Here is a 69,705-nt window from a genome sequence, read left to right as displayed (position 1 = left end):
TAAAGGGTCCCCGTGCAGCAGCCCACCGGCCCAGCCCACCGGCAATGCAGCTGTGGGGCCCGAGGCCCTGCTCCCAGGAGCCTCCCTGCCCAGAAAGACCCCTGAATCTAGGGTCAGTGGGCCTAGTCCTGCCTCCCGGAAGGCACCTCGTCTCCTGAGCCCGTGCTACCAGGCGAGGACTGGGTGTGCTGTACTCGTATCCCATGAGGGGGCCTGGGGGCATGACCCCACTTTACAGACAGAAAAGAGACACTTTAGAGGAGCAGTACCCTGCCCAGGCTTCCGGACCGGGGTTCCCGCCCCAGGTCTGTGCTCTGGGGACAGCACCCATTTCCTGTCGGCTCCAAAGACAGGGAACCATCTTTGCAGAAAGACTCCCCTCGTGACTGTCCATCCATCTTCTCCACACGCGTGTCCCCTGGGGACACCGGCAGTTGTGCTGGCCTCTGGGTGCTCACAGCGTGCCTGGTGCTTTACCTGGAACCAGGATTTGACCTCATGCTGTGCCTGCAGCCCCCGCACTAGCCCCGCGGTGCGCCAGGCTCTCTGGCCAGCGTCTTCCCCCCGTGTTTGTGCTGGCGCAGAGGAGCCACTGGGGACTTGAAACGTGGCTGGAAGAGCCGAGGACCTAGGTCTTTACTGTTACGCAATGTTAACTCTGGTAAATGTAAACAGCTCCCAGGGCGCCTGGGTGGCTCAGTCTGTTAAGCGTCCGACTTCGGCTCAGGTCATGATCTTGCAGTCTGAGTTCGAGCCCCCTGTTGGGCTCTGCGCCGACAGCTCAGAGCCTGGAGCCCGCTTCGGATTCTGTGTCTCCCTCTCTCTCTGCCCCTCCCCTGCTTGCACTCTGTCTCTGCCTCTCTCTCAAAAATAAATAAACATTGGGGCGCCTGGGTGGCTCAGCCAGTTGAGCGTCCGACTTTGGCTCAAGTCATGATCTCATGCCTCGTGAGTTCGAGCCCCACGTCGGGCTCTGTGCTGACAGCTTGGAGCCCGGAGCCTGCTTCGGATTCTGTGTCTCCCTCTCTCTCTGCCCCTCCTCTGTCTCATGCTGTGTCTCTCTCTGTCTCAAAAATAAACAAAAACATTAAAAAAAAAATTAAAAAAAATTTTTTCTTAAACGTAAACAGCTCCCTATGACCTTCCGCTGATGGGGCCTGATCCCAGGGTGGCCACGTTGTACGCCAGGCGGTAGCTGGACCTAGAAGGCGCTGCGTGGGTTATCTAGTTGCCCTCTGCCACTCGAGGGCCCTGGAGGGCTTTCTCTCTCAGGGTCCCAGACGGACCAGATGACCGCGGCTGCGGACCCACAGCCCCTCCGCCCCTCCCCCGCCCCCCTCCCAATCGGAGCACAGACCTTTCCAGGCGCCGGCCTCCTCCACGCACCCCTGGGTGGTGGTGTCCACCACGCAGGTGGATGACTGAGAGGAATCATCCTCCTTCTTGATGGAGCGGCTGCTGCAGGCACTGCCTCTTTCTGGCATCGACCTCATGTCTGCAGAGAGAAGAGGTGTCTCAGCGGGTGCTCACGGCTCACCCCCAGGCAGAGACGTGGGCCAGCTCTACCTCCAATCCCAGGACAGTCCTCAGATGTGGCCAGCCGTGCCCGTCCCAGCCCACCTGCCCTACCCCGGGCAAGGGGAGGCCGGGTCCTCGTTCATATCCCGGCGACGTGGCTGCCGCGAAGGGAGCTGGTTATAGATGTGCAGCAGCCAACTCGGTCGCCAACAGGCGGACGGCGGCCACAAGGAGGCTTCTGGGGGCACAGGGTGGGGCACGGGGTGGCAGAGGCTGGGACTGGGATCTCAACCCATCCTTCCACCTGTCTGGCCAGTGTTCAGACCCGCTGTGGCCGGGCCTTCCGACATTGTAAGAGACACAGGAAATCCACATGTTAACGTGAAAGTTCAAAATTTTAAACGCTGAAGCCTAATTTTAAAAATTTAAAGATGCTTTACAGAACAACATCACTTGAGCACAACAAAAACATCTGTGACCAGACAGATGCAGCCCAGCACGGTATCACGCGCTTTTGACCCATCCCAAGGAACAAAGGACCCTCAAGGTCAACTGCAAAAGAAGAAAATAAAATCAGCCAACGGAGGGCCACGTCCTGGAGCGTTCAAGGTCACCAGAAGCCAGGCCGGGAGCGTCTGGAGCTTGGGAAGAGTGGCTGCACACGCTCGGTAAGAGCAAGGACAGACCCCGTGTGGCCGCCTGCAAGGCCGTCCCAGCGCCGCACACGATCACAGGCGCCGTCACGGCCCTGCTGGGCTCTCCCACCTCCTGGGAGGGTGGCCAGGGGGTGGGGGGGGTGCTCGTACCCACAGTGAGCTTCGTGTCCTGCGCCGGCGATCTCTGTGGGACGTGCGGCGGCTCAATGGGGAAGAGGCTGCCGTTGTGGGGCGAGTGTTCGTCTGAGCTGCTGGGGGTGTTGGGGCCCTCCCCGGGGGGCGACGGGAACAGCAGCAGCTTCTGCCCCTTCAGGTTGAGCCGGGCCGGGCTGATGAGGGGCCTGCGGTGGCGCAGAGAGCCAGAGCTGGAGGCCACGGAGCCGGCCACAGAGGGCGCCGGGGAAGGGAGTGGGGACGAGGCACAGCATCCCGACAGGAGAGAGAAGTAATCTGGAGGGCAGGAGGAAGGCAGAAACGACGGCTTACGGTAGGAATGAAAACAAGGTTGAATGTTTGCTACGGGCACCTTTATCCCTGATACGGCTGCGTGGTTCCCGGTGCTTTTCCTCTGTTAACCGGAGAGGAAAGATGAGGCTGTACCAAAACTTGGGGACAGAGGGAAGCCTGCCAGGAGCTGAGGGAAGGGAGAGGATCTCAGACCCTTAGCCGCGTCCCCCTGCCCCCTGAGGGCACTGACTTAATTACGGTCAGCTAACTCAGCTAATCCCGAGTGTGGTCTCCATCAGTCATCACTGATAAGGGTGACAGCATTATAGCTAATCCTAGAAACCACCACGCCCGTTTCACAGAAGAGGAAACTAGAGGAAACTGAGGCACAGGGCTGTTGGTCACTTGCCCAGGGCTGCAGAGCTGGGAGGCACAGGACTGAGACTCGAACACAGAACCCCGTGGGACCCCAAAGCTCATGTTTAACCAGGCTGCTGTCCCATCCCACAGGATGCTCTGGGGACCCTGGCCCACACTTCCCTGTCCTCCTTACCTGGAACAGGAACCTCTCCAGATCGAGACACCTGAGACGGTGGGCGGCTCCCACTGAACAGATACCCTGAGTCTGGAGAGGAAACAGAAGGGGGACAGGTCAGGCCCATGGTAATGACAGCCACCCACCCTCTCCATTCTCCAGCCCCCGTTCTGCTGACATCCAGCCTTTGTCACTGAGGCCGAACTTCCTCGAAAACACAAGCTCTCAACGGACTCCCTGAACTACTGTTAGAGATCCGCTTGGCCTGCTCTCGTTTCAGGGATAAAGAAACCGACACCCACCCTCTCCCCCCGTAGCCTGCTCTTTCTGGGGTCTTGCCCCTCCACTACCCTGTGCCTGCCGGCCTGCACTGCCCCTCAGGGAACACTGAACACGCTGCTCTTCCTCAGTCATGTGCACCCCAAGGGCAGAGACTACGCCCCACGTACCCCGCGTTCCCCCAGCGCTTAGCCGAGAGCCGAGTGTGGAAAGATCCAGCGACCACCGTGTGCCATCACGAGCGACTGCTGTTCCACCACCCTTGGGGCTCTGAGGGTCCCTTGGTCACAGCACGCTGCCTGCCCCTTCCCCCCGCCCCTTCCCCCATAAGGCCCAGGGACACAGATTCAGGCCAACCCATGTGTCTGGCTAAGGGTGGTCACGTGGCCCAAGCACAGAGTCCTTTCCAGGACTGGTTGTATGGATGCTAGGAGAGCAGTCTCTTTGCTGGGTGTGAGCTGTAGGGACGCAGGGATGAGCCTGCATCAGGGAGGTGCAGGGGCGAGTAGGGCGAGAGAGAGAGACACAGGAAAGCAGAACCTGGCCCAGTGCCTGAGCCCCAGACCACCAGTGCCTCCTGGTTACCTGAGCCAAGGAGCTGCAGAAATCTTCGTTAACGCCCCCCGGCAGTGGAGACCCTGGGGTCCCTCCGACCACTGAACGTTCCGAGACCAGCCTGTGTCCACAGAATTGCCCTGCTGCCCCTGGGGCGGGGCTGCTCCCGAGTCCCCTTGCCTCACACCTCACAGGGCAACAGGGAGACCGTGGGTCCTCCACGGTGGGTGGGATGCCACCCACCCCTCCCAAGGGGTCTGAAATGGAAGCTCCTCAGCTCTGCTGCCCTGGTGGGTGAGCACAGAGGTCCTCCCAGGAGTGTCGGGCCCAGGGCAGGGCTGCTCCTGACGCCCCAGGCATCTCCCCTCTCCACATTCTACTCAAGAGCCACCGGGGACAGAGAAGGACGCCTCTGCTCAGGGGAAACGAGGAAAGCCATCCTACTATCAACTCGGGGTACAAGCAAAATGGCCTTTGGCCACCTTGGAGGAGCTAAGCCTCTGGTCGTTGCTGTTACGGGTGTTCTCATCCCATACTAACGCCAGCAGCCGTGTCTGCTGAGGCTTTGTTCTAGAAGCTTCCCTGATATGCCTACCTCAGCCCGGAGGCACGGCCGTCCATATTAGACCCTCCCAGGGTCACGGGCTGGGGGCCTGCTTGGCTGCTCCCGGCTGTTGGCTCCTGGCACTTGGCTGCCACATCAGGTGCTCACAACCACCCCGTGACATGTGTATTATCACCAAGCCTGGCTTACAGCTGGGCAAGTCTGAGCCCCCTCATTTTGCCCCCGTCAGACTGGCAGCTGCTAGGCTTTTCTCCAGAGGGAGGGGCGGTGGGGATGCGCCTCAGTTTCTCAACCCTGCGTCTGCTCTACAGGGAACAGGAGGAGCAGGAAGGTGCCTCTCGGAGGTCCGGTCCCTGCCTTGCACCCTGTGGACATTAACTGGTCTTTTTTTTTTTTTTAAAGTAGGCTCCACATTCAGCGTGCGGCTTGAACTCACGACACGGAGATCAAGAGTTGCATGCTCTACTGACTGAGCCAGCCAGGTGCCCCAGTTATTTCATTTTTTTTTTAAATGTTTATTTATTTTTGAGACAGAGAAAGACAGAGCGTGAATGGGGGAGGGTCACAGAGAGAAAGAGACACAGAATCCGAAGCAGGCTCCAGGCTCCGAGACGTCAGCACAGAGCCCAATGCGGGGCTCGAACTCAAGAACCGTGAGATCATGAGCTGGGCCAAAGTTGGATGCTCAACCAACTGAGCCACCCAGGCGCCCCTCCTTTTTTAAAGAGCAAAAACCAAGGGGTGCCTGGGTGGCTCAGTCGGTTAAGCGTCTGACTCTTGATTTCAGCTCAAGTCATGATCTCGAGGTTCATGAGTTCGAGCCCTGTGTCAGGATCTCTGTGCTGACAGTGTGGAGCCTGCTTGGAATCTCCCTCTCCCTCTCTCTCAGCCTCTCCCCTGCTCACGCTAGCTCTCAAAATAAGTAAATATTAAAAAAAAATTCTTTACATAAAGAGCAAAACGAGACTGCTGTCCTCTGCAGTTGGCACCTCTCTCCCCAAGAGGGCCCTCAGAGGGCTCTGGCAGGATCTGAACCCAGCTAGTCCCACAGAGTCCTGGGAGCTTGGGCCCCTGTCCCCACCTTGGGCCCCTTTAGCCCCATCCCCACCTGAAGGCCTGATGGAGAGTTCTAGAGAACACTCCGGGGGAAGGGCTCAGCTGCTGGGCCTCCCGGGTTCCCACACCCAGGGAGTTTCACGGTCGCCCCCACACCCCTAGATGCCGTTCACAAAGAGCCCACAGAGGTCCCACCAGCTCCAGGGCCACAGGCAGGGGGGTCAGGAACTCTGCTGGATGACCATTCCCAGAGGAGGAGTCAGCTCGTGTCTGGTTACACAGAACTATCTGGAGTCCAGGCATCTGGACTCAGGGCAATCCCACCTTGGATCCTACCCACCATCTGAGCCGTTCCTCCTGCGGTACGACCCACCCCCATCCGGGAGGCCGCTGACCTGCACGTGACAGGGCCAGGAACCTGAGCTCAGGCACAAAGCTCAGCTCCAAGCTGCAGGGGGACCCTGGGCAAGTCACGGGGGTAAGAAACGGGAGCTCAGAGGGGCACCTGACTGGAGCTGGAGCCCCCAACCTGGCCGAGCTGCCAAGGGGCTCAAAGGAGACCCTGGCCGCAGGTCACCGAGCCCGTTCTTTTGTTTTTTGTTTTTCAATGTTTACTTTTGAGAGAGAGAGACAGAGTGCGAGTGGGGATGAGGCAGAGAGACAGGGAGACACAGAATCCGAAGCGGGCTCCGGGCTCCGAGCTGTGAGCACAGAGCACGACACGGGGCTGGAACCCACGAACCGTGGGAGATCACGACCTGAGCGGAAGTCGGACGCTCAACTGACTGAGCCACCCAGGCGCCCCTACCAACCCTGCTCTAACCCAGATGCCGCCCATATTCTTGGAGGCTGGGATACTTCCTCACGGCGGCTTCCCACCCCCAAAGCTGCTACCCCGGGAGCCAGGCATCAGGACCCACCCGGAGGAAGAGGCAAGCCCGGTCTGGCCAAGTGGCTTCCCAAAGAGCTGAGGGCGACGAGGAAAGAAAAACTGGATTTGATTTGCAACGGACTTCCCAGGAAGATTCCACCAGAGAAGGTGAAGGAGACAGAGGGTCTTGAGGCAAGGACCAGGTGGGTCTCAGCCACACCAGAGCCCACGTGCAGCCAGCGCTCGATAAATGCGGCGGACCCGAGCCACCCCCGGCCCTCTGGGTCACACCAAAAGGCTAGGGGCAAATCTTCCAGCCCCCAGGGTCTCAGAACAACGGCAGCAACAATAACAGCGGGAATGGTGGGAAGAGACAGCCCCCAACGTGTGTGTGGACGTCGACCGGGTGCCCGCTGCCCTTCCAGGAACCTTACACGCGTCACCTCACTTGCCCCAGACACCCCCGGGGCAGGTTCTACTCTACCACTGCCCTCGTTTTCTTTGAGGGCAACTGAGGCTCACGGCGGTGAAGACCCTTCACCGGAGGCAGCCGCTGAGCGGGATGCAGTGGGGTTTGACCCCAGCTCTGCCCGTCTCTACAGCAGGAGCTCTAACCACCTCCCGCCCCCAGCCCACCCCGTGCCCGGTGGGCGCCCCCGTGTCCCCCGCCTGCCCACGCTGGAGCGCCTCTTACCTGCCCGAGTCAGGGAGGGTATGGTCCCCAGCGAGAGGGCCCGGCTGAGGCGGCCCGGCAGCGAGGAGGGCGAGGCCCGTCGAGGCGAGCGGAACAGCTGCTGGCTGGCGAGCGGCAGGAAGCCGGGCGGCGTGGGGATGAACAGAGACGGCGGAGGGCCGGTGGCGCTCGGGCAGGGCACGGCCAGGCCGGGGCTCGTGGGGAAAAGGCCGGCCGAGTCTCTCGGGAAACACCTGCGGGAGCCCGTCGGGCGCGGGAGAGAAGAGGAGGGTCAGCCCCGGGAGGCCCTGGAGGCGGCCTCCACACAGGTCCCGTCCCCTCTCCCCTGGTGCCAGGCGGGGCCGGAGTCGGGGTCCCAGGGAGGCGTGCGTTAGTTGAAGCGGAGGAGCGGCTCGACCACAGTCACGCCATTAGGAGCGGGTGGCTGGGAGGTGCCAGCGTGACCCACCCCTCCCGGCATGCCCCCTCGGGTCCCACTCAGCCTCACAGCAAACTAGCTCCACTACGAGTCTCGGGATTAAAGTGACACTGTCGCCCTTGCCAACCTCATGCCGACCCTTCGCCTTGAAGCAAGAACGCCCGACCCCCGCGCCAGGCGCTCAGTAAAAGGCCAAACCTCGGGCTCCCCCTCGCCGCTCTGTGCTCCGTGCCCAGAGCCTGCTGACAGGACGGCTGAGCTCAAGGCGCCCCCTGCTCCCTGGGGCCGGCCTCTGGGAACCCCACTGCTGCTCTCTGGTCTGGGACGCTCCTCTAAAGCCCCTTGCGGAGCGGAGGGGGTGGGGGCGGCCAGGCTGGGGACTCCCCGGGGAAGAGCTCTTGCGGGACGCAAGCCTAACTCCAGCTTAGAGAAGACCCGTCAACGATCGCAAGGCTGCCCAAAAGACGGAAGGTGACAGTGTCTCTTTAACTCGAGAATGGGACAGATCACACGATGGGACCCGGTGGCCCCAAAAGCCAGAATGTCAACCATGCTTCTGATTAAGGCAACCGATTATGGGGGGGGGGGGGGGCGGGACGGAGGCAGTTAATACATTAGTCCGCCGTCTGGACGGAGCTGGGGGAGGTCCAGCCTTACCTCAGTGCCAAGGGACAATTGGGGCCATGGACAATGTGCCGATGGAGGGGCAGGCTGGCTCAGGCCCTGCAGCAGAGCCGGGGGCCTAAGGGACCCGCCCTGTGCCCATCACGACCACACTCTCAGGGCGCTGTTAGCCACACTCCACTCCACTGACTCGCTCGCTACTTCTCACCCCCATCCCCTTAAACACCCCTTACTACGAGGCAAGTGTGGGGTCTGCTGCTGCCCTCCTAGAGAATCATGGGACCTTTTCATGCCTTCCGGGAGCACCAGGAGACCACCTGGATGTCAGAACCAAGGGCAGGGCCCTGCATTTGGGGGACATGGGGAAACCGAGGCAGGAACTCATCAAGCCAATCACCAGAAGGGTCTGGACAACCCCAGGCTGGACGTGCCCGCACTCCACGTGCTAACTTTGTCCTGCCCAAGCTTGTCTGACACCTCCCTCCCCACCCCCACAACAGCTGGGATAGAGTCCGCCTTTTAACAGAGAACAGGATTTTGTGTCGTCATTTGCAGAGCAGTGACACCGTATGGCAGAATGGCGCCACCACCTCGGGGATTAGCTGGGGGCGGAAGGGACACTGAACTCACTGAAGATGCCCTGGGACCGTTGGCCAACTTGCTCTGATCACGTGTGAAGCCGTCCCCTGCCGGGGCCTGCACCTCCCAGAGGATGCAACGGGGGCAGGGCTCGCCAGAGCCCGTCGGGCAGGCGGTAGGACCCTGTGCTGGGCTTCCCGCACCCGCCCCCACCGCCCACCCCCGGGAACCAGCGAGTGAGGGGAGAGGCTCCGAGGTGGGCTGTGGGGTCCAGAAGTGGTCAGCTGTGCCCGGGAGAGGCTTCCAGCGTCTTTCCGGCTCTTCCCTGCTTTTCCCAGATCCTGCTCACACCTGGGGCCGCCACCCCAGTGCTTAAAGCTCAGTCTCTCATCCATCTGGCACAGGTGCTGTTCCCAATCTCTGATCCCACTAAGAATGTTGGCACCGAGCAGGAGACAGTTCTTTGGTCTGACCCCTCTTGCCGTGACACGCAGTGACCTCAGTCAACCAGCAGATCCTCATTAAGTGCCAAGCGAGCTCCCATCGTGGCTCTGTGGCGGACGGTCCCTGGGAACCTCCCGTAAAAGAGCCCAATCTCTGCCAGGCTTCGGAGAGCTCACAAGTATCGAAGCTTCCTCTGGCAAGGCCCCCTCCTCCCTCCCCCACCCCGACCACCCTGCACCCACGCACCCCGTCTCAGAGAGGCACTCAGCCCTGAGTCCGAATCTACGTCCACTGGGATAGACGGGTTCCGGGACAGGCCAGGAGGTTGTACCGTGTCCCATCTGACACTGAGGGGGCTGTCTGGTCTTTTTCGACCCAATCCCAGTCCGAGACGGGAGCAGAAGGAGAGAGAGAACTACATTTTACGTAGCAGTTTATTGAGACGGAGGAAAAGACGACCCAGCAGGGCACGTGAGGGCGGCCAGGCCCGGAGCCGCCCGATGCCCACGGCGCCAGCACCCAAATCTGACCCCCCGTGGGCATGCCTGTACCCCCGAGTCCCCTGCCCCCGGCACAGAAACCTCTGAAGGAACGTGAAAGAAAAAACAAAAAAGACATGGTACCTGACGGCCGCCGGTGAAAGCAGAGTCCCGGAGGCATTTATTGAAAATACAGCATGAAAAACAAGACATCTACGGCCAGGAGTTACGGTTACAGCAAGCGTCACCGGCCAATCGTCCACGGTTCTACTACACGACCAGAGGGCAAGACACTGCGCAACAGTCACGGACAGAAGACACACGGGCTCCTCCCGGGCAGGTGCGTCGAGGCGGTGGCTCAGCCCGTGGCGGGGACCCCGGACGCCGAGGGAGAGGACAGCCGGGGGGGGCCTCCCTCGCGTCTTGGAGACGGTCACCCCGACCCCAGGCGGTCTGACAGTCGTCCCCAGTGGAGGGGACAGAGGTCCTCGGTAGGGGCAACACACTTCCAGTTAATAAGCCATGATCCCAGTGATGCCTGCACTTCCTCAGCTGTTGCCAGTAACATCAGAAGGTGCTGGGAACATGCTCCAGGTCATGAACTTTAAAGGACAGACACGTAATTTTAAAAAGTCACACAAAACTCTAAAAAGCGCAGGAAGCCTCCCTCCTACGAGGCTCGGCTCACGAGGGCGTCTTTCCGTCCCCGGAGAGGGCAGGAGAGACATCTGCTCGGCAGGGGCTCCTGGCCAGCACGAGAGCCGGTTATGGTTATTATAAATAATTTAACTTAAATACACACATACACACAGATGTCCTGCTTCTACTCAACGCCAAGAAAAGCAGTAATTAGCATCACGCCATCAGTTTCCTTGAGAACAGGGGATCCACACAAGAGGGTGGCTCTGCCGTCAGACCAGCAGTTCTCCGCCCGGTACCTGCCGCCTCCTCTCCCCCCTCAGGCAGGCTGACTGGGGGAGAAGGGACAGGCGGACGGGCAGTCCCCCCCACCGCCCCGGCCCAGCAGGGTCTGCCAGTCACCTAGCGCCTCGCCCTCTACAGAGAACAAGCAGAGCCCAGCCAGGCAGGGCCCTGACTGAGGCCACGCGGCTAAGGGGGCCGCTCCAGACCCATCCGGATGCCAGGCTGGGCGTGAGTGGTGTGGGCTGGCTTCTTAGGGCCCCAGGAACACGAGGACCATGACGGTGGGGCTCAGGCCCCATGAGGGGCCCGTCGGGCTGTTAGTTGGTGGCCCCTTGCCGAGTGTGACCCTCACACGCACGGAGTCTGCCTCTGTCCTCCCCAGGCTCTGATGTGCTGTAAAGGGGAGAGCACGGGGTCACTCCTGGAGGGAGACTTATACTCAGAGTGACGAGTGGCAGGGCACCCCGGCTCTGGAAGGATCTGGGGCCCAATGTGGGGTCAGCAGAGGGCAGAATGCCTGGATGGAGACAGCCTTGGGCCGCCTGCTGCCAGGGCGGGTGGGGGGCGGGGGCACTCAGAGACAGTGCCCCGGGCTAAGTGCTTCCTCGCACGTACCCACATCAAGGTCAGCATTCAAAGACCCTGGAGAGAGGCCCACCTTGCATTTCACAGATGGTAACCGGAGACTGGGAAGAGCAGGGGCCCGGCCGGGACCACACAGCTACTGAGTAGCAGCCCTGTTCCCCTGGAGCGGTGACTCTGGGTCAGCACTGTCCCTACCCTCCCGCCTGACCCACAGAAAGGAAAGTGCTTCACAGGGAAGCACAAGGCAGGAGGCCCGGCACCCTCCACGAGGGGCTCCAGGGGTCAGGAGGGTGGTGACAGGCCAGAGAGGGACAAGGTGACAAATGACCTGCTGCCATGTGTGTCGCTCTTGGGCCCTTGCCCTGTGCTGCCCATAGGGAGCGAGAACTTTCCCCAGGCATCCCGTGGGGGCGAGCGGAGGAGACGGGACATACCAGGCGTGGGGTGGGGGAGCAGGCCGAGGGCACTCGGGTCTCCACCGCCAGCCAGCGAGGGCAGCCTTGGCTCAGGAGGCCTCACCCCAGCCCCTGCAGTCCTGCCTTTTCAGGGGAGAGCCAGGCACGTCTCGGAAGAGGGAGCAGCGCATGCGTGCCCTGGTTCCGTCTGGCCCCCAGCAGTGCCCAAATCACAGACGAGTAAGACTGCTCAGAACTCCAGCTGGGCGAACCCCCCCACGGCCTGGCTGCTAAGACGCTTGCTGACCACAGGGCCAGTGGGCCTCTCTACGGCCCACTGCGAGGAGAGCCTCGCCCCACACACCCGTGGCCAGTCTGGACCCAAGAACTGTGTTCTCTGTTCCCAGGGCAGGAGGCTGAGGGACAATGGGTCTCAGGAAGGTCTTGGAGGAGAAACTGAGCTATGAATCCTGGGGGGGCAGCGGTGGCGAGCCCTGTGTCCTCTTGGGTCCCCGGCTCCGTGAGGGCTGGCTGGACAGTGGGCAGGACCGAAAGGACAGACCGGGGAAGTGACGTGGAGACAGGGTGGGGGGCTCTGCTCTGGCCCCTGCTCAACAGCACCCGCCCACGCCCAGCAGCCCGAGTAGTCAGGCCACACGGCAAGGGCCCAGCCCGCAGCCACTGTCACCAGCCCCTGAGATGCGGCAAAGTGAGAGGAGCAGCAGGCAGCAGGGACCTGACCCCCACCGCCCGCTCAGGACCGGGGCGTGGCCTCTTTGCACTGCCAGCCAAGGCCCCCGGTCAGAGGCAGGTCGCGTGGGCCACCCGCGTCCCAGTTTGGGGGCAGCGATGGGCTCTTTGGCCAGAGAGGTGCGGCAGTGGTGGGTGGCTCTAGGGCACTTGGGGAGTGGGCGGGGAGGGTGGCTTGCTGGTGCTGGAAAGCACGGGGGGGCTCTAGGCTGGGCGGGGGCAAGAGTGAGGCAGGTGACAAAGACGCAAGTCACAGGGGCCCTGCTCTGGGCCCGTCCGTCCGTCTGTCCTCCCCCCCGCAGTCACTGCTGCTTCTCTGACCTTCGGGGCCGGAACCTCCGCGTGCCTGTCGCCTTCCTTGTGGCCACGGCTGCCGTGAAGCCCACCAGGCAGCACAGGGACGTGGTGCTGAACTTGAGCGTCTCCAGCCAGCCGGGCGAGGCGGCCTGTAGGTACTGCTCCGCCAGGTGCAGCCCCAGCAGCAGGGCCCACAGGCAGGTGGAGAAGGCGTCGATCCTGCGGAGCCTGCGGGGCAGAGTGGGGGCGGCGGTGAGGGCCCCCAGCAGCAGGACAAGAACCCCCCTCCCTCCTGTGTCCACTCCCCCCCCAACCCGGCTCGGAGGACAGAGTCCAGGGCCAAGAGGAGAGCGGGGAGCCTCGGACTCCCACTTCAACACCTCCACGCTGCACGGCTGAGCAGCTCAGTTCCTCCCAGTCTATACAACCGAACCTCCCTCAGAACCACTGAGCCGACACGGATGCCGCTCATTACAGGGTCTGCAACCGCACAGGGGGCACAAGGGCCCCACCGGACCCCCGACGACCGCAGAGGCAGGTGACTGTCATCACCCGAGGGGGACGAAAGCACGCCACGAGGCCCAAGCGCACAGCGGTGAGGGGCGGGCTGGCTCTGGGTGCCACCACTCCCTCTCAGGCAGGCCACCTGCCTTCCTCTCGCCCCTCAGACTCCCAGCTGCCGGGGAAGAGAGACCGTGTCTGGCTCCAGCCACACCGCGGAGCCTAGCGCGTGGCCGTGTGCCCAGCAGAGCCTCTCGGCTTCAACCCGAGCGCGTGTCCTCCCACCGAGTCCCGGCCCTGCGCGGCCCCACACGCACCTGATGCGGCCGGCCAGCAGCATGGCCAGCAGGCAGGTGAGCAGGCCCAGGGCCACGACGCCCATCTGGTGGCTCTGCCCGAAGGCCCAGGCCTCCCGCAGCTTCTCTGCCGCGTGCTCGGGCAGCAGACCCAGCAGCTGCTGCCAGCCGTCGACCCCGGGGGCAGTGCCGTTGTCAGGTGTGGCCGAGCCGTTGCCACCAGGCGGCAGGGCCGGGGGCAGGGTGGCCTCTGGGGCGAAGGGGTTGCTGGTGCCACAGAACGCGATGGTCAGCAGGAAGGTGCAGGCCAGGAAGGCGAGGGCGCGGAGCGCAATGACCTGGACCGGGGCCTTCGCCGCGGAGGAGAAGCTCTGAGGGAGAAAGACCGGTCGGAGGGGTGGCCAGAGCCGCCGACAGCCATTCCCGGTGCCCACTCTGCACGAGGGCCTGGCCAGCGCCCCCGAGCGCCCGCCGAAGAGTCCGCCTGGTTCCTGACGGTCAGAGGCGGCGTCTTCCTCACGCCTTAAACCCTTACGTAATCCCAGCTTGGTCTCTAGGTTTCCTGCTGGGTTTCACTCATCTGCCTCCTTTCTTGGCCTTCACCCGCTGGGGAAGTCACCCCGGCCGGCAGGGGACTGCTCTACCACGCTCTTCAGAGAAACCCTTTTGGTGGTAGGGTGATCGGGTTTCTTTCAAATAAGTTTTTTAATCATTTCATCAGGTTCTCATCAGAAATTCCCATTGTGATTTTGAGTGGAATTGCAATAAACAGAGAAGAGAACTCCGGCCAAACTGAAGTTAAAAAAACCCAGTCAAAAAGACACAAAAAACGAGTTGTTTGGTCTAGGAACACAGCGGTGAGGGGGGAAGCTGAAGGTCAGCGTCCTGCTGTGCAAAACCGGCCGTGCGGGCCGGTGGTGTGGCCTCGCGGTCAGGGGCCTGGCGCTCAGACTGGAAACCACATGCCAGCTGGACACAGAGCACATCTGGGCAGGAACGTCTCTGGCAGGGGATGGTTTTTACTTCTAAATCCACTTGCTACTACCTCAGGCTTTTTGAAATTTTTTTAACGTTTTATTTTTGAGAGACAGAGCACGAGTGGGGGAGGGGCAGAGAGCGAGGGAGACACAGAATGTGCAGCCTACTACCTCAGGTTTTTCAAACCAGAACGTTCCATTAACCAAGTATAGTGATAATTTAAAAAGTTTTTGGCCAGGTAGTCTTGGGTTCAAATCTTGGCGTCCAGCCCTCTGCAAGTTCTGGAACTCCGAGTCTGGCTTCCACAGCTGTAAATGGGAGTCACAGGGCCCCGGGGGGTATCCACCACGAAGGGTGCTGGGGGGAGCGCGTGCCTGTGTCGGGGAAGTGCCCGGGTCCGGTAGGACCCTCACAACCCCTGGCTCAAGCGCCCAAATACACATGTATTGGGGCATCTGGGTGGCCCAGTTGGTTAAGCTTCTAACTTTGGCTCAGTCATGATCTCGTGTCTGTGGGTTCGAGCCCCGCCTCGGGCCCTGTGCTGACAGCTCGGAGCCTGGAGCCTGATTCGGATTCTGTGTCTCCCTCTCTCTCTGCCCCTCCCCAACTCATGCTCTGTCTCTCTCTCAAAAATAAATAAACATTAAAAAATTTGAAAAAACATGTGCGTATTACAACACTGACCCACTCTTCTTGGGATACCTGCTCAGGCCAGTGGCACGAAGGGGCCTGTGAACAGCTGGGAGAGGGGTCCCGGGGGGAAGGCTACTGCCTCCAGGAGAAGGGTCTCGGCTCTGAAGAGCTGCCTACAGTCTCGGGGGGCTCGGCCCCCCAGCAGGGGTTTCCTGCACAAAACCAAGGGCCGTGACTCCCCAAACGCCCCGCGGGGTGCCTTGTTCCAACCTGCGTGTGGGTCTGGTCGGCTTCCCGGCGCTTGAACTGGTGGCTGAGCAGCAGGGCACGCAGCTGGCGGTTCTGGTGCTTGATGTAGTACTCGACGGCCGCCTGGCAGGGCCGGCACAGCTTGTACATCTGCTCCAGGTGGTGCCGATACACCTCGATCTCCTCGTCATACCTGCCCTGCGGGGGGGACGACAGAGGCTCAGGGTCCTGGGGGGGGGGGGGGGGCCACGGGGGCCGCTCGTGTCGAGCAGGTCAGATCTGGGTTCACTTACGAGGGCGGTGACCACGACTAAGTCGTGCCCACTCGCAACCTGCTTCCTCCGTGCCCAACAGGACCGGTGGCCTCCTACTGCCTGTGGCGATGTTGGCCACGGGGGGCGAGGCCTGGCGCAGAAGCCGACACACAGCGGGGGCCCAGAGGTGACAGGAGCCACTCTAGCCGAGTCCTGTTGCCGCACAGGATGCACCCGGAGGCCAGGAGCTCGGGATGCGGTCCCTGCTTCAGGTTCCGCTCCTGGGTCCCAAGAGCTCCAGCAGGGCAGGTGAGCCAAGGGAGAACCCAGCTCTGGGTGGACGCTACTTAGATGGAGGCAGAGGCCAAGGGTCCAGAAAACACTAGGGAACCAAGGGCTTCAGTGGGAGCCGAAGGGTTCTTTGGGCTCCAGGAATATTTCAGAAGATTCGAGTCCCACACCCCCTTCTCCCAGAGAGGCAGCAACACACCTCTCCTTCCCTGTTGCCAGGGGAGCCGAACATTTCAGTCTGCAGTGGCCAGGAGAGTTATCAGTCTGATCTCTGGCTGGGACTGCATGTGCCACAAAAGCTTCTCTGCTTGCCAAACTGCACACGCCTTCCCTTCTTTATGCAGGTTCCCGGTCTCCCCCTGCCTCCTCCCCTCCCGGCGGGATCATGGGAAAGCCACAGTCTCTGGGCCTCAGCCGGGCTCTTCTCCCGCGGTCAGGGAACCCCTGGCCGGGCGAGGCCTGGCGGGGGCCGAACTCCTAACACCAGGCTGCTCACCTATCTTCCTCTCCCCGGAACTGCAGGGCAAACTGCCTGCCCGGCCAGTGGACAAGACGGACTCAGGGACGCGGACAGGACTGGTCCAAGAGGGCCCGCGTGGGGCGCCCAAGGACCCGACCTCCCCCTGCCCCGGGACACGCCCCTCTGGCAGGCACTGGGGTTTCTACGACAACGTCCCGGGCTTGGAGCCCCGGGGCAGCAGCAACCGCGAGACGGAGGGAGGGCGAGAAGTGTGTTCCAACGGGGACGGGGACGGAAGAAATAACACACCCGGAACGTGGGGCCGGCGCGGGAGGGGGAGGGGGCCGGGGCCCCGCCTCGTGCCCACCTCACCTCGTCACGCGGCGCGAAGGCGGCCAGCTGCTTGATCTTGGTGGTCTGGTGGTGGCTGCACCTGCGGCACAGCAGCACCTGGCTGCTCACCCACTGCTGCGGCTGCGCGGGGGGGCGGGGCCCCGGCACGCTGCTCACCACGTGGTTCAGGTGCTCCAGGTACTGGGCGGGGATCGGCTTGTTGTAGTCGCCGTTCTGGGGGTGGGAGGGGACGGAGTCAGCAGCGGGGAGAGAGACTCGGGAGAGCCGCCACGGATGCCCCGTCCGGCAACACCCCGGGGGGGAGTGGCGGCGGATCCCAAACACCCCCTTTCTTTACAAGCAGCGGCGGAAGACTTTCTTTTAAAGCAGCTTCGCGGGGAGCCCGACAGGCAAGACGCCGCGAGTGCGGCCTGCCGCCTCCCTCGGAATCCTGCCGTGGGCCGGCCGCCTGTGTTTGTGTTTTCAGGTCTGCACCACCTGGCAGAGCAGGGCCGCTGCAAGGACAGCCCGCAAAACCGAAAACACGATCTGGCCTCTGCAGAAAGCCTGCCGACCCCTGGTGTAAGGCAAAGCGGTGGATGGGCCTCAGAGCCGGAAACATCTCGGTCTGAACCCTGATCCGCTGCTTTTCGGGGCAGGGACACTGGACAAGCTGCCTGGGCCCCCGGCCCCGCCGGCCCCACCCGGCCGTACCTCCTGGAAGCCGTTGTACTGCTCGCAGTGCGGACAGTCCCAGCAGTTGCGGTTCCCGTACGGCACCACCGTGTCCTGGTTGCAGAACCAGCAGTTGACGATGGTGTGCGTCGGCTTCATCCTGTGGACGAGGACACGGTGAGGTCAGCCGGGAGGGCGCCGCCACCCGTGCTATGGGGACCAGAGAAAGCATGGGAAGTAGGACGGGGGACCCGGAGCTGAAGACGCCGCAGCCGCGAGAAGTGACAAGGCGAGGGGCCGGGCTGCAGGTTGAGTGCTGGCCAGAAGGACCTGCAGGGAGGCCGAGGCGGGGACAGCGTCTCCTCAGGCCTCCAGGCGAAGCCTGGCCTCCTCCCTCCCAGCGCCGGGGGACAGCTGAAGACGCACCAGATACCGTGGCACCAGCCCCTGGTATCCTGGGGCTCAGGCATGGGGGCAACGCGGACCAGAACCTGCCAGGCCACAGGGCCCAGAGTGACCAGGCTCGAGGACCGCCCTCCCAAGGCCCGCAGACCTCCTGAGCCTGTCCCTGGGCTGTGCAAACAGTGCTCCTCAGGGAGTTTGCAGACGGCAGGAGCCTCCTGTGCTCCAAAGATGAAAAAAAAACCCCAAGAGGGTAAGGTCAAGGAGGCTGAGGGGCGGGGACTAGGGACAGCTGCTCAGACTGGAGCCAACCCTCTCTGCTGGAGGGATAGGGCAGGCAATCCACAGTGGCCCTCGTTGGCCACACATGTGGTGACAGGTGGGGGCTGTAGGATAATCCCGGCCCAGACACTGGGGGATCTGTGCTCTGGGCCCCTCCACCCACCTCACTGGCTGCAGGGTGGAGTGAGGGGGAGGGAGGAGGGGGAGTACAGCAACTGCCCAACAAACGCCTCCAGTCCCAGGGATCTAGAAACAATGCAGGCAATGGGTGGCAATTGCTTGAGCCCTGGGGTCCCGGCCTCATGGCTCCTAATCCCCCTTGTCGTCCCCCAGAGGCCACCTCCAGATCTGGGGCGCTGCCTGGGCCCCCAACGTACTGGGCAGCCGCACCACACGTGTTGCATGACCCCAGGAGTCCTGGCTCTGCCAGCCTCTAGATGTGAGCCCCAGGAGGCTCCTCCTCTCCCAGCCTGGCCTGCCCCTGCAAAACGCGAGCGGTCACAGAACCTGTGCGTCCATGTGTTACAACCATCCACTGACACGAGACACGTAAAGGTGCTGTGCGACGCAAAGGGTCACTCTGTCACCCTCCTGTCCCCGGCTTGTCAGGGCCTCAAAGGAAGCTCCTGACACCGCAGCTGCCTCCTGGCCGTGCCCCTCCATCATCCCCCACTGAGCACGGGCAGGTTATGAGGGTTGTCCGGGCCTCAGTCTTAACCACCTGCCAACCGGGCACAAGAGCGTGTCAAGGATGGGAAGTAATGCCAGTCTAAATGCCCAGTAAGTGGTAGTTATGGTGAGAAGGGGAGGGGGGAGAGGAGGATATGCATCCAGGCGCCGCAAGGAGGAGCCCCAGGGTCCACAGAGGGCACCCTGGATCACCCCCAGCAACCACAGCGGCACACTCCCTGCCCCTGCTCAGGCCAAAGCCCTCATGAGGGACTAGGGACCGCCGCGTCTCGTCAACAGCAAGAGGCCAGAGCAAAGCCTGGCCACGGCAGCAGTGGGCAGTGTGGCACTGTGGTCACGGTTTTGTGGTGTGGCCTTCTGCGGAAACGCATCTGCCTCCCGGGACCTCCACTTCTTTATCTGGCCAATGGAGACAATGATAAGCCTTGCCCCGAAGGGAGGCTGCTGAGAGGGTAAACCAGGGAATTTAGGAAAGTGCTGAGCCCGGCAGGTGCTTGGCACAAGGCAAGCTGACGGCGTCCCTGGGCTCCACGCTAAGAGCACTGGAAGGCGGCGCCAGGCAAGGTGAGAGGCGGGGACACCCGCTCTGCCTGGATGCTGGCACTTTGGCTTTCTCTTTGTGATCTGCACCTGCTTTACAGGCTTCTTTGTCAGAGCGCGGCGGGGAGGCGGGGGGCACGTCCCAGTGAGTGACGATGCAGGGTGAGAAACCTCTCACCTGACCCCCGGCTCCCTCCATTCTCACCACGGGCCTCCTCGACATCCCTCCACAACACACTCAGCCTCTGGAGAGAAGCCAAGCAGAGGAGCTGGAGGTCTGAGAATAAAGAGAGAGCTGGGCAGGAGATAAAGACGCAGGGCCCAGGAACCCATGCGGGCCGTCAGGGCCTGTGGCTCTGGGCCCAGGGAGCCCCCGGAGCCCCTCCTGCCCCAGGAAGCCATCCTTTCCACTCTGAACCTCCAGCCCTGTTGCTCAGGAAACGAGCCTGGCCCGGAAGCGGGTGGCAGGAAGGGGAGGCAGGGGATTAGCTCTGGTCCCGGGGGCCAGTGGCTCTAGCTTGTCACTCTCAGCCCGTGGTAATCCCTGCCCAGGGTGGCGACGAGGGTGGGGAAGTGGGGGGGGGGGGGGGTCCACGGGCCACCGAGTCCTCCGCCACAGTTCCTGCGCAGCCAGCCCTGAAAGGGTCCGGGGCCTGGAGCGGCGGACGGGCCGGCGAGCGCTCGGACGCCGGGCCCGAGTCGGCTCCCCCACCAGCGACGCCTCTCCTCGGGCTCCGCGCGTGAGACACGACCTGGGCTGCGCCCACCTCCACCTCTACCTGTACCAGGCCTGACACGGGAGGGTGGGGTCTGTTCTGAGCCAGCTTAGCGCTGGTCCTGCTCTTGCTCAGGAGGTCCCCCCAGGTCCCTTCATAACCTCTCCAAAGCGCTTCTCCCCCAGCCACCAACCCCCAGTCCAGGGAGGTTCTCGGACGCACCACTCCGAGCCGGGGAGGAGTTCTGAGGTAACAAGACGGCACATCCCTGTGACACAGGCAAGACTGAGACGGTCCCCGGCCAGGCGGCCTTGGGGGGAAGGTTGGGCCCCGGCAGGTGGGCGGCCAGGAGGATCTGGAAGGGTTCACCCAGCTTCTGCCGCCCGCGTGCTGAGCTCCCCGGCTCTGCTGGAGCCAGAGGAGACCCGAAGCGGCCAGGAGCAGGGTGGGCCCCTTGGGAGGGGAAAGGGGCAGCTACGTGCTGGGGACCCACCCCTCCGCAGGTCCCAAACACACCCCACCCCGACCACGGTATTGCCCCATCAGCCCCGACGCGCATTTGGTTAAAACAAAAGCCCGTGCCCGGGCATCCTGCCATCTCCTACAGATGGGGGCAGGGGTGTCTGCTGTAGGAGGGAGCCCGCCATCGGAGGGACGCAGCTTTAGGTCCCGGGCGCCTGCTGTGAGCCCAGCACGGTGCCGCACGGAGGAGACACAGGGATGGGGCTTAATCCCTATCCGAGGGGGTTTCGAGTCTGGGGAAGACTGTCGTGTCAATGTTCCCACCAGGCCGTGAGAAGTACCCAGCCTCCCAGGAGGGGCCTGGCATATATATAGCTTCTGACCCTGGGCACCGTGCATCAGCTGGGTGGGGTCTGGAAGACCGTCTCTAGGAGAGTCAGGATGGTTCCCTCAGGAATCAGGAGGTTAGCCTCTCGAAGGGCCCCAAGAGGACAGCCCAGGACAGCCTCACAGGTGAGGGGGTCCTTGCTGGACCCCCAGGAGGCTCCTCACTTGCTCCTCTGTGCCTTGAATGGACAACACACGTGACCCTGCCCACCAAGCAGGTGTCTCCCGGGCTGCGGCACCAGCAGCGCCGAAAAGCTACTTGGTGTCAGAGCGCCTGGGTGGCTCAGGTGGTTAAGTGTCCGACTCGCGATCTGGACTCAGGTCACGATCTCACAGTTTGTGACTTCGAGCTCCGCCGTCAGCACAGAGGGATTCTCTCTCCCCCTCTCTCTGCCCCTTCTCTACTCACTCTCGCTCTCTCTCAAAATAAATAAACTTAAAAAAAGAAAAAAAAGGCAACTTGGTGTCGCCCGGGGCCTCCGAGGCCTCACACCCAGCCTCAAGGCAAACCTCAGGGAGATCCACGGCAGGACAGCCGACACAAGACAGCCCCCGGGCCACCTCTCCCAGGGGAGACCTGGCCTGGAGACGGCCGAATGCCCTCCTTCCCCTCGGCGCAACCTGTGATTACGGAGCACACGCCAGGTGTCTGAGAGCCAGAAACAGGCACAGCTCTCCACTTCTGATCTGGACACGAGGACAAGAACAGCAACTTCGCGGGGCAGCTGGTGACAGATGTCACAGGCAAGGCCAACAAGCAGAGCATTTGCCATCATCCTGAAGAATGGTCAGCAGGGCAAAGTGAGCAGGTGGCATTCAAACAGACGGGACTGCTAGGCCCAGGGGGGAGGGGACACCCCGCAGGGTTCCAGGGAGCGGGCCCCGCAGCCGCAGCCGGCGTGCGGTTCCATGAGTGTGGCCAGAGGTGGGCGGGAAATGGGGACTCTGGGGGCCAGGAAGAGGCTCTGCTACTTAACCCAGGAGGCCGCTCTCTTCGGTCTCCAAACACCAGTGGACAATGCAATAAACACCACGGGAGGGGAGGCCCCTGAGGCCCTGAGCAGACAGGAGCTGGCACGAGATGGACCCTGGACACAACGCTGAGCCCCAGAGTCCAGAGGTGGGGGGTCTGGGGTGGGGGGGGCCCCAGGAGCCATCATGACCACCTGGAGGCAGGGCCAGCAAGCCCACGGAAGTGTAAGTCGGGCTCCCACCCCACGCTGACAGTGCTGGCCTCCCGCGTGTGCCCAGCGAGTGTGGGGCCTGGTTAGGAGCTGAAGGGCTAGAGTGGATCTGCTGCCTTTTGTTGTTGTTTGTTTTTTAATATTTTTAAAAGTTTATTTACTTGGAGAGAGAGGGAGAGAGAGAGAGGGCAAAAGTGGGGAGAGGCAAAGAGAGAGGGAGACGGAAAACCCCAAGCAGGCTCAAGGCCATCAGCGCAGAGCTCGACGTGGGGCTCGAACCCATGAGATCATGACCCGAGGCGAAATCAAGAGTCGGGACACTTAACCAACTGAGCCACCCAGGCACCCCTTTGGATCTGCTGTTTAACAGTCGGGCACTGGAGGACAGGAGCCCAACTCCTCCAAGCCCTGGTTTCCTCATCTGGAGAATGGGTTTCTCGAGGTAGCGGTGTGCAGGTGCCTCCGCGGGTCGTCAGCAGTGAGTTACTGATGATAATCTGGGAAAGACTGCGGCGTTGGGAGGGCTGCAGCCCTTTGGGGAGGGAACTGGCCTCTCCCCCAGGCTCGGGGCGGGGGGGCAGTCTTCCCTCTATATCCCTCTGTCATCTCCGCCACTGCTGAGCCCACGAACACCCACCTGGCCAAGTCACTTTCCAGAAACAACTCTCACATGACCTCCCGAGGGTCATTCAAAACCCATGTGCGGCCAAAGCCAACGCTCCCCAGTCACAGCGTTCTCCCTGCCGGAGGGAGAAGGGCTCAGTCTCTGCAAGCCTGTCTTGCCTGTGAATCGTGACAGTGGCCAATTTATGACGCCCAGACAAAAGCCAATGCTTTCTGAAAAATCTCAGAGCATCCTGGGAAAGGTCTGGTCCTTCTCAGCCCAACCAAGAGGTCCCGATGCCACACCGTGACACCCTGGTGTCGTGCCGCTGGAGTGAAAGGCCTTCCAGGTACCCTCGGGGCTCCCCTCGGAACCAGCTTGGCCAGCACTGCACCAAGTCTCCAGACTCCCAGGGAGGAAAAGCCGTGGCTGCTGGCCCGGGCGGGGAGACAGCACCCCTGAGAACAATCATAGCAGCTCGAGGGACGCTGAGCAAACCCAGTCAAAATTCAGCCACACGGAACACAACTGAAGCCTGGCCCAGGCCCTGATCCTTAGCGCAACACGCCCCATCCCAGCGTAACTGGGAGGCAGCGGCGTCCGGGAGACAAACCGGGCCCTGGCCTCTGCTCTGCTGTCCACATGCCCCGGGAAGCAGAGCAAATGGCCACCTGCCTCTGCACTTCAGCTCCCTTGCATAAAATGACCACTCTGAACCCGCTGGCCGCGCTTCCAGAAACTGGGCAGCGACTGGGACACTGGGAGACGTGGGGTGTCAGAGGCCCCCTTGGGAGCTCCTTCAATCCCAGCTATCTTCCCCTGGGAGGCCACCCCCTCCTCCGCCTGCCAGTCTGGCTCATCCTGCAGATGCAGCTGATGTCCCTCCTACCCTTCCTCCTCCAGGAAGCCTGTGACTCAGTCACCCTCACTTCTCTCTCCCTTGGGTGAGAAGCAGTACATAGCGGTGATTAAGGAAGAACAGCCAGACTGCCCAGGTTCAAATCCCAGCTCTAGCCGCTTGCTACATGACCGCAGGCAAGTTCCTTCTCTTCTTTCACCTCATAACCGAGCTCTGCAGGTCCCTTGCAGATCCCATTCTGTCCCCAGAACGTTCGCACAACCCCACCTTTTCCCCCCTGTCCTCCGAGAGCCTGGATCAGATGGGGAAACAGCTGGGCTGCTCCCGAGGCCCTGCCGAAGCAGGAGGCCACTAAGCTTTTTAATCCCTGATCTTGGGGGCCCCATCAGAGAGGCCAGCTCTGAATATGGGGGTCAGCATGATCTCTGAGCCCTGCCAAGGGCTGGGGCAACTATCGAACCAGCTCAGCTCAGCAGCAGCCCCAGCCCATTTAAGAGTATCAGGCTTTCCAGCTCTTGGGGGCAGTATCGCCCAGGGGTTAGGAATACAGGCTCCAGGGCCAGGCTTCGGGTTCACACGGTGGCTCTTGTAATTAGTGGCAATTTAGCTCTTTTGTCCCTCAGCTTCCTTCTCTAGAGGGAGCAAGGGGTTGTGACTCTGACCGGGCCCCCCGAGGAATCAGAACAACGCCTGAGACCGCGTATGCAGACCAGAAAGTGCCGGCTAGTGCCCTGCCACCCCAAAGCGCGCCCGAGGAGCAGGAAGCTGGGCTGAAGGTGGAAAACCGCGCAGTCCGATCTCCGCTGGAATCTCCCGCGGGTGTCGGGCGCCGAGGTGGGCGTGGGGCGGCCCTGCAGATCGCGCGGCTCGGCAGGCACGCGTCTCCGTGGGGGAGGAAGTTTGTAACCCACGCGCTGGCTGTCGTCGTCCGCCCCGCATTCCTGGGATCCCCCGGGCCCACCCCTCCACCCCGGCCGCTTCCCGACCCCAGATTCCAAAGCCGGCCCCCACCCCGGGGACGCAAGCGTGCAGAACGGGTCTCCGCGCGGGGGCACGCGGGCCGGGCCCCCACCCCCACGCCGCGGCCTCGCGGGTAGGGAGGCGCCGTGCGGCCCCGGAGCCGGCCGGGGCGGGCGGCGGGCGGCGGGTCGAGGCCGCGTGGGCCGCGCGCACTCACCTCCGCGCGATCCGGTAGAGCAGCACGCCGGCCGCGGCGCACGCCGTGACCCCCAGGCCGCCGGCCAGGCCGGCCGTGGGGCAACGGGCCAGGAGCGCGCTCACTCCCTCCATGGCTCCCCGCGCGGGCTGCGGGCGGCGGGCGGCGGGCCGTGGGCCGCTGGGTGGGGGGAGGCCGATGGCCGCGGGCCGCAGGCGGGACGCGGGGCGGCGGCGCGCGCCTGCTCGCGCCGTGACCTTCGCCGCTTTGTAGCCGGCGCGGGCCCGCCCCCTGACTCGGCGCGCTCCCGCCGCGCAGCCAATCGGAGCTCGGGGCGAGCCCGGGGGGCGGGGCGCCGGCGGAAGCCGAGGCGCCAGCCTGCGCGCGCCCCCAAGCGGCGGGAGGTGGGAGGCGGCACGGCGCCCGGCAGCCCCGCCTTCCTCCTTTCCCGCCGCGCACGCCGCCTCTGGCAAAGTCCGCCAACCTTAGCGCCCGGGGCCACAGACTGCGTGTAGTTTCTCCCGCCGGTGTGGTCTTCCCAACGCGTGGCCCAGCCCGGCTTCTTGCAGAGCTGTTTTGCCCTAAGTTGCCGCTCTTTAAGCCACTCCGCTGGACAAAAAATTAGCTTATGGAAACATCAACATGCACCCACCCATAGGGACGAGGGCGAACAAATCACAGGATAGCCCTGCTCGGGTAGGTAATGTCCATGGGTGTCGTTGGCCTGGAGGGAGGATAGTGTTCAAGAAAAAGGGACATGCACATTGATTTCGCTAATAACAACGTTTGAATTAAGAACCCCCTAGAATATGTGTATGCTTGTAGGGAATCGGAGACTGTTAACACTGAGCTGGCAAAGTCACCCCGGGCAGGTGGATTTAGAGAAGATTCACTTGATGCCAGTTTCTAGGTTACTGGCTTGAGCTGAATTACTTTCATAACTAAGAAACCTCTAGCTGGTTGTAGATATTTGTGTTTAATTACACAATATGCGTCTCGGTGCACTTTTCCAGTGTTTTCTGACGTCAACATCAGAGTTCTTCCTCTGGTGGACAGTGTCGGTGTCCCGGTTATTTAGCAGCAAATGCTTCGTTTCCTGTTGCCAGTTAATCTGTCCCGCACCCTCGTCATGCATTTACTAGGACCCGCGGAGGCAGGAGGCAGGGAGCAGGGCCTGGAAGCTGAGCGGTGGCCGCACTGGCCCTTCCCTAACAAGTGGGTGTCAGAGCCAGGGCCTTTCCTTTGGCGCGTTGCTGCCTTCACCACAAATGGATGAACGGCAGCCGTGAAACCTCCTTCAAAACTGGTGGCACTCTAAGTACCGTTTTCTTTCCAAGTTCAGAGTCAGTGACCGCATCACGTCCCCCACTCACAGGATGGGCTCAGAGTTCTCCGTTGACAGAGAACGCACCCAACGATTCCGCCCTGGGTGTTACTAGTATCGTGTCACTTGCGTCGGTGGTAATGCCCGTGAGCTCGCGATCCTTAAGTGAACGGAATGGTCTGCTGGAACTTGGCTTCAGTCTGACCATTCCACAGGCTCAGATGCCCCCTCTACCTTCTGGTCATCTGTTCAACGAAGCCACTATTGGCCATTTTACTACTTACCGTCTCTCGGACCTCGAGCACGTCATTAAACTTGAGGCTCTCTTATTTGTAAACTGTGGAGGGTGGTTAATGCCTGCCTCACAAGGTTGTGTCAGAAAGAACTCAGATGAGAAAATATGGAACCCCTTACACGGTGTGTGGCACCCAATGGGTGAACAATGGGGCTTTTACGAGTCTTAGGACAACTCAAGAATAATGCCATCCCGTGGACTAAGCCTGTGGAGAAGAGAGAAATAAATCGTGGGATCTCTCCCTGACAGCTCAAACGGTGACAATTCCCATTTCAAACAACAAACCCCTTTATAGAGTTTCCTGCTTATTTTCTTCCTATTTCTGGGGCTCACCTGTCTCATGTCAATGTCCTGGTGCAGGAGAAGCAAGCAGAGAACTAAATGATCCTAGGTCAGCATCCAAGTTATTAATTCGAGAACGCAGAAATGAAAATGATTTCCAAACAATTCTTGTGACCAATTAGTGAATATTAAGCGACCTTTTTTTTTAAGGAGGCTCCACACTGAGCACGGGGCCCAATGAGGGGCTTGAGTTCACAACCCTGAGATCAAGACCTGAGCTGAGATCAAGTTGGATGCTTAACCGACTGAGCCACCCAGACACCCCAAGCAACCTAGTTTGTATTTATTTAATATTTATTTTTGAGAGAGAGAGGGAGCGAGCAGGGGAGGGGCAGAGGATCTGAAGTGGGTTCCGCGCTGACAGGAGAGAGAGCCCGAGGTGAGGTTCGAACTCCTGAACAGCGAGAAATGACCTGGCCTAAAGTTGGACGCTCAGCCAACCGAGCCACCCAGGCGCCCATAATTTTTAAACTTCATATTAGATAAAATCTTGAGGAAAAATGCAGGTTTTAATATGAATAATAAAACAGGAAAATGTTGTTAAACGCCACTATCCAGCAGTTAAACTGAGCTCCTGGAATAGAAATCTCTTGACTGCCATGCATTTTATACATTTATTTATTTTTTATTTTTTTTAGCATTTATTTTTGAGACAGAGAGAGAGCATGAACAGGGGAGGGTCAGAGAAAGAGGGAGACACACAATCTGAAACAAGTGCCATGCATTTTAGAAGCACTGATGCTTGACTAAAGTCATTTATTTTGACTTTTACACGGTTGTCGACAGTTGAAGTAAATTCTACTAGTGAGCTCAAGCACACCGATAACCTTCATGACTAAAGGTGAACAAAATTAAACTCTAATATAAACACAATTTGAGGGACGCCTGGGTGGCTCGGTCAGTTGAGCGTCCGAGTTCAGCTCAGGTCATGATCTCGTGTTCGCGGGTTTGAGCCCCACACTGGGTTCCGTGCTGACAGCTCAGAGCCTAGAGCCTGCTTTGGATTCGTGTCTCCCTCTCTCTCTGCCCCTCACCTGATCACGCCTTAGTCTCTCTCAAAAAAGAAAACGTTGAAGAAAAAACTTCTTTTTAGGGGCGCCTGGGTGGCTCAGTCGGTTAAGCGTCTGACTTTGGCTCCGGTCATGATCTTGCAGTTCATGAGTTTGAGCCCCGCATTGGGCTCTGTGCTGACAGCTCAGGGCCTGGAGCCTGCTATACATTGTGTCTCCTTCTCTCGTTCTGCCCCTCTCCCACTTGCGCTGTCTCTCTCTCTCAAAAGTAAATAAACATTACAAAAAATTAAAAAAAAAATTTTTGTTTAAACACAATTTGAAAACATCCTGCTTTCATCCCCACCAGAGCATCTACAACCGGGTCTGAAGCTACTGTGCGTCAGTCGTTGGAGTCCGGCATCTTTCTGGATATTCAGACTGAAAACCAACCTTCGTGAACAAATAAGCAAGTTCCAGGGAAAGAGCTCTTGAAAGACCATTGGTCTTACCCGCCTTCTGTATTGCTTTTTGTCCCTTATTAAATTTCCTTTAGAAGCGGGAAGTGGTGGGGGTGCCTGGGTGATGCCTCAGTTAAGTGTTCAACTCTTGATCGTGGCTCGGGTCGTGAGCTCACAGTTCGTGGGTTCGGGCCCCATCAGGCTCATGCTGGCGGCGCGGAGCCTGTCTGGGATTCTGGCTCCTCTCTCTGCCCCTCCCCTACTTGTGTGTACTCTCTCTCTCAAAACTAAATAAAGTTAAAAGAGAAAGGGGGAGTGGTGACTCAGTGTGGCTAAAATTCTGGTAATTTGTCATTTCTAGGTGTTTAATTAAAAAAAAAAAAAACAAAACATTTAAATACACCTCTTGTTAAGAATAAAGTGAACTCTCCAAGGGGTGGGCACGCAACCCTGTGTCAGGTTCTTCCCCTCCAGTTCTAGGGAACCAAGAACAGGGTTAAAGACCTGACAGGAAAGGTCTATTACTCACCAGATTCCACATTCACAGCCGACACTTAACAAGGTACCTGGGCTTGACCAGGCTTAACTTCTGGAAATAGGTCCAGGAGTAAGGCAATTGGTACACAGTTCGTTAAAACTCTTGCCTTTGGTTCAAACTGGGGATAAAGGACAGCTTTAGAAACATGTTCACAGTCTAAAACATTTGGTGGCAGAAAGTTTTAATTAATTTATTTTTTTTTTGACTCAGTAGCCTGAAAGCTTAAATTATCAATCTGCACGAGACTTGGAAATGTACAGAAAAGAAAAATGGCTGGGAAGTCTGTCCTGGTCCACCCAGTGCCACCAAAATGTGACACCTCTTACTGTTCAGCAGTGTGGCTTCAGATTACGAAACAAGTTGGATTCTGATTTTACAGGTTCTCTCTGCATTTCTAGGGTTACATTTCACTAAATTCCTTAGCCATAGTTTATAGCACAGTGAACATAAAAAAAGGACACAAACCAAATTTATACTGAAATTAAATAGCATGATTTAATTTAGCTGCTGCTCAATCCTGAATCCTCTTAAGTTAAAAAAAAAAAAACAAAACAAAACACCAAAGTTATAATTAACTATTAACGTTAATGAATTTAAACCTTCCAGAAAACACGAATCCAAAAGGAAATGTCCGACAGGTGATACGAGCCACAAATCTTACGGCCTTTCCTGTTTCCGTCCCAAACGTTCTTAAACATCAACGGAAAAAAAAATTCTCTAGAGTTTTTCAATTTTATTCTAGAGCACAATTTTCTGGCCTCTTACTGAGTACGGTCTTCTAACAGGTACACAATTAACTCATAGGTAGACAACACGATGGCAGTATTCGGTATCTGCCGGATGAGCTGGGCAAAGAGTCCCCTGTAAAAGGCAAGGTAACCTTCTTCCCGGAAGACCAGCCGAGCGGTCTGGATGAAAGACTTGTACTTGGTGCCTTCCTCCCGGAGCCGTGTCCTTATGACTTCTGCAGAGAGAAACACATACTTTATGCTACGAACGGACCGCAGTATCAGGCAATACGATGAGAGAATTCAAAGCACACGGCCCAGGACTGTCAACGTACATCTCCGGCTATTTGCCATCTCGGCTCTGTTTGGACAGCACGGTCACTTCGGAACAATGAGAAGTCACAATCTTTTTAGAACCTTTTCTGACTCTGGGAAATGGTCCATTAGGGACATTGCATGTAATACAAAAGTACAAAGTAATTTTTAAGGGATTAAAAAAAGCTTGGTTTGAATGGGACTTCATTTAAAGACAGTCTGTGGTTTTCTACTCTCAATTAAACCAACACTGTAATTTCACGGAAGGTGTAATTTTTATTAAGTGTGACAGTATCATTAACACGATTTTTTTTTTCATGTACTCCCCAACCTTCTCTCCTACTAAAATCCTTCTCCACTCTGTCCAGCTTAAAAGCCGCCTCCTCCATTCTCAAACCTTTGCACACCTGGCCCTCCCCCGCCCAGGCACCCCCAGCATGACACCTGTCCCTGCTTGTCTCGCAGACCTCAGTGCACACACTTCTGTCTCCCTACCCCACGGGAGGTGTCCCGCCCTCTTCTCCGTGAGCCCCGTGGGGCTGCTTCGTGCCCTAGTATGTGATGGGAACTCAATTACCTGCTTGTGAAATGACAGGTACATTTGTCATAGCCGACAGTGTAGCAGGCTTTTGAAAACAAAACCTGTTTTTCGCGGTACAATAAACTAAGCTATTTTTTTTAAGTAGGTCAATGGAACATTATGTCTATAATTCCTTAAAAAATGGACTTAGCAGAGTAGCCTTACTCAGCACAAAGTGGAAGCTGAGAGGTTTGTTGTTTTGTTTTGTTTAGTTTGGCACTCGTATCATTTTTTTAAATCGAGGAATGTTAAATAAAATCCAGATTTTTGGCTTCTTTGAAAACATCTCAAGTTCTACAACACAGGGCCCACATTCTGCACAGTACATTTTGGCCACAATTAGCTGGAACGGAGTAGAGCTGAGTTCCTGCCACTCGTGTAACCTACAGACAGCTGAAGCCAGTCCCACACGTCCCCTGTTACTTAGCACCCGCAGGTGTCTGCACTTCAATGTGAGCTGCGGATACGCTAGATAATACCGCCAAACGCCACGAACCTCACGGCTTTCTACTGTTTGGGAAGAAAAAGCAAAACACACCGTGTGGATAAGCAATGCAGGAAGCACATCCTTTAGAAATAGCAGCGGCTGCCATAAGTCCAAAAAAACTCGTGGAATTTTTCTCAGTCCCATTTGTAGAAGAGGCTAATGGAGCTTCTTTCAGATACTTCTTTAAACTTTCATAAATAGCAAAACAGATGATGGTTTCTGAAATCCCGGCATACGAGGCGGTTAATCCCCTGTAGAAGCCACGAACGCCTTCCGTCTGGTAAACGTAGCGAGCACACTGGAGTGTGTTCATCTGCTTGGAGCCTCTCACTCTGTGGACACAAGACCAGCGAAAGCCGTTAAAAGGCACACTCACGAGCCCGGTTCCCGTCCCGAGCCGCAAAAACTGAGCGCTGAGCATAAAGAGAAATGATATGCACGGCAGGTGACATGTGTCTTCCTTCTTCTGTGTTTGGCTGAGCCCTAGCCCACCAGATGGGACACCTGATAAGCCCACAGAACACTACGTGCATCTGTACCAAGAGTCCTAAAAACATGTCCAGAGCTTCTGACCTAATTTTGCAAAGAGCTATACAAAGGAAGATGTTCATCACAGAGGAAAACACAACCGCAATATAATCAGAACAATCCAAATATCTAAAAATAGAAATAGATAAGTAAACCATGATACACACACCAGATTGAAATAGTTGTAAAGGCAGGAAGCTAGGCGGAACCGCGTGAGCAGAGAGCAGGACAAAATTACATGCAGAGTGTAATTACAATCATGGTACAAACAGGTTTTAAGAAAATGCTGAAGGAAACCTCACCAACATTCTGACTGGGCAGTGAGTGTAAGGGAGTGCTTTCTTAACCTGAGTCTCCAGATCCCATTATTTCTCAATTTATGAAATTATGAACATGGAAACGCTGCCCAATAACTAATAAAAGGCCTTAGGCTTGGCTGCTCTTGGCTCATGATAGAAAGCATCCTAAACTGCCCGATGCAAGCCGAATCCTGGGACCTGACCCTGTTTCCACTGGCCCCCATCCAAGACCCCTCCCTTGGGGCTAAAGCCCACCGCTTCCAACCGGTCACAGCAGGCTCTCTCACTTCTTCACTGTGTCTTTCCACATCCTAGCTGGAGCGACCTTTCTAGCACCGAGCCAACCACACCACTGCCCTGCTTAAAATCCTCTAATGCAGGGCTTCTCAGCCTGGGCACTGACACTCTCAGCTAGATGATTACCTGTTGTGGAAGCTGTCCTATGCATCATGGGAAGTTTAGCAGTACCCCGACCTTTACCCAGTAGATGCCAGCAGCACCCCACCTGAATCGTCACAAGGTCTCCACACACTGTCAAACGTCCCCTGGGGGACAAAGCGTTCCCCACTCCTGCCCTGAACCATGGCTCTAATGGCTCTCCATGGCCCTCAAAATACAGCCCAAGGCCAAATTCCAAGCCCTCCCAGGGTTTTTAAGAATGTGCCCCCCCCCCCCCCCGCATTTCTGCAGCCTTGGCTCCTCCCCCTGCTTTAGCACGTGCAGGCGCAGCATACTCCAGATGTTTCCCTTCTTTGAGCTCCCTGCGAACAAGGCTTCTCTAGACATTCCCCACACTCCGTTCTCTGCCCGATGCACCTGCCGTGCGGCCCACCCCCAGTTATTTTCCAGAAGGTAAGGGGCCATCACTGCTGGAGGAGGCCCTCCCTGTGCCCACCCTGCCTGGAGTGCACTAGGGACCCTTTGGGGTCCTTACCATTTCCGGTCCCTATCTCGTTAGACTCTAATGCTCTTTATTTCTGTAAAGCTGTGAGCTTCTGGAAGGCAGGGCCTAGGTCTTACTCCCTGCTGTTTCCCCAGTGACCAGTGCACAGCAAGCATCCACGCTCGTTGTTGCAGGACGCGTTAGCAGAGCCCATCCAAACAAAGCTTTAAAATGTCCTCAACGTGGAGCGTTCCCAGGCGGATTTAAAAGAGCGCACATAAAGGCTCTGAGCTGACTTGCACACGGACGTGCGACTAAGCAGGAGTGACTCTGTGTGGCACACCTGAAGTGCGGAGTCATCACCAAAGGTTTCCAGGAGAGGATGCGGCTCAGAAGCCTCAAGGACGAGCAGGTGTTCTTGAGGGACCAGAGGGGGAGAGGGAGTCCTGGCGAGGGACAGCACACGGGGAGACGGACGCATAAGAGCACACGACAGTTTTAGAAAACTGCAAAGGACCTTGGATGTTAAGCCCAGCAGTTAGGATGTGGTCGTGAGAGAAAACAAGACTCCTGGAAGGAGTGAGCAAGTGATCTGTCCAAAATAATGAGATCTGATACATTCTAGAAGGTTCTTTCGCACAGAATGGCTCGGGGGCAACATGGAATCTGAGACCAATTCAGAGGTTTTTGTGGTCACTAGAAAAGCTAAGGCAGACCCCTAGCTACGCTTCCAGGGGATGTTCTAGTTCTCCCTTTAGAGGTGGCTCAGAGTTAGACTAGACTAGCTGAAAGTTTCCAGAGCCCACACGCATTTCCCCACGACACAGTCACACAAGAGTTCTTAGAATTCTAGTACAGGGGCGCCTGCGTGGCTCCGTCGGTTAAGCATCTGACTCAGGCTCAGGTCATGATCTCACGTCCGGCTCTGTGCTGGCAGCGTGGAGCCTGCTTGGGATTCTCACTCTCCCCCTCTCTCTGCTCCCTCCCCCCACTTTCTCTCTCTCTCAAAATAAATAAAAATAAACTTAAAACATTTTTTATTAGCGCCCTGGAGGCCTGACAGCACTTGCTGTCCTACCCTTGTCCTACGCTTGTCCTACCCTCTGCCCACTTGAGAGAGAGGCCATCTGGAGGAGATCCCTCAGGGCTCCAACTGGGGGTGGGGTCGGCCTAGAGACCCACCAACCATCCGAGAGGAAGTCAGGAGCACCTCAGGGGCCACGGGTGAGTGAACTGCTAACCTCTGTTGGGTGTTGTTTCTGTTGGCCTTCACCTCCCCACGGTGCCTGGCAACACACATCTCAAAACAAAAGGGGTTTCTACATAGGCTTATGTTCAGGAAAAAAACCAGGATGGGGATGGCTAAGGACTCCGTACCCATCACTTCACCACTGGAATCGGGAGGAAGAAAAAGATCCCAAGAATATTAAGGAAGGAACAATTGGTAACTTACTTCCGTTCCAGCTGCATCCGGGTTTTAACCATCCATATAGGATTCATTAAGGTATTTGTGACAAAAGCTGGAAGATAAAATCCAGAAGATAGCATCATTGAACACAGTCCGTGTTTATTAAAGTTGTCTATTTCATATGATAAACTTTGAGGTCAGGAGTTAAATGGCTTAATACTAAAAATAGATACGGGCACCGGGATGGTTCAGTCGGTTGAGCATCGGGCTTTGGCTCAGGTCATAATCTCACGGTTTGTGCATTCGAGCCACACATCGTCCCCCATGCTGAGTGTGGAGGCTGCTTGGGATTCTCGCTCTCTCTGCCCCTCCCCTGTGCTCGCTCTCTCTCTCGAAATAAATAAATTAAAAAAAAAAAAAAAAAAAAGGAATAGTAAGAAGCAGTTCTATACTGCAGATGGAAGTTACAGTCCCCTAAAATGTAACATCCATTGTTATGCTGGACCTAAAAGAAATCTCTCAATTTTCTAGAGCCCTGTCAAGTCTCTCCAACCTGTAGGTGGTGCTGTTGATATTTTGGTAAATCTAATCTCTACGGTAAATACGGAAACTATTCTAAACCTCAATTTATAAATTTCAGGTCCAGAAGTATGTTTTAAGAAGCTCGTGATCTAACCCAAAAAGGTCACCTTATATCAAATGTAAAACAGAAGCCACGAAATCTCCACTTACCTGAATTCAAACACCTACATTTTAATACCCAACTCATCACTTCAAGAAATTGAAGTTTTAAGACTGATACGCTTTTAGGAACCATTTTTTTAAAGTCGGTCTTCCTCATCTTAATACTACTGACTGTTCCAGACCAACCAAGACGCACAGTGTCGCGGTGTCAGCCTGACACACAGCGAGTTCTGAATTCCTCGTCCTCTCCACGGTCCGAAGCGGGTTCATTAGGAACCCAGACAGTGGTTTAGAAAACTCCTCCTGGGTCCGCTTTCCTTACCAAAGGTTCCTCTGAGTTAATGTGGCAAAAGTTACAAAACCGATGACAGGGTGGAGCTCCGGGCTCGCTACCGCCCTCGGAAGTGAGGACCCACTGGCTCCCGCTCCGCGTGTCCCCCCGCCCCGGACCTCCATGTTCAGTGGGGTCCCCTTTCTCTTGTGAGAAGCAGCTCTGCGTTCACTATCCTCCTGCTTGGGGTCCAGTAATTATTATCCGTGACTACTCAGATGGGCTACTAGAACTTCCGTCTGGAGCGACAGAGGCAGACAAGACTGGTGGACGCACACCTCACAGGCCGGCAGAAGGCAGAGATTTTTCACAGAATGCCAATTTAGGTTCTCCGAAATACCTTCTATCTACACAAGTCATCAAATGACACTCAGGGGCTCCTGGCTGGCTCGGTCAGTGTAGTGTGTGACTCTCGATCTCGGGGTCATGAGTTCGAGCCCCAGGCTGGGGGTAGAGATTACTTAAAAAAAAAAAAAAAAAAAAAAGATCTTTAAAAACAAAAAACGAAAACCGCATACAATATCCGTAAAGACGTAGCCTTCCCTCAGCAATCTGCAAGTCCGTGGTCTTTTCCAAGTATTTCCTGGGGGAATAAATCCTGTTACGAATTTTCTAGAGTAAGTGCAATGACTCCCTCAAGAGAATAGATACTATCTGATCTGGTAGGAGCCTTACTCAAAGAACACTCCACAAGCCCCAAGCCCCCGTCACAGTGTCCAGTTGTTAAGGCCAGAAATGCCAATAGTACACAGGTTAACGCTGGACACCGTGGGGAGTCACAAAAAAGCCCTCGAATTTTTCAAGTAATTTAATGAAACAGAAAGACATGAAAATGCATTAATATGCCTTTAATTTTATTTATTTTTAATTTTTTTCATGTTTCTGTATTTTTGAGAGAGAGAGACAGAGAAAAAGAGTGTGTGTGGGGGGGGGGGGGAGGGGCAGAGAGAGGGAGACACAGAATCCGAAGCAGACTCTAGGCTCTGAGCTGTCAGCCCAGAACCCAACGCAGGGCTCGAACGCACAAACCGAGAGATCATGACCTGAGCCGAAGTCGGATGCTTAACCGACTGAGCCCCCAGGCGCCCAATATTCCTTTAAAAGAAACAGAACACTGACCAGCAGTACGCATGGGCACATGTAAATTCTGAGGGAGAATAAAAGTTTTAGTTATCGGGGAAAATGGAACCAAGTTACAAACTATTCTCGAACATTCATGCTTCCTTAGTTCTAACATGAAGCGCCAGAAAAATGGTTTGAGGCAAAAGAGGAAGAGAGCGAATTTCGAATTCCTGGACAAAGCTGCAGGGCACAACACGTGCTTCCGGAAAGCGAGAAGCTTGTCTCCACTCACTGGGGGTGACCTACCTGCAGAGCCGGCTGAGAAAATATGCACAGTATTACTGTTAGGCACGAAAATGCCATTGAACTGCTCTTTGGCTTTGGAGTAACACGCAAAGTACACAGCCCTGGTGGAAGAAAGAGAGAACACTACAGACATCGGCATGGCACCATATGCGTCCCTCCACGACCTCTGAAAAGGTTAGGAAATTAGGAGAGAGAAGGTTAACGTGTAACCAAAAGCTGGACCTTATCTGTCAAACCAAAAGCTGCTGCAGAGGCACCTGCAGAAAGCTCCTGCGTGTCCCTCCAGAAAGTGCCCGGTGATGGTCAAGTATCCAAAATAACTGAGGCCGGTGAGATTTGGGTAACATACAGGGTCCGTTTATATTCTTCATTGTGGATAAATGTCAATCCTTTAAGCATCAAAATACACACCAAACCTTCTAAAATCTCTAATACTACTTCTAAAATACAGCACGCTTGTCCTGCCTTACACCACAATGAGTATGTCAAATGTAATTTGACCGGTTTTTGAGGACTCAGGGTCAGTAGGAACTACCAGCATAAGTGTTTTCAGTGCAGAGCTTCCGCCATCGGACACGCACACCCCCCACCCCCACCGCCACCCCTATAGGTGGAGTCTGGCCTCCCCCACGGCTCTCTGGTCCGGTCTCTGCTTTCCCTCTTCTGACTCGGCTCTTACTGGGGCTGGGGAGTAGGCGCTGGTTGGTATCTTCCCCACTTCTTCACCAGCAATGCCAGGGAAAAATGCTTCTTTAATTTGGCCGGCCAGTGCATCAATCATAGAGTGTATTTTTCAACTTAGGATCCGGACTACTTATCTGTTATTTAACATTAGTCTGCTTTTTATAGGTCCCCACTGTTCTAAACGGGTGTGGCAGCCAGGAACCTACAGCAGGTTAACAGGCGTTACCAAACTATCCACAAGGAGATACAACTCAATTTTCTTTATTTGCTATATGTATCCACCATCTATTAATAATGCAAACCCCATATAATCTCACAGACTAGTACTTGTATTTCTTAAACAGCTTATACACCTATGCTATAAAATTCTAAAGGAACAAAGGGTTTAATAAGAATCTGAATTGTTACAACATTCTCAGGTGATCTGAGTATAAGTTGGGAGCACTGATCTGCAAGAATTCTAGGAAGCTTTTAGTCTTTACCTTGTACAAGACATTTTCGTTTTTGTTCTAAAAAATAATTCCCTTTAAAGTCGACCGGAGTATTATATGAAATAACAGAAGTACCTCACTCGTCACCCAGCTCCCCGCCGGGCCTCCAGGCCTTTTCTAGAAGCAGTTTCTCATCTACTTTTCACAGATATGCTATACACACACTCACCTATTATTCAGTCTTGTCAAACAGACTTTACAGGGCATTAAGCCTTGTGCTAGAAAGGAGGGTGTTTTAAATCAAGTAAAGCCTAGAAGCCTTGAGAATTGCTTCAGATCAGCGGTTCCAAGCGCATATGAATCACCAGGGGATCTTGTTAGGATGCAGATTATGATACAGGTCTGGGGTACAGTCCGAGCGTGTGCAGTTCTAACCGGCTCCAGGAGACGCCCACAGTGCTGGCCACGCACCATACTTGATGTCGCAAACACTTGTCTAGAGAAGATCCCAGGTGACGTGAGCAGATGAATTTTCATTTAAGAATAAAAGAACTAGATTCTTTCACACACACACAGACACGCACACACGACACACGCACACATACCCACACTAAAAGACACACCAGCACTTAGCACTATTCCACGTGTCAGATGTTTATAGGCAAATCCCATACTGAAAAAGACACTGGCCATCTAGAAGCAATGCGCTTCAGTAAGAAAGGAGTCAGTATTATATACTACAGGCAGCGAGCCAGCTGAAAAGTTTAAAGCTTACCTTGATGGTGCCACTCCGACCAAATTTGGACCCAAGCCTCTAAAAAGTGACTTTGGTCCCTCCTTCTCCAAGATCGACCTAAATGATAAGAGAAGATCTTTAAAATCCTGAGGCAGAGCCTAGGCAAAACAATGAGGCGTCAGCCCGCACAGCTCCTTGAAGAAAGAACAGAATGTTTACAAGACCCCAGACTCTTATCGGATTATAGTACAATACAGCATCCGAAATCTGAAGAATACTGCTTTCATATTACAGTGAAAAAGCAGGTTTCAAAAGCATCAGTCTGACGTGTTTTCAAGGAGCCTTTTCCCGGGCTCACACGGGACCAAGATATTCAGGGTCTGTACTCCACACTGCACTCCTAGTAAGGTAGGACAAGCATCTGGCAGAGCATCTCATACAGGGAATGATGCCCTCATTGTAGCAAAATTCACTGAGAAACGGGTTCAGAGATCTCTCTGGATGATATTTCTTTGGGATTTTTTCCTGATTTCTAATAATCCTATCTTCCAGATATTGACTTATTGTAGAAGAGCCCCAACCAGGGATCTACAGAATGGAAAAACCTAATGATTTTCATAGGCTGGATGAACGTTACTTAATTTTTCTTCTTGAACATTTATTTATTTTTGAGAAACAGAGAGAGACAGAATGTAAGTAGGGGAGGGGCAGAGAGAGAGAGGGAGACACAGAATCCGAAGCAGGCTCCAGGCTCCCAGCTGTCAGCACAGAGCCCGATGCAGGGCTTGAACCCATGAACCGTGAGATCATGACCTGAGCCGAAGTCAGACGCCCAACCGACTGAGCCACCCAGGCGTCCCTGGATGAATGTTATTTAAAGCCAAAGCATAGTATCTCAGGGTCAAAGAGAATATCCCTTTTGCTTCTTAATTTTTTAAATTCACGGTGACATATACACAACATAAAAATTTACCATTTTAGCCATTTTTTAAGTGTACCGTTCAGGGGCATTACGTATCTCCACAAGGTTGTGCGACCGTCACCATCCATCTCCAAACCTTTCTCATCTCCTACAAACAGGAATCCACACCGGGTTAAACACGAACTCCCTGGGGCGCCTGGCTGGCTCAGCCTTCAACTCAGGTCATGATTTAACGGCCTGGGGCCTGCTTCGGATTCTTTTTTTTTTTTTTTTTTTTAATTTTTTTTTTTTAACGTTTATTTATTTTTGAGACAGAGAGAGACAGAGCATGAACAGGGGAGGGGCAGAGAGAGAGGGAGACACAGAACCGGAAGCAGGCTCCAGGCTCTGAGCCATCAGCCCAGAGCCCGACGCGGGGCTCGAACTCACGGACCGCGAGATCATGACCCGAGCCGAAGACAGACGCTTAACCGACTGAGCCACCCAGGCGCCCCCTGCTTCGGATTCTATCTGCCTCTCTCTCTCTTTCTCTCTGCCCCTCCCCTACTTGTGGTCTCTCAAAAAAATGAATAAACATTAAAAAAGAAAAACCACCCCATAACTCCCCATTCTCCTCTGCCAGCCCTTGGCAACCACCGTCCTGCTTTCTGTCTCTCTGAATTAGACTACTTCAGGGACCTCATAGGAGTGGAATTGTACAGTATCTGTCCTTTTGCGGCTGGCTTATGTCACTCGGCAGCGTCACTGAGGTTCACCTACGTCGCAGCAGGTGTCAGAATGTCCCTTTTGAAGGCTGAGTGATACTCCATTGTGTGCCTACCACGTGCGGTTTACCCATTTATCTGTCAACTGCCTCCACCTCCGGCTACGGTGAACCAATGCGGCTACGAACGTGAGTGTCCAAGTATCCGTTCAGGTCCCTGGTTTAAACGCTTAGGGGAACATGCCCAGAAGCGGAATTGCCGGCTCGTGTGGTAATTTCGAGGTTTGATTTTTTGAGAATCTATCTACCACAGCGGCTGCACCATGTTCCATCCCTACCAACAAGCACAGGGGTTCCAATTTTCCCACACCCTTGCCAACACACTTAAAAAAAAAAAAAGTGCCAATGTGTTTTCTTCTTTTTCTCTTAAGTAGGCTTCATGCCCAGCGCAGGGCCCAATGCGGGGCTTGAACTTACAACCCTGAGCTGAGAGCAAGAGTCAGACGCTTAAACGGAGCCGCCCAGGTGCCCCGTGTTCTGACTGCAAGCGACTAAGGAAGGACTGTGTAGAACATTCTTTAGAGGCATTTTCCCACTCCAACATAGGATTCAAATTGAAGAATAAATTTGGTTAAATGTATTCTTTTTAATGGCTCGATTTTCATGGTGTCCAAGAGAAATTTACAGTTACATTGAGGTCTTCTCTAATTTAATCTCCTTTTCTTACTGCAGATTTTTCTGCACTCGGTAATTAGGGCCTCCGATCCGACAGCATTCTGAGTTTATCTAGAATTGTCGTCAACAGTTTATATAATGCTTTACCTTCATTATGACATTGAGAGTAAAATAAAAAGGTGTCTTCCCACTTCATGGAAAAGCTATTGGTAAAGTGAATCCTGCCAATTCTATTTCTGCTACCTTCCACTTTTCCCATAGAGAAAGTCTCTAAAAACAAAGCTGAAATTTTTGGTAAAGAGGTTAAATTGATGTTTTGGTCCCTGGCACGCTGGAAAATGTTCAAGTTTTATCCATTCGTAGCCTTCTTTCCTTTTTCAGGTCAATGTAATTTTTCACGGTCTAGAGTCCTTGAATGTACAAACTTAAAAATAGAAATCTTCGCTTCTCGTCTTCAAATTTTTAGATGTTTATAAAATATTTCAATTGCTTAAAAATGAAAGAATATTTGTACCTGTAAGAGCTGCCCTCAAAAGTAGCAGATCAGCAGTTAGGTAAGAAAAAAGAAATAAAATATCTAGACTGGAAAGGAAAAAGCAAAGCTATCTTTATTCATACAGACTACATAATCTTATTACATGGAAATACTAAGGGGCGGCCGGGTGGCTCTGTTGGTTAAGAGTCCAATTCTTGGTTTTTGGCTCAGGTCGCGACCTCACAGTTGGTGAGATGGGAGCCCCACGCCGGGCTCTGTGCTGACACTGCGGAGCCTGCTTGGGATCCTCTCCCTCCCTCTCTCTCCCTCCTTCTCTGTCCCTCCCCTGCTCTTGCGTGGGTGTGCTCTCTGTCTCAAAATAATTAAGTTAAAAAAAATACTAAGGAATACACTAAAAAAATTACTATGGTAAGTTCAGCAAGGTTACAGGACACCAGATCAACATATGAAACAACTGTATTCAAACACAGCGGCAATGAACAATCTGAATACGGAAATAAAAAAACAATTCCATTTGTATCATCATCAAGAAGGGTAACATTCCTACCCAGAGAGATGAAGCAGATCAGTGGTCGCCAGGGGAGGGGTGTGGGGCGATGGGAAGGACTATTAATGGGTACATGTTTCCTTCTGGAGTGATGGAAAAGTTCTAGAATTAGATAGTGGTGGTGGTTACAGAACTCTGTGACTACACTAAAACCACTTGTACACTTTAAGAGGATAAATGTTATGGTATGTGAATAATAACTCGATAAAGCCATTATTTTAATCTTTATTTATTTTTGAGAGAGAGAGAGAGAGAGAGAGAGAGAGAGCGTGAGAGCGTGAGCAGGGGACAAAAAGAGAGAGAAGAAGACACATAATCTGAAACAGGCTCCAGGCTCCCAGCTGTCAGCACAGAGCCCGACGTGGGGCTCGAACTCACGAACTGTGAGATCGTGACCTGAGCCGAAGTCGGACGCTTAACCGACTGAGCCACCCAGGTGCCCCAATAAAGCTATTATTTTAAATAAGTAATAAACTAGACCTCGGTTCCACCGAAATACTTAAATTACTTCAAAATATTAGGGAGACAATAGTCTTATTTTCTAATCATAGAATGTTTTCCTTACTGGCAGTTATCAACCCAGGCCCTTTTAAGTGATCCCATGACATACTCTGGTTTGTGTGCAGCCCAGTCTAAACCCTCTGGCCACCCCTGAGTATCACATGAAGGGCCTCTGACACACTGGACAACCAGACAGCACATCTCGCTAGAAGTACAATGGACATTTCTTTCTTTTTTTTTTCTTTCATGGCATCTGGGGAATGTCAGAGCAATGCATTTAAAATGAGACCTAGTTACACAACGTAATATTACTCGGCAATAAAAAAGGAAGGAAGTACTGTTACACAACACCAAGGCTGAACCTTCGAGAAACATTAGGTTACATGCAAGAAGCCAGACACCAAAGGCCGTGTGTTGTATGATTTCACTTATGTGAAATGTCCAGAGGACGCAAATCTGGAGATAGAAAGTAGACGGTGATTGGTTGCCTAGGCTGGGGGCAGGCGATGGGGAGTGACTACAAATGGGTGAGGGGTTTCCTTTTCATAGGGATGAAAACGTTCTAAAATCAAATTAGGGGTGTTGACCGCACATCCTAAACACAGTTGAATGGTATTCTTTAAACAGGTAAATTGTATGGTATATGAATTACATCTTCATAAAGCTGTGTTAAACCAAAAAACAACCCAGCGAGGAGGAATGAAAGGCTCACTGAAAAAGGTCTAGGAAGCAGAAAAGATCTTGGCGGGAACAGAGTTTTAAAATTTTGTTCTTCTGTGAAATCAATCACTTATGGTGACTGCTTCACCGGGAGTATGGACTGTAGATCACTTAAAAAGCAGTATATGAATACTGAATGTCTTGAATTTGAAAACCAATTTGAAAATTGGTGACTTGAGGTATAACCAAGTTATTTGTACCGTTTCTGTAACTCTTCCATAAGTCTGAAATTCTTTCAAAGTAAATAGTTCTTTAAAAAAAAAAAAAGGTATAGGTCATAGGTTATAAAAATACCAAACTCTTGACGATAGCTCATAAATTCACAGAAGCAAGGGTTGGGGTAAAGCTGGGTTTCTGTAAAGCTAAAATGAAGCTCATGCCCTCTGAGTAACCTTTCACACTGGCTGAAAGATAACTGGCTCTTAATCGAGACGTGGCAATTTAGTGTTTTCAACTGTAAATACTTTTCCTCTTTCTCAAAACAGCCCTGTGCTTTTATTTTACTTTTTTTTTTTTTTTTTTTTTTTTTACTAAGCGCAGCAACTTTTCATCCAGAGAAATCAGGACCGTGCTTTTAAAAAGCCAAGTTGTCTGAACAAAAACTTCTCTCAAGCAACACCTTGAAGTGACCTACAATTCAGAATACAGTATGTAAAAGATTTCAAATGGTCAGTGTGTTCAAACATTTTGAAAGTTTGGACTCGGTCTGTGGCCCCCGTTAATGTGCCCTGGGCAGCCAGGCCCGGGAGTCAGTCAAACACAATTAAGGGCGTCTCTGGCTCCAGGAAGCTGGAAGCCCTCATCTATAATGCAGCAGAGAACGCGTGTCCTCAAGTGACTCAGGCCTTTTAAGAACTGCAGAAAAACTGTCTCCATAGTGACGCATATTAACAGTGGGCAAAAAGTCAAATCTGTTACATAATTCAAACTTCTAACCTATCGGGATGTTTACAAAATTTTTCTGGAACAATCAAGTTTCTACTATAAATGGCACACTTCAAGCTTCATAATAAAGCATGTTGGGATCCAGACTAACTTTCCCACAGTCATATAAACTTTCACGTAGAAAAGAGATACAAAAGGAAATTAGGGTCTTGTTTGGAACATTTCCTTGTCTTCACTAGTTTTAAATCACAGCACACATACTACGGACTAATCCAGAACAAAGATCTCATCGGAACAGGTACCTAAATTTTCACAAGATCGAGATTAGCTCGCTAATAAATTACTTTACAGATTAAAAAAGGTACCTGAAAAAATAAAAATAAGGTAATGACGGCATAGTTTACAGAATAGGAGCTCTGACTGAAAAGAAAAAAAAAAGATTAACTCACAAGATTGTTTTAAAAGCAGACCTCAGAGATAAAACGGATATATTAATACTCCCTTTAGCAAATCTAACAGAGCCTAAATATGCTAGCATCTTGCCTTTTTTAACTATGAAAAATGTGAAGGTTCCTGGTGCTCAACGGAGGATTCTTTCTTTCCTTACATGAGACACACGCAAACACTGACTTGCAGCTTGAAAAATAAACTCCCCGTAAACAAAGTCTGTTGGCTGTTAAGTCTTCTAAACTGGCACCGCCTGAGAGAGTAAGACTAGAGGGAAGGTGCTGAGTTTTAAATGAATAACCCTTTTATTCGTTTGGGTTTCCGGTAGCAGTGCTTCTAAAACCTTGCCGGGCTTTGTGGTCTAGAGAAAAGGCCAGACACCTGTCACTTAGCAGGTCAAAAGTCCTGTCTGCGGACCATCATCGCTGCCCTTAGCTCAGCCGCCTCAACAGAGGAAGGAGGAAGCTCCCTAAAGATCTAGGTGCAGGAGGAGGGGGAGCTTCGACCAGGGTGGAGGCGGAGAGTGGCGGAGAGCAAAGTCGTCGGGGTCTCCTGCGCCACCCTGAAAGACCTCTCAGGCCGGCGCTCTCGCTCTCTCCACGCCAGTGCTGAGCAACAGACTGCTTTCGGAACGTGCAACAGGGAAAGACACACACTTCCCCCGAAGAGCAAGTATGCTTTCTTCAGACGAGAATTATGTAATACGATAGATATTTCCCTTTTTGCCTTGGCCACCAAAAAACCCAGTCGTAAATCATGTTAAAAAAGCACAGGAGGTACCTATTGTGACAGCAGTCGGTATTCTTTTTTTTTTAATTTTTAATGTGTGTTTTTTTTTTTTTTTTTTTTTTTTTGAGAGAGAGACAGACAGACACAGCATGAGCAGGGGAGGGGCAGAGAGAGAGGAAGACACAGAATCCGAAACAGGCTCCAGGCTCTGAGCTGTCAGCACAGAGCCCGACGCAGGGCTGGAACTCACAAACTGTCAGATAGTGACCTGAGCCAAAGTCGGACGCCTAACCGACTGAGCCACCCAGGCACCCCAGCAGTCAGTATTCTTTACAAGGCAGGACGTGTGTGTGTGTGTGTGTGTGTGTGTGTGTGTGTGTGTGTGTGTGTCTGTCTGTCGAGCACTTTATACTCCGTATCTTCCCAACAGGCCAAAATTCATTCATTTGATTTGTACTGAAAGCTTAAGCTTACTACGTGACAGGCAACATTCTAGGTGAGTGGCGACACCTCAGGGACAAAAACAAATCAAAGTTCCCTTCTGGTGGGGGTAGAGAGAGAAAATAAACAATATAAATATGTAAACCACACTGTTGGATGGAGGTGAGCGCTGTAGATAAAAATAGAGCAGGAAGAAGGGATGGGGCGTGAGGGGAAGCTGTTTTAAATAGCATGGTCACGGCAAGGCCTTCCCGCAAAGGTGACTACGCGAGCCAGCCATGCAGATGACGTCCAGTACAAAGGCCCTTCCCGGAAAATGTTCCAATGTTCCCAGTTGAAAAGACTGCGAAGGAACAGCAAGGAGGCCAGGGTGGCGGGGTGCGGGCGGGCGACGTCAGAGGTGAAGTAGGAGAAGTCATGGGAGCGGTGGCACCTGTGCGGAGCCTCGTGAGGGGGTGAGGGGCGACTACAACTTTGGCTTTTCCTCGGAGGGAGAGGACAGCCCCTGGAGGGATCTGAGCCAAAGACCTCCCGACTGCTCTGTGGAGCACACACTGAGGACTGGGGTAGGGGCGGGGGTGGGGGAGACCACCAACACCGGTGAGATACGGCGGCTTCCATCAGGACAGTGGCGGAGCGAGGGGCGCAAAGGGGTCAGAGCCTGCACGCACTCTGAAGGCGGAGTTGGGAGGTTTTCCCGTGGGACGGCGAGAACACTCTCAGGATGACTCTGGGCTTCAGATCCGCACAGAAGGAAGGATGGACACCGCCTTCGATGGACACAGACAAGACTCTGGGAGCAGCGGGTTTGGGGAAGTTCAGTGGTGCACAGGTTCCGCTCTGGACGCCCGCTAAACACCCGAGCAAACAGGCAGGGGGACTAACGTGCGAGGCTCGGAAGAGAGACACGGTCAGCTTACAGATGGCACTTAAAGCCGCAAGACTCGGGGCGCCTGGGTGGCGCAGTCGGTTAAGCGTCCGACTTCAGCCAGGTCACGATCTCGCGGTCCGTGAGTTCGAGCCCCGCGTCAGGCTCTGGGCTGATGGCTCGGAGCCTGGAGCCTGTTTCCGATTCTGTGTCTCCCTCTCTCTCTGCCCCTCCCCCGTTCATGCTCTGTCTCTCTCTGTCCCAAAAATAAATAAAAAACGTTGAAAAAAAAAATTAAAAAAAAAAAAAAAAAAAAAAGCCGCAAGACTCAATGGGATCCACTCCCGGAAGGAGGGGCTGCCGCTCGGGCAGGGCCCTCCAACATCAAGAGGCCACCGGGAGACTCGGAGGCGGAGCAGAGGCAGCGGCCGGCCAGGCGGGACTGTGGTCCCGGGGGACTCTGGCTGGAACTCGGCCGTCTCCACGCGGCAGCGGCGTAGCGTCAGGGGGCCTGCCGTTGTCTACTCTTAGCTGCTTCCGGTCGTTCTCAGAAACAGGTGAATGTACACGGAACGACACTGAGCAAGTCGATTTGCCTTTCCTCATCATAAAACAGGGGTAACACCACGCCAGGGTGCTAACCTCAGGGTTCTTGTGAAAAACCGATGAGATAATACCACATAAGCGTAGTCATTTTTTAACTTGAGAGCTAATAAATATCAGTTGAGAATCTTAAAACTATATATACACCAAGTTGAGGGCATAAAGCTTAACGAAACAGCTCTTGGGTAAAAAATGCCACTTTACAAATACTTTTCTGACAAAATATCACTGTGACAAAAATTTTACTTAATACTTCCATTACTCCTATTTTGATGTGAATATAGAATAAGCGGTTTTAAAAAGTATTCACGTGTCGAGGCGACTGGGTGGCTCAGTGGGTTACGCGCCGACTTCGGCTCAGGTCATGATCTCACGGTCCATGAGTTCGAGCCCCGCGTCGGGCTCTGTGCTGACAGCTCAGAGCCTGGAGCCTGCTTCCCATTCTGTGTCTCCCTCTCTCTCTGCCCCTTCCCTGCTCATGCTGGGTCTGTCTCAAAAATAAATAAACATTAAAAAAAAAGAAAGTATTCACGTGTCAGTGATGGCTCTTTTCTGTGTAGCTGAGGCTGCACGAACTGATGGCTGCTTTGGGTCCACAGTGAAAACAAATTGTCTTGTGTGTAGCGTGATGTGGGCACTGTTCCTGTATTTTACAAGATGGACAGGCTTTTTTCCCTTTGATTTACATTTTAATACATAATTGTGCCCATTTTGGGAGGGGGGGAGGACATACATATAGAGAGACAGGCAGACAGAGACAGAGCAGAGATTTACAAGAGATGGAGAGACAGATACCCGAGATATAGAACAGACACCCTAGAAACTTCAACTAGAGAAACATCCTCATGCCACATGCGTGGCCCTGCTGATACCCACAACTTCTGGGTAACAGTTTCCCAGTTACTGTAAATATATAAATCTACTTGTCATGAGTTATTTGGCAAGCACCTAAGAGGAAGTTCTTTTTGGATGTCAGTAAAGTTGGCAAATTACCTGTCTGTCTCATTATGTCCAAAGCACTTTGTGTTCCTCAGAAGAAAGGTGTCATCTGAGACACTGCCACCGCCCAAACATATAAGAAGGCAAACCAGGATGGGGATGTTTTCACAGCCATGGATTTAAGGATGCGGGCTTGTCTCTCTCTCTACTGATCTCGAAGTGTTACCTCCACGTCTCTGTGTTTCTCTTTCCCGGGCCTACCTCCAGGCAGGCTTTCCGCCTTTCACGTCTCCACTCCTGTCCTCGGTGTTTATCTGAACTAGCTGATCCTCCTGGAGTCTTGGGGACCAGCCTCCTTTTTCTCTAGCTGATTCTCTCACTTGGGTCCTTGCCCTCAGCGGCTGGTTTTGCTGTCCAGTTTTGCTCAATAAACTCAGAGGCTCCTTCATACACATGTCTGGCATGGACACCTGGGTGACTCATCGGTAGACTTTACAAACAAAATGTCCCTAAAAATAAATGAACCACTTTCCAATTCATTCCACCTTATCTGAAATGTGACTGAATTCTGTCCAAAGTGCTAAGTGATGGGGTTATTAAGACAGAACATTTCCATTTTATGGCATCTTTTTCTGATGTTTCCCCAGTAAACATCTACATTGATAAACAGCATTGTCTTCCTTGAACACACCCTTTCCCAGTGATGTCTCAGAGGTCTGACAACCACGTTTAGCTCAGTTCAACGGCACCTCTTTTCAAGTACACAGCCCCCGGCTAAAACGCCGGCATTGCCAGGCGCCCTTCTGAATTTCTGCTTCTGCCTTAAGCATAGAGACTAATAAGCCAAATTCAGCCGATGAATGTTCAGCCACTTTGTAATCAAATAAGACATATTTAATGCAGTAAAAATAATACACCACGAAGGCAGCCTCAGTATTAAACAAACACGGGAAAAAACAATTTCACCAAACAGGTGTTGCAACTTTTCTGTAAATGTAAATGATCTCCAAACAAAAAGTAAAAAACCTGAAACATTCTGTTTCTGTGTTGTTTTCTCTTAAAATAGTCACAACACTTCTCTGGTGCAGCTTTAACATTTTTAACTTCACTCTGCCACCCCAGATCTTGCTGGCCCTCAAAAGATCTGGGGCAAGAGCAACTCTGATGCAACACTTTCAACACGGATTTTTGGTTTGCTCTCTTAGGTTTACTCTGACCATCGCCGGATGATCACAGGCAGCCCCGCTGCCAGGGGAGGTCAGAGCTCAAAGGTTCTGGTACAGAAACCAGATTCTTCAGTTTGGACAGAGACTGCAAGCGGACCGTCTCATCTGACGGGCCCGATGAGAGCGGGGGCAGGGGTCCAGAAGGGGAGGGAACTTACTTCAGAACCTGGAAGAGCCCAGGCGTCACCGATGCTGGTCTCACCATTCCAGCCCCACTAATGGTCCCCAGATGAACCTGAGGATAATAGACTGTCCGAAGAGCTAATCTGGAAGACTGCAACCGTGTCTTAATGACTTCCAGCGGACAAGTGAAAATAGCACCAACCGTGCCCCCACACCTGTCAGAGAAGAAATCACAATCGCATCAGAAATGCTATACCATTCCTTGTACAAAGAAAATGTAAAATTTAATGTTCCCCTATTAAGAAAAAAGGCACCGAGGTTTATTTCATAATTAGAACATGCTGGGAGGGCAAAAGAATTTGTTGAAATCCCAGCAGGTAAAGAGAGAACCATGGTTAACACATTAGCGCATCCTTTAGGGTTTTCATTACTGACTTTTTAATCCCCATGTCACCCCCCCCCCCCAACTTACCTGGATGCTGTGACCGTCTCTGTGTGTCACATCCACACCTACATCATCACTTGTAATGACAACGTACTATCACTCTGTGCCAATGTTTAACATTTTAGCCTGTTACTGTTAGTCTTTTCCAACTTCACTTCCATGCTGCAACGAATATTCTAGAAAATGCAGCTTTTCACAGTCGAGTATTATTCAGGTAATGCTAGTATTTTGAAAAATCAACTTTTACCACAACACAGACTTCTAATAAAATAGGATTGATTTGGGGGTGCCTGGGTGGCTCAGTCAGCCAAGTGTCTGACTCTTGGTTGATCTCACAGTTCAGGAGCTCAGTCCTGCATTGGGTTCTGTGCTGACAGCGTGAAGCCTGCTTGGGATTCTTTCTCTCTCCTTCTCTCTGCCCCTCCCCTGGTCATGCTCTCTCTCTCAAAATAAATAAACTTAAAAAATGAAAAGAAATAGGATTGATTTGAGGGCGCCTGGGTGGCTCAGTCGGTTAAGTGTCCAACTCTTGATTTTGGTTCAGGTCATGATCCCAGGGAGCTTTAGTTAAGTTCCTTTTTTTTTTTTTTTTTTTTTAATGTTTTTTTTTTTTTAACATTTATTTATTTTTGAGACAGAGAGAGACAGAGCATGAACGGGGGAGGGTCAGAGAGAGGGAAACACAGAATCTGAAACAGGCTCCAGGCTCTGACCTGTCAGCACAGAGCCTGACGCGGGGCTTGAACTCATGAACCGTGAGATCATGACCAGAGCCAAAGTCGTACACTTAACCGACTGAGCCACCCAGGCACCCCATAAAGCTCCTCTTAATGATGAAGTCCTCACGTGTCCTTCAGTCTCCCTGAATCAGGGCTCTCCTAATCACCCTTTACCATTTGTTCAAATCAAAATATAACCGCAATTAAGAATTTAAGTATTTTTCTTCAAAACAACTCACCTGTTTATCCTAAAATACTCACTTTCACTTTTCTTAATAATATCCATGAAATTAGGAAACAATCAGCAAAACTAAAAGGCAACTGACGGAATGGGAGAAGATATTTGCAAATGACATATCAGATAAAGGGTTAGTATCCAAAAATCTATAAAGAACTTATCAAACTCAACACCCAAAAACCAAATAATTTAGTGAAGAAATGGGCAAAAGACATGAATAGACACTTCTCCAAAGAAGACATCCAGATGGCCAACCGACACATGAAAAAATGCTCAACATCACTCATCATCAGGGAAAGACAAATCAGAACCCCAATGAGACACCACCTCACACCTGTCAGAATGGCTCACATTAACAACTCAGGCAACAACAGATGTTGGCGAGGATGCGGAGAGAGAGATCTCTTTTGACTGTTGGTGGGAGTGCAAACTGGTGCAGCTGCTCTGGAAAACAATATGGAGGTTCCTTAAAATCTAACTACCCTACGACCCAGCAATTGCACTACTAGGCATTTATCCACGGGATCCAGGTGTGCTGTTTCGAAGGGACACATGCGTGTTTATAGCAGCACTATCGACAATAGCCAAAGGATGGAAAGAGCCCAAATGTCCATCGATGGATGAATGGAGAAAGAAGATATGGTGTATATATATACAATGGAGTATTACTCGGCAATCGGAAAGAATGACATCTTGCCATTTGCAACTATGTGGATGGAACTGGAGGGTATTAGGCTAAGTGACATTAGTCAGTCAGAGAAAGACAAGTGTCATATGACTCCACTCATATGAGGACTTTAAGAGACAAAACACGAACATAAGGGAAGGGAAACAAAAATAATATAAAAACAGGGAGGGGGACAAAACAGAAGAGACTCTTAAATATGGAGAACAAACACAGGGTTACAGGAGGGGGTGTGGGAGGGGGGATGGGCTAAATGGGTAAGGGACATTAAGGAATCTACTCCTGAAATCATTGCTGCACTATATGCTAACTAATTTGGATGTAGATTAAAAAAAAAATCCATGAAATTGCACGTTTGACGTGCTAGTTATAATTAACAACATGACATATCATCTAAAACCATCCTACCACCACAAATAAATGTTTTATTCTTTGGAAAACACTGATGATCAAGATCCGAGTCTGAATCATCTTTGTATCCCTGGCATCGGGACTCACAAGTTCACAAACAGTATTTGCTAAGCAAAGGAATTATTAAATCGAGATTTCAAGGAGAATGTCTTTCAAGGGATCTAAATGTTTGAAAATGGCACATACTCTCTACCTTCTGTCACAGGCTCCCTTAGCCCAGGAGCTCCGCGTGGGGAGGGACTGTGTATTTACATGTTCTCGCACTTCAAGGACAGCACCTGGCAGACAGGTGGCTCAATAAAAATGATAAGTACCAGCACCTGTGACTGGGAAACAGTAACAACAGGAAAGGACAGGCGCTGGCAGACACAGAATTACTGAAGTTAGCTTCCCTACCCCACCAGAAAGAAGTGTTGGAAATCTGGAAGCGAATCCAGCACCCGGCACAGACCCTGAAGTCGTAAAACCCCACACAGTAGTAGTAGTAGTAGTAGTAGTAGTAAAAATAATAATAATAATAATAATAATAGTATTATTATTATTACTATTTTGAAAGAGAGAGAAAGCGAGAGCATATACATGGGGAAGGGGGCAGAGGGAGAGAGAATCTTAAGCAGGATCCACATCCAGTGAGGGATTTGATCTCACAACCGTGAGGATCATGACCTGAGCCACAATTTTGGCTTAAGAGTCGCACTTAAGATAAGTCACACTTAGCCACCCAGGTGCCCCTTCACAGGCAGTATTTTAAAATCAAGAGCCCGAAGTTTGATAGAGCAAGTGAAATATAGATAACTAAGAGTTGGAAGCTAACTAGCTTCCAGTGATTATTTGTCACTTTAAATAATAGCATTATTGCCAATGACTGATTACGGTAGGCATTCAATCCTCCAACAAGCCTATGAGGTAGGAGTTATTATTTACCCCAATTTACCATGAGGAGTATGAATGGTAGAAAAAGAAAACGATATATACAGACTGGGGGGTGGGGGCTGTGGGAGGGTGGAGAGGAAAACAGTAAGTTTTGGCTATTTAGGCAAACCTGCTTTAAAAACATGATAATAACACACCGTAAATGACGCTGTTCATGCAGCGGTGTTTTCTGAACCGTGGGCCAAAGCCCACCAACCATAGATGCAATTTAGGGGATCACAATCGGCACGGGAAGGGAGAAAGGCAGGAAGGAGCTGAAGTATCAAACCACTATCATTTGACCCTCACGGACTTTGCAGGTGGCATTAGCCTTACTTTTTAGATGGGGAACATGGGTCTCAAGGAGGTCACACACTTTCTCAAAGTCACAAAGTGACTACGTGTCTCAACGGAGACCCAAATCCAGACCGTCTCCCTCCAAAGTCAGCGCTCCCCTCACTATACTCTTCGGGAGTATGACAGAAAGATGGTTTTGTTGGCTCATTTAGGCTATTTACTTTCACACTCAAAATGGGAAACGGCTGATTAGACAACCAGGCCTTTAAAACTCTGTGTTCTTTTGCATCAAGAAAAAATTGTGAGCCTAACTGAATACTGGCTTGTGTAACTTGCTCTAAGCACTGGAATATATCCAAAGAAAATGGGTCACCACTAAAGAAAGTGGTGGTGGTGAGGTGTTAAAAAAAGGGATAAAAATTAACTTTCTAACTCAGGTATATTCACACAAAATAAATAACCCTGACTTATGAGAAAAATGACCACGTGCTTAAAAGGTGTAACATTTGGAAATACTGGAAAACTTACACACTGCAGAGTAAGATAAAGAAGTATCTGCAATCTCTTCATGTTCAATAACCCCACTCCACACCGCGGGGAAAAGACAGAACTTCTGGGTAGTCTTTCATAAGAAAGTCAGTAAATTCAAACACAGGTCAACCACCTTTGCTTTGCCCCCATGTCAGTTACGTTCCTTCGTCGGCCGACCATCAACCAAATCCACGCCACCGATCAAAGGAGGACCCCCCGGAAGGTGCGCTCACCTAACAAAGCCAAGTGCCCCACTGAGAGCAGGGCGGTGACCTCTTTGAGGGCAACAGACCACACTCAACGCCAGTCACCTTTTGTGTTACACACTGTGCCTATGGCAGGAGGGGCAGGGGTGTGAAAAGGCCCTGGCCTTCTAGACCACTCACCAGGCGCCTCTTCTACCAGACAGAGGAGATGCCGCCTCAGGCTGTTACAGGAAAAGACTAAAGGGAAAAACACTGCCAACTGTAAACAATGGTAAGAAGTCACTACTCTGGGTGAGGCCCTCCCTACCTACTAGGAAAAAAGCCCCTCAGATGAGAGAAATGACCATCTATTTTAAGACTTTTTTTTTTAAGTTTATCTATTTTGAGAGAGAGAGAGAGAGAGAGAGAGAGAGAGAGAGAGAGAGCATGAGCAAGGGAGAGGGAGACAGAGAAGGAGAGAGACAGAATCTCTCAGTGCAGAGCCTGACATGGGATGGGGCTCGGGCTCACAAACTGAGCTCATGATCGGAGCTGAAACCAAGAGTCAGACGATGCTTAACTGACTGAGCCACCCAGGTGGCCCTAAAGTCATGTTTTAAGTCACTAGAAAACATTTTAAGTTATTAAGCTGTGATGGATACATAGCCGCTAAAATACTCAATTTTAATTAGAAGGAAAGAAGTTCCGATACTGAACTGAAATTCCCAAGGAAGATTCTTCCTGAAATTCAGGACATTTCATAGCAGAATTTTTTAAAATACCTTTCAGCTCAACTTTTTTTTTTTTTTTCCTTCATGAACCAGCAAGTATAAGACCTTCACCTGTCTGAGAATATGAATAGAAATGTGGACTTCTCTGAACTGGCTTTCCAACTTTTTCTAAAAATATTTAATCACGTTGGGTCCAAAGCACTTATGATTACAACAAATTAATTACATTAAATGTAGGAAAAAGTTGCTGTCAATTCTCAATTCTATGATACAAAGACGACCTGTAATATTAGCTTGGCTCCTAACCGTGGTCACCTCAGCTCGGATAAAGCCCTGTCCACCGTGACTCTGTATTTATTTTTTTAAATGCTTATTTATTTATTGTGAGAGAGAGAGAGAGAGAGAGAACACGAGTTGGGTAGGGGTAGGGAGATAGGGAGAGAATGCCAAGCAGGCTCCACGCTCATCAGCACGGAGCCCGACGTGGGGCTGGATCCCACAACTGTGAGATCATGACCCAAGTCGAGACCAAGAGCCAGACACTCAACTGACTGAGCCACCCAGGCACCCCATACAGTATTTTTTAAACTGGGCTCTTCCTGAGTCTCGGTTCAGAAAAAGGCATTAACTCTGTCCACCAGCCCTCTCCCATCTCTGCTCTTCAGGTGCACTCTACTGGATTCCCCCCTTTCTTATCTAGGACAGACACCGTGAGCAGATTCCATGATTTTTCCAGTAACTTTCAGACCCTCAAATTCAGTCCTAAAACTTCAATCCCAAATCTGATCCAAAACGTCCCTCCAGCACCGCCAGCTAGAAGTGTGGCTTGGTGGGACTCGGTCCGCTTTTTCTTCCCTTCCTTCCAGGGTGTTCTGGGCACGAGGACAGAGAGGAGCGCAGCGGTCTTCCGCAACTGGTTGGTCTTGCCGCGGGTCCACCTGGCTGTGTGTTACGTTAATGGCCTCGGCAAATGTTACGATTCCAGCGTAGATGCTGTGCAAGCCTGCCTGGAATGGTGTTCGATCTCCACCGCGAGCCCCAACCCCGGGAATCCTCCTACTGGTCCGACCAGCAATTTGTCCCCCGATTTCCTTTCAGCTTTACCTGCAGGCAGCACTAGGCGCCTTTCCTTCCTCTGCTCCCCATGCTCCGTGACGCCAAGCCAATGGGCCCACCAGAGTATTCTCCCATGCCAGTCAGGGGGCAGCAAAACTGGCACTTGGTGGGAAGACACCCCCGTGTCCGCCCTAAGCACACCACACCGGTCCCTTCTCATCCATCTGGCATAGCTAATGCAGCAGCCTCCCACCTGCAGGGGGCACTGGCCATAGCGCAAGGTACCAGTCAGTCCTTTATGCTTCTAGTCCCCTCAAACTATAGCCCAGATCAGTAGGGACCGGGACAGGGTATGGGACGGGACAGCAAAACCCTCTCTCAACACTCCACATCGCTGACAACTATAACCTGTCTGCTCCGTATATACAGTGTGGGGTGAAGTGGTCAGCGGCAGTCAGGCAGATTCTGCCCCCTTTTTCTAAGTTTTAGGATAGACTCCTCTGGGTTCAGCTGTGGGGCGAAGGCAGCAGACGCACGGACAACAGGAAAAGTCACACCCATGGTGACAGTGTTGGCATCACATCGTCAGGAAAGCAAGTCTGACTGGATACCAATATTTAAGACCACTCGTCTCCAAAGCGGGGGACATGCTCTAAGTGTGCACAGTGGAATACCGGAAAATAATTACAGGAAAAATAAAATAAAATTCCAGTTTATTTCTAATCTCCACCATTTACTTTCTATGTTGTGTATATGCTTTATAATAGGTATGAAATCCACAGAATATAAACATATGCAGATATGCACAAACATTTTAATCATAGGGCTGTGCGATCAAGATCTGCAGAACACTACTCTAGGCCGGTGGTTCCCAACTGTGGCAATGATGCCCCCACCCGAGTGACATCCGGCTGGGTCTGGAGACATTTTTAGCTGTTGCTCTTGGGGGAGGGGGTACTGGGCATCTGGTGGGGAGAGACCAGGGATGCTGCCACACATCCTGCACGGGGCGCACAGGAAAGCGACAGTAACACCCTGCCCCTCCCCAAAGGATGATCTGGCCAAGGCTGAGAAACTCTGTTCTGTATCAGCAAACTGGACGTTATATGTGAAGGCAGTAGAACCAATGTGGAGGGCACTGCTGTTTGCCTCGCCGGCCTCCACTCCCCTCTTCCTGTCTTCATAAGACGCCTAATTTCTTAAGTCATGCAGTTTGGACCATATCGAACCCATTTCTGGTTTTAGCCCTGACTCACTCAATCAACGTAATACCATCTATGTTGCCATGTCATCTGTTCGGAGTTGGGCACATGATTCGGCCCAAAATAAACAGCATAATCCCCTGGGAGCAGTAACTGGTTTAGAGATGGGTGCATTAGAGTCGGTCCAATCAGATCAAGCTCAAGACTTTTCAATGGTGGAGAAATACTAGGAGCTTCTGGAAGCCATTCTGCGTTCATGATCTCCAATCTTGGAATCATGAGGATATTTCTGGAACACAGGAATCACTGGGGGGTCCTGCAGTGATGATGTTGAGCCGTTTAAATAAGCCCTCCCCGAAGCCTGTTCTCTCTCTAAAATTTAGGTGTATGTGCCAATAATCAAGCCAGTTGGAAGTGAATTTTTATTACTTACAAATGAAAGCCTCCTAAATGAGCCTAGTCAATAAGAAAAAATTTACACCCTCACTAATTCAAGAAACCACTTACAGAATTTGAGTATTATCAATAATCTTCCAAAAAGCAGTTAGGACTTGTGTTTCTAGGAGGCTATGTTTCTTCCAACAGTTATGAGGAAACTCCCTGGATAGGATTTTGATTTTGCTCCTAAGGTAATACTGCTCTAACTACTGATGCCCAAGTTCAGAGATAACTCTCTGTGGGATATCCCACTCAGTGAAACCATGGAAAGGGTTTGAACAGGGTAGCAGAAAGGCCATGAGCAGCGAGTGGTTAAATTATGTCTTGAAGCGGTCATGAGAGAGAGCTGCTCTCTAGAATCTATTTGCCCAATTTTCTAAAAAATCTATTACCTGGATTTTTCTGTGTCTTCTCCCCCTTACTAATTATTCTTATATGCACCCCCCCCCCATTCCTTCAGCCCAGAACTGAAGTCTTGTGTTTATCACATAAACATGTATTTAACCTTTTCATTTTACCCGCATAAGCCGTACCTGATTATTTTCCCGCTATGGACTAGGTTTCTCTCTTCCAGTTTATGCAGAACAAAGCTAGACTATCACTATTACAACATTCACACTAGATTTTTTTCTATCTTTATTAGACCAGCGACACAAAAAACGTTTAATTATGCAAATTTTTACCTTTTAAACTCTGAGTATCAAGTAACAAGGACGCCTTTCAAAAGCTAGATGTTTTCAACAAGAACCGGTTTTCTACATACACAGTCACTCATCCTAGACACTAAAGCCGAGATCAATATGCTCTTTATTATAATTGCTACCCAACTGAGAGTAAACTGTTTTCCAGATTCACAGCTTCTACATAATAGCTACAACTTGGATTCCACCAACAAATGATACCCGCCAGACAACCTGTGATCCCAATCTATGGAGTTTCCAGTAATTCCCCTCTTCATTGGCTACCTCTATAGTCACGACTTGAAAACACTAGTACCTGTTTCTATATAATATTCTGGAATGTCTTATTTGAATACCTGGCATAAGGCTTAGAAGATTTCAGTTATGCAAATTCTGTATTTACTCAAAGCAAAATGCATCGTTTTTATGCAGCTAATTATCTTTTAGATGCTATTTCCTATATTCTGTATCATTTAGAAAGAACATTTAAATAGCACCCTACTTTCTTTTTTTATTTTTGAGACAGAGAGAGAGAGGGCATGCGAGCGAGCGCAAGTGGGGGAGGGACAGAGAGAGAGAGGGAGACACAGAATCTGAAGCAGGCTCCAGGCTGTCAGCACAGAGCCCGCCGCAGGGCTCAAACTCGGGAACCGCGAGATCATGACCTTGAAGTTGGACACTCAACCGACTGAGCCACTTAGGCGCCGGTAAATAGCGCCCTACCGAATGAATAAAAAACTCTACAGTATTTTCTAAACCTGAGGAGAATCATTTTTAGCAAGTCCACGAATCCAAAATAATGTTACTGTATGCCAATTAGAGTTTCAGCAAATCTTAATAGAGAACCATGTTCCCAATTCATAAATAATCAAAGCACTACTTTTATTTGGGACAATTTAACAGAGCACATAAATCTAAACCCCAGATAAGCCACACACTACCTTTTATTCAGTTAGTCAATCATTAAGTAAGTATCGATTAGGCATCTGTAACAAGTGTGATACTGTACTTGACGTGTACCGGTGATGAAAGGTGATGAAAACCGACACGGTTGCTATTCCCATGAAGGCTACTTCCAGCGGGAATCCCTCATACAAACACCACACGGCCTTTAAAACCGTCTGTCACAGGGGTGCCTGGGCGGCTCAGTAGGTTGAGCGTCCGTCCGTCCAACTCTTGATTTTGGCTCAGGCCCTGATCCCAGGGTCTCGGGATTGAGCCCTGCGCCGGGCTCTGCACTGAGCATGGAGCCTGCTTGGGATTCTCTCTCTCCCTCTCCTCCCCCCACTCTGCCCCTCTACCCCGCTCTCACGCACTCTCTAAAATAAAATTAAAAATTAAAAAAAATGTCTGTCACATATGTAAAATACACTGAAGAAGCAAAAGCCAACGTATATTCTCGATATACATAAGTCTTCTATAAAATATTACGTGCACACTGTGACGTGTCTTTTACCAAAATTTCTTTCAGCACGGCAGGCCCCCTGTCAAACACGTGCCTCACACTCCCAAGGTGACCATTAGCTGATACAGATTACATTCCTAGGCACAAGCAAAGTACAAGTACACCAGGTGACAGATGTCCATAATGCAGGCGGGGGGGGGGGGGGGGGGGGGGTGGCCGGGGCGATACTCAATCTTGGACACACCTTGGATTACCTATTTTAAAACCTTAAAGACATACTATAGTCCCACTAAGATACATTTTAAAGGCTATGGTGAGTATATTTGACGACAAAGGAAAAAACACATGCCACCAAAATAGGACTAAAGCATATAATCCAGGTCATCTGCCTCTAACTCCCGGGACAGCTTAGCCCGGCTCTTCCAGGTGCTGAGCACGTCTACTAAGTCGTCGCCTGGCTGCCACTGCTTCTTCAGCAGCTGAAGGGTGTCACTAACATTATATGGACTGCCAGAACCCCCGAGACATCTGAGAAGGAAAGTTTAAAGGATTTTTCTTGTATTTTTTTTAATGCTTATTTATTTTTGAGAGAGAGAGAGAGAGAGAGAGAGAGAGAGAGAAGGGGGGAGGGGCGGAGAGAGAGGGAGACAGGATTGGAAGCAGGCTCCAGGCTCTGAGCTATCAGCACAGAGCCTGACGCGCGGGACTTGAACTCACCTGAGATCACGACCCGAGCGGAAGTCAGACACTTAACTGACTAATCCACCCAGGCACCCCATTAAAGGATTTTTCTTAATAGGTATAACGTCTGGACCCAGAAGGGCCACTCCAAAGGATTTCGGTGTTTCTCTTCCTGAGAATGCTTAAACAGTAGAAAAGGAACCACGGGTTTTGTTATGTAGTAACAAAATCTGTTTAAATATGCTTTTTATTTTGATAACAATACAACCCAGATTTGGGGACGAGAGGGAAGAAAGCAGAAAACTGCAGTATCCCTAAAGATACTAAAAATCAACATCCAACGAATGACGTTCACCCATGCAGAAGTAACACATCGTAAGAGCTGGTTACGAATGAATGTGCGGGTAGGTGTCAAAACCTTAAAGATGGGTTTTGCCTCGGTGATTGTACCTTTAATGGTTTATCCTAAGAAACCGATCAGAGACCTACACATACATGTACACGTAAGGATGTCCAGTTATTTGTTTGTAAAAAATTAGAAATAAGATTAAAAAGAAATTATCATCAGAATAAGTTAGGGAGCCCTGTCATAAAATTACTTTAACATCCTCACTGAACTCCAGTCACTGGGCTTGGAAATTGTGTTCACCTTTTTCATGGCAACCACTGAACAGTAGAGTGACTACAGGTACACTCAGAAAATTCACTCCCGTGCTGTCATTAAAACTCAATATATTACTAAGAAGAAAGCAATTTAAAGAATACGAGCCTATTTTAAAATTAGCTATGAGGGGCGCCTGGGTGGCTCAGTCGGTTAAGCGGCCGACTTCGGCTCAGGTCACGATCTCGCGGTCCGTGAGTTCGAGCCCCGCGTCAGGCTCTGTGCTGACAGCCCGGAGCCTGGAGCCTGCTTCAGATTCTGTGTCTCCCTCTCTCTGACCCTCCCCTGTTCATGCTCTGTCTCTCTCTGTCTCAAAAATAAATAAAAACGTTAAAAAAAATTAAAAAAAAAATTAGCTATGAAATTACATTTGGTACACATATACATGCAGAGAACCTTTTCCAAAGAGCTTATTTTTAGGTGTTGCTTTGTGGGTGGTTTTTCCTGCAGTTCTCTTCTTTAAGGGTAACACTGTGTTAAAAAGAGGACTATTACAGATTAATGTAGGAGTATTTTTTGCCTTTGCAAAGAACCCAAGAAACTGTCTTTAAAAACAAAGTGAAAGAAACTTAAAGGACTAGGAGTTGTTTGGGACGCAGTTTTTATTTCCCAGGCTCTAATGTTAATTTTCAACTTAGTCGTAAGCCTCTTAGACCTGATAAACATAGTTCTTCGATATCATTAATTACTGATAAGTTAAACTTGCTTGGTATTAGTTCCCAAAGGCTAGTCACTAAATGGGAGGAACGTGACAAATTTACAAACAAAGGGCTCTGACTTCCTTACAAAGATAATGAATCTTAGAGTTTTGGAAAGATGCCAGCTTCACAACAGTGGAAACTACTAGTTAGAGCAAAGCAGGGAGTCTGCCTTTGGGCCAGGTGGCCCCACTGGGTTTACTGATTTTAACTATATGACAGACTCATGTTCTTTCATAAAAGGAAAGGGAAGTAACATACATATCCTAGGCTAGTGGGAATGTATCAAAATCCAATTCGTTACTGCCAAAACAGCCCTTCGAAGATTCATTCTGTCTTGAGTATCCACAAGAAATCCGGAGCTGCTGTAGAAGATGGAACTGAAACCTGTTAAATACGATGGCTTCAGGCACCACCCTAATCAACTCTATATTTTAATCAGTCCGTGTGAGTTGTGCCGGCTGCTGCAATCTTCCTCCATCACCAGGGAAGAGGCTGGAGCTCCAGTAGGAGAATTAGCAGCCAGAGGGCACTGTGAAGGGCAGGTAGGGAAATTCATCAAGACAGGGCGATAGATTTTTGCAGTAAGCCTCACAGAAGCTGCTCCAGACCAGGTAACTCTCCTAGTCTGGGATACAAAGAATTTTTTTAAAAAACCACCTCACTAAAAACAGGAAATCAAAATTACGGAGTAAGAAATCATTTTTAAAAATTACCCTTCTTGGCTTGAGAAATGACTTTTGCACGGCCAACCTGTTTCAAACTCCCCAGAATGAAAATTAATACACTAGATTAATTTAGGAATACACCCCCATACCCGTTACTCTCAGGAAACACTGGGGGATGATGTGACCAGATGGAGAAGGAAGGACAGGTTAGAGATGAATGAGAAATTCTTCCTATCTATGAAGAACCAAAACTTTTTGGCTGGAGAAACAAAGTGGGTGATCACCTACATAAGAACAAAGAGTTCAGGAACATTTTCATCCCTTACTTTTGGGCAGGTTAAGTTCTCAACCGTTACTGGTTTGTAATAAGGAGCACACTTCAGGCCAAGCTGCAACTAAAATACTCAAGTCAAGATGATAATCCACAATAAATTCTATTTTATGCAGACTGTCCCACACTTAAAAAATTGCTGTGCCAGGCCTCTTATTTGAGGTCCTCAAATAAGACCAAATTCCTGGAAGACTGCAAAAGGACCCAAAGCCACCAGCTGTATTAAAAGGAAAAAAAAAAAAATTACTAATACTCAAAAATATTTTCACTACTATTTTCCGAAGAATCGAAAGATCAGCTCCCTTCCTAACCCCCCCTACCACCCAACCTCCCTAAAACCGCGTTGCCACCGCTGAAAAATACAAGGTGCGTGACGATCAAAAAAATGCAGAGCTCTCAAAACAGGGCACATCTTACGGCGGACGCGTCCACCGGCAGGTGAGAAGCATTTCAACACACCGCCCTGACCTCATCCCCCCACCCCCACCCCAAGGCCCCCAGAGGCCCTCCCGCGGGTTGCGGGTCAGCATCGCGGCTCGCCAGCGCTACCTTCCAGGCCCCTGCTGATGCCCAACACCTGCAGCCCTCTAGGCTGGCTAAACTCGCCGCGGCGCGACCCCGAGGACCCCCCCGGGCCCACCCCAGCACCCGCAAGACTGCCCAGGCCCTTGGGAAACAGGCCCTGGAGCACAATCCGGGCAGAAGGACAGCGAGTGCAGCACAGCCAGGGCGGCCGGCCGGGAGGATGTGGGGCGGACCGCGCCACAGTGGCCAGGCAGGACCGCCCCCGAGTGACACTCGTCACGCCAGCCTCTGATTGTTTAAGAGGAGAAAAAGCCAGACTCGCCGAGGCGGGGGAGAAAGGGCGTGGGAGCGCGGCGGGCTCGGGGTGAAACCACCCCCGGGGGATGCGGCCCGAGGTGGGGGAAGGCCCGCGCCCCCAGGGCCTCCCCACCGCCGGGACTTCCTCCTCTGGGAGCCGGCGTTCCGGCCCGGCGAGGGCGGGTAACCGGGGGGCAGGGGGCGCCCCAGGGCGGGAGGGGGGGGGGGGGCGGGGACGCAGGGTCTGGACGGGACGCTCACCCGCCGGCGAAGAGGTGAAGCAGCGTGTTCTCCTTCTGCTGCGTGCCCGTCGCCATGGCCGCGCCGGCTCCACGGCCCGCCGCCTCCGGGTGCCCGGGGAGCGAGGCCGCTGGAGGGATGCGCGAGGTGGCCCGCTCCGCTCTCCCCGCGGCCCTCAGGCGGCTGCCGGCGCCGCCCCCATGCGCGCGCGGCCGGACAACCCGCTCCCTCGCCCAGCGCCCTCCGTGGCGTGGCCGCCGGCGCCTCACCGGCCTCTGCGGCGCGAGCCCAGCACCAGCCGGAGTCCGGCGCGCGGCCGTCACGTGGCGGGGGCCGGGCCGTGACGTCACGCGGCGGCGCGAGCCCGGGGCGGCACGCGGCGGGGGTGTGGGCCCGGATCCCGCGCGCCCATTGGCCGGCATGTGAGCGTGGGCGGGGCGACGGCGCAGCCTGGGCGGGCGTCTGCTCCGAGCGAAAGGCTGGGCGGGGCCGGCCTGGGCCGAGGCACCGGGAGCGAGAACCGGCCGACGCCGCTCGGTCCGCGCTCTGATGCAGACAGAGCCGCCTTGGCAAAGCCTAGGGGGACCCAGGGCCGGGACTCTTCCTTTTTTTTTTTTTTTTAGTGTATTTTTAGTTTAGTTTTTGTGATACGATGTGCAAAAAGGTGTATAAATTACATATTGCATCCCGCAGCTCTGTATTCAACGTCCAGCTTAGGGAAAACACATAAAACAGACTAACTTATTTTTGATTTTTCTGTAATTAGCATTATGTCCTGCAAAAACGCTTTTGGCCTATCCTTTCTGATCATCCGCCACCCAGGCTTCTGAGCTCCAAGCTTCTATATTCAAGCTGCTTCTCTACTTGTCCTTGGGTCACTGTCAAACTCAGCTGGCATCTTACCTCCAAGTCTGATAGGCAGGCCTTCCCTGGTCGCCCTGCAGCACCCTCTATCACATGATTCCACTTCATTTGCTCACATAGGCTCCTGCAGTTACTTTGCTGATTTATTCCTCTAAGCTGACCGTCTACCCCTGGAGTGTAAGCTTCAGGAGAGCAGGGATCTTGTTTCTTATTTCTGGTTGTTCCTGACAAGGTACCTGCCGCCAGTAATGACCCGAGAAGCTAATGAATACTTGTGCCGAACTGAACTCATCTTTCCATTCTTCCCCTTCCCCAAACCTGCCCTGCCTCTTGTATTTCCTGTCCTGGTGGTGACACCAGCATCTGCACAGACACTAACACCAGAAACTTTCCTGTTACCTTGGACTCCCCACTCTCTGTTTCTCTCAGCAGGCCCTCACTCACCTGGCATTTCTGTCTCCTGAAATTCTCCCAAAGCCATCTCCTTCTCTGTGTTCCTTCCATTACTGCTGTTGAAAGTTTTCATGCCTCTCACCTACTCTGCAGTAAAAAAAATCTGCCCCTTTACCCAGTCTGTCATTCCCCGCTTCCATCCCCCTCCAGAGCACTACGTACAGAATATACCATGTTTTCAATCTCCAGAGTTGCTAAAAGCAGTACCTTGACCTAACCAAGCTGCTAGATGTCCAGTATGTAAACACAAAGAAAGCTTAAGCAGAAGGGAAATTGTGTGCAAACACAGGAGCTGGGTATTTGATTGCTGGGGCTCTTTAAAAACAGCTTTTAGGAGCAGTCATCCAAAACGCAAATGCAGTGAATACTCCATATTAAAACCATTACTCCCAGGCTTAGAAAGAGGGAAAGCCATACGAATGCTCCATGATATGAGGAAAAAGAGGAAAGGAAGGAAATAAGGCAAACAGGAAGAAAAAAAAATCAAGTTTCTTCGTGTTTCCTGGATCTCCCAGATCCCTTGCTTTAGCTGCTTGTGAAGTCAGCGTTGGTCTTAGCTGAAGATGATTTATGGGGCATGAGTACAAGGAAGGAGAAAGTAATACAACCCTGTTAACCAGGAAGGAACCTCTCTCATCTAGGCAGGATTCTAACCCGAGGGGATGCCATGCTTGAGACACAGCCCTCCACATTGGCTGCTCTCACGGAAGTGTCTGAGGCTGGGACCCAGGCTTCTAACACCAGGGCTGGGTGCCAGCCTCTATTTATTTATTTATCTTGGTGGTGACTCCACGCTCAACGCAGGGCTCGATCTCATGGCTCTGAGATCAAGAGTCACATGCTCTATCAACTGAGCCAGTGGGGTGCCCCCAGCCTCTGGCTTTTTTTTTTTTTTTAAGTTTATTTATTTTGAGAGAAAGAGAGAGAGAGAGAGAGAGAGAGAGAGAGAGAGAGAGAATGTGGACGTGCAAGTGGGGAGGGAGCAGAGAGAGAGGATCCGAGGCAGGCTCCACACTGTCCGCGCAGAGCCCGATGCAGGGCTCGAACCCATGAACTGGGAGATCACAACCAGAGCAGAAGCTGGATGCTTAAAAGACTGAGCCACTCAGGTGCCCCCAGGCTCTTGCTTTCTTTTGCTCAGCTAGCCTAGGCTGTGCTGGACGCATGCACAGCCCTCCCCACCTCCTTGTTAATAGTAACTCTGCCTTCATGTTAGAGTTTTTCCAAGGTCTTTCAGGTATATTGTCTTGTGGGATACTCACCATGTCTGGCAAGCCCTGTTGTTTTCGTTTCCTTTTTATGGATAAGCAAGACAAATTTGCCCAAGGTCACACAGCTAGTTAGTGGCTGATGCAATGCTCTTTCATGCCTCCGTGCCTTAGAACATGCTGTTGCCTAGGATGCCCCCTTCCTCTGCTGGCCCGATGCCTTCTGGACCTCATTTGAGACCAGCTCAAAAAATCAGCTATTCTGTGAGGCCACTGCTGTTCCCGTGGGGGCATCGAGTGCTTCCCTCTCCTGTTACCTGTCACTCAGCAAAGGGATCATGGCTGTGGCTACCAGGTCATGTTGCTGTGCATTCTTGCAGTGCAGGGCACCAGTGTTCCCTCCCTGCCTGGCATACGGGTTGGTGGGAGTGAAAGCTGGGACAATATTTTCAGAAGGAAGTCTGGACGTTTTGCCAAAATGTTGAAATGTGCACATCCTTTGACTGCCACGTGGAGGAAGAGATTTCATTCATTCATTTATTCAACATCTATTTATTGAGCATTTACTCTGTTTAAGGTAGTGTGCTAGGCTCGGGGTACATCAGGGGTTAAAATGGGTAAAAATCCTTGTCAAAACAGGAGCGCTCAGATCCAGCGACACATGAAAAGGATTATGCATCAAAGCAAGTGAGAGATGTCCCCAGGATGAAAGGTTGGTTAACATTTGGAGGTCAATCAATATAGCATAGGAACAGAATAAAAGAGAAAAACCAGGTGATTGTGGCAGTAGATGCAGAAAAAGCATTTGACAAAACTGAATACCCATTCCTGAAAAAAGCTCTTGGCAAACTGGGAATATGAAGGAGTTCCTCTCCCTGAATAAGGGCGTCTACAACAAATCTACAGCTAACTTCATACTGGTAGTAAGATTGCTTGCCTGCCTCCCCAAGATCAGCAACAAGACCGTCTATGCTTACCACTTTTCAGTGTGGCACTAGAGGTCCCAGTCAACGCAATAAGTCAAGAAAAATAAATACGAGACGTAAAGATCAGAAAGGAAGAAGTAAAATCGTCTTTAGTCACAGATGATATAACAGTTTACTACGGAGTCCTAATGAATCTGTATAACAAGGAATAGAACTAGTTAGTGAATTTAGTCAGATCACAAGAGACAAGGGTAATTATACAAGAAAGAAAGAATTTTTGCTAGCTACGAGCAATTTGAATATGAAAAAAATTTATTTTAGTGTTTATTTATTTTTAAAGGAGAGAGAGAGACAAAAAGCATGAGCGGGGGGAGGGGCAGAGAGAGAGAGGGAGATGCAGAATCAGAAGCAGGCTCCAGGCTCCGAGCTGGCAGCACAGAGTCTCGGATGCGGGTCTCGAACTCATGAGCTGTGAGATCACAACCTGAGCCAAAGTCGGATGCTTAACTGACCGAGCCACCCAGGCGCCCCCCAAAAAATTCTATTTACAACAGCATTTGAACAACAGCAACCATAACAAAGAAGTCAGACATAAAGGAATGCATGATTCCATTTATATGAAAATCGAGAAAAGGCAAAACCAACGTATAGTGACAGAGAGCAGATCAGTAGATGCCTAGGGCTGGGGCTAGGAAGGGGGTTGACTGCAAAGAGGCCAGAAGACATTCTTAGGGTGATGAAAATGTTCTCAAGCCTGATCGAGGTATACATACTTGTCAAACTTCAGTAAAATGGTTGCATCTTATTGTACGTAAATTATATCTCAATAACATTGATTGGAAAGGAAAAAAGCCAAGCAGACTACATGTATAAGCATACGTCCAACATATCAAGTTTAGGGATGAGGAAGGGCACAGACAGATGGTTCTACAGGGAGATCCACTTAGGCGCTAACCCCATTTAAGCCACCACTCCCAGTCTTGGTGGGTGGGGGAGGAGAGGCTTGTTTGGGTTTTTTGCAACTGTTCAAATTTTGAAGGGCCTGAGGCTCCCTGCTGACCCGTTGCTGGTTTCTTCTTGCTTTCTTCCTCTGATTGGTGGCTGTCAAACCTCTAATTGCTTCTTTAATCCTTGTTTTTCTGCAAAGCTGCCCGCTCCTGGGAAAACACCTCCCACTGCACCCCCACAGGCTGGGATTTCAGATCTTTCCAGGGAATTGTAAGGAGCATTTTGCTTCCTTATTAAGCCTAAGGTTGGAACAGGGCTCTTTTCCCTCCTGAGAGGCCTCACCTAGAATGAGCTGATGTTCAAGGCCCCTGTCTTCCCAGGGGCTGGTGGGTAGCAGGGGCAGGGGGTATGGTTGGGGGGCAAAGGACAATTGCCCTGCAGGCTGCTGCGCTCTTCCTTTTGTTTCTCCTTAAGAAATCCAGCCAGAGCCAAGTTTCTGCCACAGTCCTAATGAGGCTCTGCCAGCCCAGCCTCCTTGCTCATAAAAGGCCTGTGTTGTCCCGGCTACCGCAAGGATAAGCGCGGCCAGCAAGTTGCCCTCTTCAGGTCCGCCAGGCTGGAACCTGTTTGTCCAAGCTCTTTGTGAGCCCATCGCCCCTGCCCCCATGCTTCCCTGTTCCTTTCTTAGAAGGAATGCACTGTAGGGGAGGAAAAAGAAATTTGCTTCTACCCCTCTAGGTTCTTGGCTGTGACACCTCCTGTAATAAAAGAGAGATTCACAGGAGAAAAACGATTTAATTTCATACGTTTGGGGCCCCCAAAGACATCAGACCCAAAGAAGTGACCGGAGCAGATAGGTTTTCTACCTTTTTGACAAGGAAACCATAAAATTTGTGAAGAACTGACAAGACAAAGAAGTTTGGGCTTTTTTGGAAATTGGAAAGGAAGTACCAAGGTTTGTTTATCTGGCCTTCAGTACTGAGCAGCAGACCCTGTTACGAGGATTCTTAAATTTTTTTTTTTTAACGTTTATTTATTTTTGAGACAGAGAGAGACAGAGCATGAACGGGGGAGGGGCAGAGAGAGAGAGGGGGACACAGAATCGGAAGCAGGCTCCAGGCTCTGAGCCGTCAGCACGGAGCCCGACGCGGGGCTCGAACTCACGGAGTGTGAGATCGTGACCTGAGCTGAAGTCGGACGCTTAACCGACTGAGCCACCCAGGTGCCCCTTACGAGGATTCTTCCTCATACCTATTGGCGGCCGTTGAAATGCACAAGAAGTCTAGTTCCAGAGTGGGCTGGAGACAAAGAGGTTAAGGACCTGTGTCACCCTAAAAGAAGGGAGGGTTGTCTTTAAATGACACCCCCAGGGCACCACACCCTCTTCAAGCTCCAAATGGTTTTGAATAGTTCTCCTTCCTGGGATTTAACGACCCCCTGTAAATGGCCTCCCGGTCAGGCAAGGTCAGGGTTTGCCATCAAATGGGGCGGACCAAGGTCAGGCTCCGCGGCTGCTGGGGGAGTTAGCCTCCGGGGCTTCAGGGCCGGAGGCTCCTCACGGTTCCTCCAAGTTCCTCTCACAGATGAGCAGACCGAGCTCAGGAGAGGCTGAGGACGCTACCCCTGCCTGCAGAATGGGGGCGCTTCCCCGCCAAGCTGAGGCCGAGGTGAGCGCGCCCACCCTAGAGTCAGGCCGTGTGGGCTCAAGTCCCAGAATCTGGGGCAAATCAGCCTCTCTGAGCATCTGTTCCCCAACTGCCAGAGGAGATGATAAATAATAGTACCTGCCTCCCGGGGTTGTGGTGAGGATTATGTAAGGTAACGGCGCCTTGGCCAGAGGAACACAAGCCTTGTTACAGTCCTGCTTCTGGCTCCCCAGCCCCTCAGTATGGGATCAAGTCACATTATCGGTGGGACGTGGCGGGCAGCTGGAAAGGCTGTATAGGGCAAGAATCTTTGAGGACCCTTGGTATAGGAAGTGGGGTCTGGGTTCTCGTCCCCAGCGTGGGGCCCCGAACTGAGGAGAGGCCCGTTGCCCTCCTCAGCCCGACAGCGCTGAGTCCTGAGGGATGCTGGGCCAGGAGCGTCCACATGGGTGTCGCCGTTCCAGAAGCAATGGTGACCGGACCCTCAGCAGCTTCCCCCCGCTGGGGGGGGGGGGGTAGGGCAGGGCAAGAGAGAGAAATGGGGTAGACACCCCTCACTCACTCATTCATTCCACGGGACAAATGCTGCCTTGTCCCCCACTCTGTTGTATACCCGGGTATGGCATGGGGCATCCGTGGCGGGTGAACTTCACGGTCCCGCCTGCCTGGAGTTTCAGTCTTGCAGAGAAGAAAATCCCGGGTGGGGAAGAGTTCTTGTTCTCCGGGCAGCTTCACCTCAGCTACACCTGACAGAGTTTTGACAAG

The 69,705-nt window shown here is 52.3% G+C and overlaps 2 protein-coding genes across 5 annotated transcripts in view; both read right to left on the bottom strand.

Annotated features, from left to right (window-relative positions):
• TMEM201 (transmembrane protein 201) overlaps nt 1-24,782 on the bottom strand; it is a 25,344-nt gene extending 562 nt beyond the window's left edge. Inside the window, exons 1-11 of one of the 3 annotated variants that reach the window (XR_006206077.1) lie at nt 24,645-24,782; nt 17,381-17,501; nt 16,706-16,900; nt 15,350-15,526; nt 13,490-13,839; nt 12,696-12,899; nt 7,177-7,409; nt 3,175-3,246; nt 2,325-2,624; nt 1,358-1,495; nt 270-477 (exon numbers count right to left, since the gene is read on the bottom strand). Coding sequence is in view for 2 of the 3 variants with exons in the window: in XM_042951983.1 (XP_042807917.1) it covers nt 455-477; nt 1,358-1,495; nt 2,325-2,624; nt 3,175-3,246; nt 7,177-7,409; nt 12,696-12,899; nt 13,490-13,839; nt 15,350-15,526; nt 16,706-16,900; nt 17,381-17,501; nt 24,645-24,757 (1,926 nt within the window). In the remaining variant the exon portion in view is untranslated. Of the gene's footprint in view, nt 478-1,357; nt 1,496-2,324; nt 2,625-3,174; nt 3,247-7,176; nt 7,410-12,695; nt 12,900-13,489; nt 13,840-15,349; nt 15,527-16,705; nt 16,901-17,380; nt 17,502-24,644 lie in introns of all 3 variants that reach the window. The other 2 variants (XM_042951983.1, XM_042951982.1) reach the window with 2 other exon arrangements.
• Nucleotides 24,783-29,045: 4,263 nt separating this feature from the next.
• Nucleotides 29,046-63,183, bottom strand: SLC25A33 (solute carrier family 25 member 33). Of its 2 annotated transcripts, XM_042950867.1 has the most exons (7): nt 62,917-63,183; nt 48,895-49,074; nt 38,074-38,151; nt 36,184-36,284; nt 33,846-33,912; nt 30,734-31,014; nt 29,046-29,536 (listed from the first exon to the last, which is right to left on the bottom strand). In XM_042950867.1, exons 1-7 carry the CDS (start codon nt 62,970-62,972, stop codon nt 29,334-29,336), a joined length of 966 nt encoding a protein of 321 aa, XP_042806801.1. In that variant the 5' UTR covers nt 62,973-63,183; the 3' UTR covers nt 29,046-29,333. The 2 variants fall into 2 exon arrangements, with proteins under 2 accessions (XP_042806801.1, XP_042806802.1); XM_042950868.1 differs by lacking the exons at nt 36,184-36,284; nt 48,895-49,074; nt 62,917-63,183 and adding an exon at nt 41,378-41,595.
• Nucleotides 63,184-69,705: the final 6,522 nt, after the last annotated feature.

The sequence above is a fragment of the Panthera leo genome, chromosome C1, assembly GCF_018350215.1.
Source record: "Panthera leo isolate Ple1 chromosome C1, P.leo_Ple1_pat1.1, whole genome shotgun sequence".
NCBI classification, from domain to species: Eukaryota; Metazoa; Chordata; class Mammalia; order Carnivora; family Felidae; genus Panthera; species Panthera leo.
The sequence above is the reverse complement of the archived record's forward strand: the minus strand, read 5'-3'. Positions and strand labels throughout refer to the sequence as shown.

Bases quoted from the DNA above. Each gene is read 5' to 3' on its own strand.
- SLC25A33 (XM_042950867.1), bottom strand. From the start codon at position 62,972: ATGGCGACGGGCACGCAGCAGAAGGAGAACACGCTGCTTCACCTCTTC. The intron at 49,075-62,916 runs GTGAGCGTCCCG...CTTCTCTGACAG, and splicing joins CTTCACCTCTTCGCCGGCGG to GTGTGGGGGCACGGTTGGTG. The intron at 33,913-36,183 runs GTAGGTCACCCC...TTTATCTTCCAG, and splicing joins TTTCTCAGCCGGCTCTGCAG to CTTTTGTCACAAATACCTTA.